This window comes from Mus caroli, unplaced genomic scaffold (assembly GCF_978045245.1).
Source record: "Mus caroli unplaced genomic scaffold, Mus_caroli_1 scaffold_1, whole genome shotgun sequence".
NCBI lineage: Eukaryota > Metazoa > Chordata > Mammalia > Rodentia > Muridae > Mus > Mus caroli.
In genome coordinates, this window is record NW_028227256.1 from 95,861,397 (window position 1) to 95,933,485 (window position 72,089).

General features: G+C 38.1%; 1 protein-coding gene across 1 annotated transcript; it reads left to right on the forward strand.

The window, feature by feature from the left end:
- Positions 1-21,498: 21,498 nt before the first annotated feature.
- On the forward strand, positions 21,499-48,928 carry LOC147006090 (uncharacterized). The gene is made up of 5 exons (XM_085844237.1): positions 21,499-21,553; positions 38,120-38,155; positions 38,803-38,839; positions 45,830-46,135; positions 48,793-48,928. Exons 1-5 carry the CDS (start codon positions 21,499-21,501, stop codon positions 48,899-48,901), a joined length of 543 nt encoding a protein of 180 aa, XP_085700363.1. The 3' UTR covers positions 48,902-48,928.
- The last annotated feature ends 23,161 nt before the right edge of the window (positions 48,929-72,089 follow it).

Consider the following 72,089-nt stretch of genomic DNA (forward strand, 5'->3'; position numbering starts at 1 on the left):
AGTAAATGGGATCCTTGGAGCATTCCAGTTCCCATGTGGTCTCTCAAACAGTTGGCAGAAGAAAACATCAGCATTTTCAGTACAGTACCTGTACTCAAAGGAATTACTGGGTATCTGTAGAAGGAGCGCAGTGAAGTCCTCTATCCAGGGAACACATTTTGACATCTTTTCTTGCACAATAGCTATCCTGATCCTAATATTACTGTGGTTTTTTTTTTGATTTTTAATATTTTTATTACATATTTTCCTCAATTACATTTCCAATGCTATCCCAAAAGTCCCCCATAGCGCCCCCCACTTCCCTACCCACCCATTCCCATTCTTTTGGCCCTGGCATTCCCCTATATTGGGGCATATAAAGTTTGCAAGTCCAATGGGCCTCTCTTTCCATTGATGGCCGACTAGGCCATCTTTCGATACATATGCAGCTAGAGACAAGAGCTCCGGGGTTCTGGTTAGTACATCATGTTGTTCCAACAATAGGGTTGCAGATCCCTTTAGCTCCTTGGGTACTTTCTCTAGCTTCTCCATTGGGAGCCCTGTGATACATCCAATAGCTGACTGTGAACATCCACTCCTGTGTTTGCTAGGCCCCGGCATCGTCTCACAAGAGACAGCTATATTTGGGTCCTTTCAGCAAAATCTTGCTAGTGTATGCAATGGTGTCAGCGTTTAGAAGCTGATTATGGGATGGATCCCTGGATACGACAGTCTCTAGATGGTCCATCCTTTCATCACCGCTACGAACTTTGTCTCTGTCACTCCTTCAATGGGTGTTTTGTTCCCAATTCTAAGAAGGGGCACAGTGTCCACACTTTGGTCTTCATTCGTCTTGAGTTTCATTCGTTTAGCAAAGTGTATCTTATATCTTGGGTATCCTAAGTTTTGGGCTAATATCCACTTATCAGTGAATACATTTGTGTGAGTTCCTTTGTGATTGTGTTACCTCACTCAAGATGATGCCCTCCAGGTCCATCCATTTGGCTAGGAATTTCATAAATTCATTCTTTTTAATAGCTGAGTAGTACTCCATTGTGTAAATGTACCATATTTTCTGTATCCATTCCTCTGTTGAGGGACATCTGGGTTCTTTCCAGCTTCTGGCTATTAAAAATAGGGCTGCTATGAACATAGTGGAGCATGTGTCCTTTTTACCGGTTGGGACATCTTCTGGATATATGCCCAGGAGAGGTATTGCTGGATCCTCCGGTAGTACTATGTCCAATTTTCTGAGGAACCGCCAGACTGATTTCCAGAGTGGTTGTACAAGCTTGCAATCCCACCAACAATGGAGGAGTGTTCCTCTTTCTCCACATCCTCGCCAGCATCTACTGTCACCTGAATTTTTGATCTTAGCCATTCTGACTGGTGTGAGGTGGAATCTCAGGGTTGTTTTGATTTGCATTTCCCTGATGCTTAAGGATGTTGAACATTTTTTCAGGTGTTTCTCTGCCATTCGGTATTCCTCAGGTGAGAATTCTTTGTTCAGTTCTGAGCCCCATTTTTTAATGGGGTTATTTGACTTTCTGGAGTCCACCTTCTTGAGTTCTTTATATATATTGGATATTAGTCCCTTATCTGATTTAGGATAGGTGAGGATCCTTTCCCAATCTGTTGGTGTTTTTTTTGTCTTATTGATGGTGTCTTTAGCCTTGCAGAAGCTTTGTAGTTTCATGAGGTCCCACTTGTCAATTCTCGATCTTACAGCACAAGCCATTACTGTTCTATTCAGGAATTTTTCCCCTGTGCCCATATCTTCAAGGCTTTTCCCCACTTTCTCCTCTATAAGTTTCAGTGTCTCTGGTTTTATGTGAAGTTCCTTGATCCACTTAGACTTAACCTTAGTACAAGGAGATAGGAATGGATCGATTCGCATTCTTCTACATGTTAACAACCAGTTGTGCCAGCACCATTTGTTGAAAATGCTGTCTTTCTTCCACTGGATGTTTTTAGCTCCCTTGTCGAAGATCAAGTGACCATAGGTGTGTGGGTTCATTTCTGGGTCTTCAATTCTATTCCATTGGTCTATTTGTCTGTCACTATACCAGTACCATGCAGTTTTTATCACAATTGCTCTGTAGTAGAGCTTTAGGTCCGGCTTGGTGATTCCACCAGAGGTTCTTTTATCCTTGAGAAGAGTTTTTGCTATCCTAGGTTTTTTGTTATTCCAGATGAATTTGCAGATTGCACTTTCTAATTCGTTGAAGAATTGAGTTGGAATTTTGATGGGGATTGCATTGAATCTGTAGATTGCTTTTGGCAAGATAGCCATTTTTACAATGTTGATCCTGCCAATCCATGAGCATGGGAGATCTTTCCATCTTCTGAGATCTTCTATAATTTCTTTCTTCAGAGACTTGAAGTTTTTATTATACAGATCTTTCACTTCCTTAGTTAGATTCACGCCAAGATATTTTATATTATTTGTGACTATTGAGAAGGGTGTTGTTTCCCTAATTTCTTTCTCAGCCTGTTTATTCTTTGTGTAGAGAAAGGCCATTGATTTGTTTGAGTTAATTTTATATCCAGCTACTTCACCGAAGCTGTTTATCAGGTTTAGGAGTTCTCTGGTGGAATTTTTAGGGTCACTTATATATACTATCATATCATCTGCAAAAAGTGATATTTTGACTTCATCTTTTCCAATTTGTATCCCTTTGATCTCCTTTTGTTGTCGAATTGCTCTGGCTAGGACTTCAAGTACAATGTTGAATAGGTATGGAGAAAGTGGACAGCCTTGTCTAGTCCCTGATTTTAGAGGGATTGCTTCAAGCTTCTCACCATTTACTTTGATGTTGGCTACTGGTTTGCTGTAGATTGCTTTTATCATGTTTAGGTATGGGCCTTGAATTCCTGATCTTTCCAAGACTTTTATCATGAATGGGTGTTGGATCTTGTCAAATGCTTTTTCCGCATCTAACGAGATGACCATGTGGTTTTTGTCTTTGAGTTTGTTTATATACTGGATTACGTTGATGGATTTCCATATATTGAACCATCCCTGCATCCCTGGGATGAAGCCTACTTGGTCAGGATGGATGATTGTTTTGATGTGTTCTTGGATTCGGTTAGCAAGAACTTTATTGAGGATTTTTGCATCAATATTCATAAGGGATATTGGTCTGAAGTTTTCTATCTTTGTTGGGTCTTTTTGTGGTTTAGGTATCAGAGTAATTGTGGCTTCATAGAATGAGTTGGGTAGAGTACCTTCTGTTTCTATTTTGTGGAATAGTTTGTGAAGAACTGGGATTAGATCTTCTTTGAAGGTCTGATAGAACTCTGCACTAAACCCATCTGGTCCTGGGCTTTTTTTAGTTGGGAGACTATTAATGACTGCTTCTATTTCTTTGGGGGATATAGGGCTGTTTAGATCATTAACCTGATCTTGATTCAACTTTGGTACCTGGTATCTGTCTAGGAACTTCTCCATTTCATCCAGGTTCTCCAGTTTTGTTGAGTATAGCCTTTGGTAGAAGGATCTGATGGTGTTTTGGATGTCTTCAGGATCTGTTGTTATGTCTCCTTTTTCATTTCTGATTTTGTTAATTAGGATGCTTTCCCTGTGCCCTCTAGTGAGTCTGGCTAAGGGTTTATCTATCTTGTTGATTTTCTCAAAGAACCAGCTCCTTGATTGGTTGATTCTTTGAATAGTTTTTCTTGTTTCCACTTGGTTGATTTCACCCCTGAGTTTGATTATTTCCTGCCGTCTACTCCTCTTGGGTGAATTTGCTTCCTTTTGTTCTAGTGCTTTTAGGTGTGTTGTCAAGCTGCTAATGTTTGCTCTCTCTAGTTTCCTTTTGGAGGCACTCAGAGCTATGAGTTTTCCTCTTAGAAATGCTTTCATTGCGTCCCATAAGTTTGGGTATGTTGTGGCTTCATTTTCATTGAACTCTAAAAAGTCCTTAATTTCTTTCTTTATTCCTTCCTTGACCAAGGTATCATTGAGAAGAGTGTTGTTCAGTTTCCACGTGAAGGTTGGCTTTCTATTATTTATTTTGTTATTGAAGATCAGCCTTAGTCCATGGTGATCTGATAGGATGCATGGGACAATTTCAATATTTTTGTATCTGTTGAGGCCTGCTTTGTGACCAATTATGTGGTCAATTTTGGAGAAGGTACCATGAGGTGCTGAGAAGAAGGTATATCCTTTTGTTTTAGGATAGAATGTTCTGTAGATATCTGCCAGATCCATTTGATTCATAATTTCTCTTAGTTTCACTGTGTCCCTGTTTAGTTTCTGTTTCCATGATCTGTCCATTGGTGAAAGTGGTGTGTTGAAGTCTCCCACTATTATTGTATGAGGTGCAATGTGTGCTTTGAGATTTACTAAAGTTTCTTTAATGAATGTGGCTGCCTTTGTATTTGGAGCATAGATATTCAGGATTGATAGTTCCTCTTGGAGGATTTTACCTTTGATGAGTATGAAGTGTCCCTCCCTGTCTTTTTTAATGACTTTGGGTTGGAAGTCAATCTTATCAGATATTAGAATGGCTACTCCAGCTTGTTTCTTCATGCCATTTGCTTGGAAAATTGTTTTCCAGCCTTTCATTCTGAGGTAGTGTCTATCTTTTTCTCTGAGATGAGTTTCCTGTAAGCAGCAAAATGTTGGGTCTTTCTTGTGTAGCCAGTTTGTTAGTCTATGTCTTTTTATTGGGGAGTTGAGTCCATTGATATTAAGAGATATTAAGGAAAAGTAATTGTTGTTTCCTGTTATTATTGTTGTTAAAGTTGGCATTTTGTTCTTGTGGCTGTCTTCTTTTAGGTTTGTTGAGGGATTACCTTCTTGTTGTTTCTAGGGTGTGGTTCCTGTCCTTGTATTGGTTTTTTTCTGTTATTATCCTTTGAAGGGCTGGATTCGTGGAGAGATAATGTGTGAATTTGGTTTTGTCGTGGAATACTTTGGTTTCTCCATCTATGTTAATTGAGAGTTTGGCTGGGTATAGTAGCCAGGGCTGGAATTTGTGTTCTTTTAGTGTCTGTATAACATCCGTCCAGGATCTTCTGGCTTTCATAGTCTCTGGTGAAAAATCTGGTGTAATTCTGATAGGCTTGCCTTTATATGTTACTTGGCCTTTTTCTCTTACTGCTTTTAGTATTCTATCTTTATTTAGAGCATTTGTTGTTCTGATTATTATGTGTCGGGAGGTATTTCTTTTCTGGTCCAGTCTATTTGGAGTTCTGTAGGCTTCTTGTATGTTCATGGGCATCTCTTTCTTTAGATTTGGGAAGTTTTCTTCTATAATTTGGTTGAAGATGTTTGCTGGTCCTTTGAGTTGAAAATCTTCATTCTCATCCACTCCTATTATCCGTAGGTTTGGTCTTCTCATTGTGTCCTGTATTTCTTGGATGTTTTGAGTTAGGATCTTTTTGCATTTTACATTTTCCTTGATTGTTGTGCCGATGTTCTCTATGGAATCTTCTGCACCTGAGATTCTCTCTTCCATCTCTTGTATTCTGTTGCTGATGCTCGTATCTATGGTTCCAGATTTCTTTCCTAGGGTTTCTATCTCCAGTGTTGCCTCATTTTGGGTTTTCTTTATTGTGTCTACTTCCCTTTTTAGGTCTAGTATGGTTTTGTTCATTTCCATCATCTGTTTGGATGTGTTTTCCTGTTTTTCTGTAAGGACTTCTACCTGTTTGATTATGTTATCCTGTTTTTCTTTAAGGATTTGTAACTCTTTAGCAGTGTTCTCCTGCAATTCTTTAAGTGATTTTTGTGCTTCCTCTTTATTGTCTTCTGCCTGTTTATCAGTGTTCTCCTGCATTTCTTTAAGTGTGTTATTAAAGTCTTTCTTGAAGTCCTCTATCATCATCAGGAGATATGCTTTTAAATCCGTGTCTAGCTTTTCCGGTGTGTTGGGGTGCCCTGGACTGGGCGAAGTGGGGGTGCTGGGTTCTGATGATGGTGAGTGGTCTTGGTTTCTGTTAGTAAGATTATTACGTTTACCTTTCGCCATCTGGTAATCTCTGGGGTTAGTTGTTATCGTTGTCACTGTTTAAAGATTGGAGCAGAAGCTGTGTTCCACTCACCAGCAGTCCCAAAATCCTGCGGCGGGGGTCGTGGGTAGCTGGCGGGTGTCAGGCAACCCTGCGCTCCTGCTACCCGGGCGCTGATCCGGCCGGATGAGGCCTGTGGCCCTACTCAGGCCGGTTTCTGCTTCCCTAACTAATGCAGTCTCAGGTCCTGCGCAATTGGATTGGAGCAGAAGCTGTGCTCCACTCACCAGAAGTCTTAAGATCCTGTGGTGGGTGTTGTGGGTAGCTGGCGAGTGTCAGTCGACCCTGTGCCCCAGCTGCCCCGGTGCTTTTCTGACCGGAAGAGGGTTGTGGCCCTATGTAGGCCGGATTTCTCTCTCCCCAACCAGAGCAGTCTCAGGTCCCGCGTGATTGGACTGGAGCAGAAGCTGTGTTCCACTCACCAGCAGTCTCAAAATCCTGTGGAGGGGGTCGTGGGTAGCTGGCGGGTGTCAGGCAACCCTGCTCTCCCGCTACCCTGGCGCTGATCCGGCTGGATGAGGCCTGTGGCCCTACTCAGGCCGGTTTCTGCTTCCCTAACTAATGCAGTCTCAGGTCCCGCGCAATTGGATTGGAGCAGAAGCTGTGCTCCACTCACCAGAAGTCTTAAGATCCTGTGGTGGGTGTTGTGGGTAGTTGGCGAGTGTCAGCTGACCCTGCGCCCCAGCTGCCCCGGTTCTTTTCTGACCGGAAGAGGGTTGTGGCCCTATGTAGGCCGGATTTCTCTCTCCCCAATCAGAGCAGTCTCAGGTCCCGCGTGATTGGACTGGAGCAGAAGCTGTGTTCCACTCACCAGCAGTCCCAAAATCCTGTGGCGGGGGTCGTGGGTAGCTGGCGGGTGTCAGGCAACCCTGCTCTCCCGCTACCCTGGCGCTGATCCGGCCGGATGAGGCCTGTGGCCCTACTCAGGCCGGTTTCTGCTTCCCTAACTAATGCAGTCTCAGGTCCCGCGCAATTGGATTGGAGCAGAAGCTGTGCTCCACTCACCAGAAGTCTTAAGATCCTGTGGCGGGTGTTGTGGGTAGCTGGCGAGTGTCAGTCGACCCTGTGCCCCAGCTGCCCCGGTGCTTTTCTGACCGGAAGAGGGTTGTGGCCCTATGTAGGCCGGATTTCTCTCTCCCCAACCAGAGCAGTCTCAGGTCCCGCGTGATTGGACTGGAGCAGAAGCTGTGTTCCACTCACCAGCAGTCCCAAAATCCTGCAGAGGGGGTCGTGGGTAGCTGGCGGGTGTCAGGCAACCCTGCTCTCCAGCTACCTCGGTGCTGATCCGGCCGGATGAGGCCTGTGGCCCTACTCAGGCCGGTTTCTGCTTCCCTGACTAATGCCGTAGCCTTCCTTCTTTAATGGTTATTCTTAGGCCCTTTCTTTTAGTTATTCGTTTGAAAAAATAGGAATGAGTCATTTGACAGGAAAAATGGATTTTTGAAGCAATTAACAAAAATTATTCACAAAACCATTTTCTCTTCAGTGGTGCTTGAAGACTTTCCTTTTCTAGCTGGCTGATTCATGTCAGATTTTGTCATGAACGTGGTTTTACTTTCCAAACACTTGTACCACTCACCTTCTGTTCATATTTCTAGTATAGTATTACCAGTTTTATTAGTGACCAATATACATAAAATTAAAGAAAATGTCTATTGATAATACATTTGATTCCCATAAGAATTGTAATTGCTACATATATTATTAATTATGCTGTAACAGTGTTTATAAGGTAATAAGTCTCTCAGTTTCTCCCTCTCTGTCTGTCTCTGTCTCTGTCTCTGTCTCTCTCTCTCTCTCTCTCTCTCTCTCTGTGTGTATGTGTGTGTGTGTGTGTGTGTGTGTGTGTGTGTATGAGGGGGTAAGGTATGTACAAGTGTGTGCACATACATATGCAGGTACTTGTGATTGTGGAGGTCAGGGATCAATACTGGTTACATTTGCCATTATTTTGCCTTACTTTTCAGACAAGATCTTTCACTGAATGGAGAGCTCAGCAGTCTGTATAAATGACTACACAGTAGACTCCAGAGACTACCCTTTCTCCCTTACCAGACCCCAACACTGGAATTACAGACATGTAATAAGGTGGAATGTTACATATGCTTTGACGTACTGAACTTAACTCTTCATGCTTGTGTAGCAAGTACTTTACTGACTAAATCATCTCCCCAGCCAGAAACAAGTTATGTTCTAGATACCACGTGTAGTGTTAGTTTACATTAACAATAATAGCTTGGGGTGCAAAGTGAGCCATGTGATAGGGGCTGTGGGCCTGGAGGGAGAATGATGTCAAGATGTATCTAAACCTACCTGCATATCATGGTGCACATCTACTTGTGACCCCCAACTCTGTCCCCCTTGGTATAGTCACATAGTCTGATGGCCAAATTACAGGATTTAACTTCATCACTTCCTTGAAAGAACATGTCAAGCAACTACCTGGAATTTTTCTTCATGAAAAGTATGCATTCTCACCAACTCAGCCCTAGCCAATAATGTGAGTATGAATAAATGTCTAGGAGTCATGGACCAAAAGGAATTCTAATCTTTCCAGCAGTGTGAAGACCAATGGGTTCACTGCTTTGATGAATACTAATGACTAGCAGCTTAGATATGCCAAATAGTAGTAACTAAATTATAGAAAAAATATGAACATAGTATTTAGGTAGGAGGTAATATCTTCCTGAAGGAAAACACCTAAGAGAAGGCAGTTTTGTGTTTGGTCATGGTCTATTGAAACCAGGCCATGGGAGTGAGAGTTGGGTTTTTGAGGTACTGCGTTCAGAAGATTAATTCAGGTAACATAATATTTCTTATCAGTTCAGGATATAGAATCACCAGAAACAATCCTCTAGTGATGTCTATGACAGATACGTACATTGAGTTATTTGCTATGAGAAAACCTGTGGTGAATATGTGTGGCAATATTACTGTAGCTCAGGAACTGGACTGAAAACAAATGAGGAAGTTGAGTAAGTACCAGATTCCTCTTTCTCTGCTTCTAGACTATAGACTTCTAGACCATCTTACTCTCACAGCTGCCACACTAATTTTCAGTGATGGACTGTACACTCAAACTGTGAGCCAAAGTAAATCCTTTCTTCTGTAAATTACTTCTGTCAAATAATTTGTCATAGCAACAGGAAATTAGCTAATGTGACATAAATTGAAAACTCAGGAAATGAAAAGTCCTGACCCATTAACATTGTACTGATTCTGATGTAGAGTGTCACAAATGACAGAGAACAAATCACTAAGACATATTGGGAACTTTCAAATTATAGAGCAAAGGATGGTAGTATGTGTCTCTAGTCAAGCCATGCAAGCTTAGTGGTTTCCATATATTGTATAGATAATATATACAGGAAAAGCCATTTATTTTTTAAGACAAGATAAATCTTTGATAATTTCAGGAATATAATCTCTAATAACAAAAGTGGCACAGTTATTATTGAGAAATGTAAGGAAAAAACAAATTATAGTTTAGTGTAAGAAAATGTCAAGAGATTTGTATTTTAGAATATCTAATAGACAGATGAGGAGTACATAAACTAGATTGCATATTAAGACATAGTGGTGATAAGATTTACTTATTTTGATTTAACTATTGGTATTTTGTATACATATAGAATTGTCTTCTTCCTCTACAAAATGAGAGATATAAAAGAGGGGACAGAATGACTGTAGGAACCAGAGGTAGTGGTTATCACCAGAGAAACATTGCTGGAAATGACACTGAACTCAGAGAAGCTGGGCTGCATACACAGCATCATTCACCCAAGCTAAGGCTTGCTTATTAGAATTTGAGAAGTACTTGGAGTTGTACGGAGTGACAGAACACCCAAGAGAATATAGCATCCATCTTACCCATCAGTTAATGTTCTTGACTCCTGAGAAGGTAATTTTGAAGAACTTTATTCTACAATATAGTAAGGACTACTAATAAATCATGGTTGTTTTTATGTCTTCTCATTAAAGGTAAATAAGCAACAAGACTGGGTGTGTAGCCCAGTGGAAGAACATTTGCCTAGCATATTGCTAGAAGGGCATTTGATCCCCAGGGAGCAAAAGAGAAGAGCAGGAAAATAAGCATCAATCAAGATGAACAGAGTAAAACAAAGACAAGTGGCAGGAAGGCTGATAATGCCTCCCTTTCCAAGGCTGCCTCTTACACAAGCAAAAAATGTTCATAACATTCCAGTGAGCAACAAAGTCACATTAGAAAGGCAGGCAGATTTGTGAGTTCAAGGTCAGCCTGGTACAGAGCTACTTTAGGCCTCAGCATGGCCTAAGTGGTGATCTCAAAGTTGTATCACATGCAGCTAGCTCATTGTCTGTCCTTACAAAGGCAGAAAGATCTAAATTCATTAGGCAAGTTTTAAAAAAAAAAAGTGTACTTGCTGTGTTTTTCTAAAAATCAAAGGACTAAGGTGACAAAATAGTAATCCATGGGGTACTCAAAAGTAAACCTGGAGAAAATGACTGAATTGATATGTAGATAAAAGACTAGGCTTTGTTCTGTAAAACAGAGCTATGAAGAGAGAGCTGCTTGGAGAGTGAACACAGAACTTTTTTTTATTTTTTCAAGAAAATCTATGAATTTTTTTATAGCAGATTTTCCGACTTTGTGTGGAAAACTCATGAGTGATTAAGAGATCTTTTAGATTTTCTTCAAGAAGAGAGCTGTCTTGAGAAGAGAGATGTCTCAAGCAGAGAGCTCTCTTGAGCAGAAAGCTATCTCAAGCAGACTGTAGCACCAACAGCTATCTACAGAGAGCCATCTTGAGTCAACTACAAGGCTGTAAGCTTGTACATCATTTGACTTTAAGACGTTTCTTTTATTGTTCCCAAACATCTCTTCCTCAGGACTACAGACCAAGCCAAGGCAGGTATTTGGCACTAGGTTATGCTTCTCATTTTTCAAAATGTTATTTTATTTACAGAGTTGAAATTAAAACTCTTAAAAATTTTCTGCTCTGATCCATTTCTTGGTACTTTTTTTTTTTCTTTTTCATTTTTATTGATTGATTGGTAGAGACAATACTTCTTATCATCAGTCTGTCTACTACTTACAATGTAGCCAAGGATGACTGAATTTCTAATTCTCCAGTTCAACTTCCTGAACTGGAATTACAAGTAAGTTCCTGCACATGTTCCATGCACCCAGTTTTTATAGTTCTTGGAAGTAAAGCCAGGGCTTTGTACATGCTGAGCAAGCACTCAAACAACCAGGCTGCATTACCTATCCCGTTTCTAGTCTTTATACAGGTCCACTTTGTTCCTAAGACAACTAGTTTTGTATATGAACTCCATGTAGATTCTGGCTCTTTAAAAATAATGAAGAAACATAATCAAATGAGCTAAAGCAACATTAATAAAGAGTTGCAGAACTACAGAAGTGATTAAGAAAACAAAATAGTTGCCTAAGAAGGAACCAGTGAGGGATGAGAGGCTGTGTAAATGGCATCTTAGGAAAAGGTTTGTGTGACAATGCAGGTACTTGAATATAGGCCTTATCTACATAACATCTAGATATGATTAAAAAAAACCAAAAACAGATGACTTTCTTCCGCCACATTTCCAAACACTAAGCTAATTATCTGACTAAATAGATGGTAGGCCTGGGCCATTTAGGTCATTTTGGCCTAATATAGACAGAATATCTAGAGGCAAGTCACACTTGGAGTTGAATAGATTCGGTTTTAGAAATGCAATGAACCAAAGGCCTTTGCACCTTTCAGTTTTATCACTCTTAGATGGCTTATTCTTCAGAATTCCAGAGTAGTATATGGACACAGGAGAGACACAATAAAGGATAAAGCTGTGCTTTGCATGCTTCATTGGCAAGGAGAGACAGCTATCCATATCCAACAACCATGAGTATATGGGCAATGCAAGTTAGACTTGGTTATTAGAAATATAAAAGAGGACACAAAAAGGAGAGGTTGGAGTGAACTTAGAAAGCCTCACATTGAACAAGCCAAGGTGAATACAATTAAACACATTTATGAAATACTCAAAAGATTAATACTGTTTCTTAAAAGTCTTTGGACATACAGACATGTGTCATTTTATAACATCCAAATTTTATTTATGAGTGTCAGTTTAAAATTTTATAGAATGTGCAGCTGTGAGGTATGCTTCTATATATATGTCCATTTGAATATACATAGGTGTGCTTGATGGGTGGGGCTATACTCTCTTTAGAGATATGCTTTGTCATTGGCCTAGAATTAAACAATTAGGCTAGATTTTCTAGATGTGGAAGTGCAGCTATTCACTTGTCTTCACTTTCTTAGCAGCAAGATGAGTATACACCATCATTCTTGTGCCCTGAACTTTTCATTAGTATTGAGTACATAAGATAATGTTTGCAAAGTAAGCATTTCTATAATGAGCTGTTTTCCTTCCTCAACTTTTCCATTCATAGCACCATCTTTTTCTATCCTCTCTTCTCATTTATTCAGATACATATTATTTATTCTCCATCTCCATAAATGTTCTTTTTTATTTTCTAACATTCTATAATACTTCAAATTAAATACACAAATCTAAAGGTCCAACACTAAGATCCATATTTATTTACTTTTTTGTGTCTTGGATTCCTCATTCATTATCAAATACTCCATCTCTAGCCATTTATTTGCAAATTCTATATATTTTTTTCTTCACAGTTGAAAAAAATCTATAGTTACCACATTTTTATTTTTACTTTTTACATCTAGGCTGTTTCCCTATCTTAATTTTTGTGCATTTGGATGAGGATATTTCTCTGTAGAGGGAAATAGAATCCTTTAGGTCTATGTCCTGGAGTGATATAGCTATTTCATAAATGTGTAAGGAACCAACACATAGTATGTACAGTGGCTGCATAAGTTTGCACTTCCACCTACACTGCATTTGGTTTCTCCATTGCCCCCATTCTCGTAAGCATTTGTTGTTTGCTATATTGTTATCTTAACTACTGACTAAGTTAACATAAATATCTCAAAAAGAAAACCTCAAAGTAGTTTTAATTTATACCTACCTAGTAGTTAGTAATAGTGAGTAGCTTCTTTTTCTTTCTTTCTTTTTTTTTTTTTTTTGAATAATGGTAAACCATGTATATATTTCCTCTTGAGAATTGCCCATTCAATTTTGTAATCTCTCTTTTACAATTGAATGCTTGTTTTCTTGATTAGATTTTAATGTACTTGCTATAATATTTGTCTTTTTTCTTTCACTTTTGAGATTATAATAATATATTATTTCTCCCTTCCCTTTATACCCCCAAAGAATCTTTCCTTGCTCTCTTTCAAATTTATGATGACTTTTTTTCATTAACTGTTGTCACATGAATATATATATATGTGTGTATATATATATTCTTAGGAATAAATATATATTTATATATAACCATTTTTATGATCTTCTATGAGGAAAACAATTTCTCTCATTATGAACTTTTCTCAGTTGTCTATAGTAATTTGTGTAGAGCTAGGGCTCATTGACTTATCTGCCACAAACTTTGACATGCTATTGTTGTTTTTCTTGTTTAGTTCAAGTTTAGGCAATTGCACTGCTGAGAATTTATGAGGAAAGTTTCTGACATTACTAGGAGACAACTACAAAGAAAAGCCCCTAAACCTCTGACACTTACTATTGCGATGTTGTTCTTAGTGTCTACATATGGGAATTGTTTTATGTAAACATTCATTAGAATATGTCCCAAGTAAACCTACATTTTGAATTCTTTTGGTTTTCTGTATTGATTTCCAATTGTTACACAAAGTTTTCTTGGTGAGGCCAAAGGACTACATTTATATCCAAATACTTAGAGCTAGAAGTCCCTGATGAGTGAAAAACATATGGTGCTTGTCTATCTGGGTATGGGTTACCTCATTCAACATGATCATAACTCTCTAGTTATGGAATAGAGCATGTTGAAAGGTGTTGGAGGTCTGCTTGGGTAGAGAGGTTAGATGTAGCATGAAATAGGCTGCATATTTTTAAAACAAAAAAATTAGAAAAACACTTTTTAAGTATTTATTAGAAGAACATCTTGTAGAGGCTCAGAGTAGACTTAAGAATTTCAGAATCAAGTAGTCATGCAACACATTCACATACCAATGACAAAGATCATTTACTGATAAAAATCTATGTATTTAGACCCATGATTATGTTGCAAACACTGGGAAATGTGGAGCTTATAGATCAAGCATCAATAAAATGATAAAAACATAAACGAAAAGTTTATAACCAAGGAACTATTTATCAATCATTTTATCACAGTTAAATGGTATTTTAATATTTTTGGCAGGAACATCTGGAAATTCAGGATTTGCACAGACTCTCCTTCATGGTAGAATATTTCTATCATTAGAAAGAATATATTAGTTTCTGATAATCAGATATAAGTAGTAAGCTCTTTATGAATAATATTTACATATAGAGTGGAGATAAATTCTAAATAACTCACAATAGAATTTTAGGAAAATGCTTAGTATATTTTAAAGTGAATCACACATGTAAGCATTGTTGACCTTTTGAGTATTTATGCACCCATCAAAGCACTCTTTTTCTTATAATTATTTTCAAGTAAGCCTAAAGAATAAAAGTGTCTTAGACTAATCTTGTTTAGATTCTTGAGTTTATTGCACAGGCAGAAAAGAAGTAAAAGTATCCTCACTACTTCATTTCAGCATATTATTTATAAATTCTTTTGTGGTCCCCATTCATGCAAATACAGTAGGATATTTTCTATTAGATATAGAGATAAAAAGGGACAAAATCAAACAAAATATCAGCCATATCTTGAAATATGGCATCTCACACCATTAGATCTTTATGCTTCAATGTGTGTGTAGAACAGAGATAATTTGGCATTCTGTAACATGGAAATAAATGGGAAAGCTATTGATCTTAGAGCATGTGCCATTGGAGTTCTGTTTAGAAAATTTCCACCTGTGACAATGAGTTCAAGGTTCTTTCCCACTTTCTCATCTACAAAGCTGAGGTCTCAGTGGATCAAGAACCTTAACATAAAACCAGATATGCTCCCCACTTCTAAGTAGGACTGTAGCATCCACATTTTGGTGTGGTCTTCTTTCTTCTTGGGTTTCTTGTTTTCTGTGAGTTGTATCATGGATATTCCCAGCTTGTTTTTGGTTAATATCTACTTATCAGTGAATACAAACCATGTATGTTCTTTTGTGACTGGGTTACCACACTCAGAATGATATTTTCTAGTTTCGTCCATTTGCCTGCAAATGTCTTGGAGTCATTGTTTGTAATAGTTGATTCTCCATTGTGTAAATGTATCACACTTTCTGTACTCATTCATCTTTTGAGGGACATCTGGGTTGTTTCCAGCTTTTGGATATTATAAATAAGGCTGCTATGAACATAGTGGCGCATATGTCCTTGTTATATGTTAGAGCATCTTCTGGGTATATGCCCAGGAGTGGTAGAGCTGGGTCCTCAGCTAGAACTATTTCCAATTTTCTGAGGAAACACAAGACTGATTTCAAGAGTGTACCAACTTGCAATCCCACCAGCTATGGAATAGTGTTTCTCTTTCTCCACATTCTTACCAGCAGCTGCTGTCACTTAAGTTTTTGATCTTAGCCATTTTGTCTGGTGTAAGGTAGAATCCCAGGGTCACTCTGATTTGCATTTCCCTGATGACTAAAGCTGTTGAACATTTCTTTAAGTGCTTCTCAGCCATTTGAGATTCCTCAGTTGAGAATTTTCTATTTCGCTCTGTACCTCATTTTTTATAGCATTATTGGGTTCTCTGGAGTCTAACTTCTTTAGTTCTTTGTATGTTTTGGAAATTAGCCTTATGTTGGATGTAGAGTTGGTAAAGATTAGCTGAAATATCCAACAAAGGGGAGATAGGACCTGTAGAGACCATTTCTAGTGGATAGGAACAGTCCCTGGCTAGGTGATGGGGCTACGCACCCACCTCAAAAATATTAATCCAAAATTCCTGCTGTCAAAAGTAAATGCAGGGACGAATAGTGGAGAAGAGATGGAAGGAAAGAGCTTCCAAAGGTTGTTCCAACTAAGAATCCATCCCATCTGCAGATGCCAAACCCAGACAGTATTGCTAATGCCAAGAAGCACTTGTTGACAGGAGCCTGGTATCACTATCCTCTGAGAGGCTCTGTCAGAACCTGAAAAATACAGATGCAGATGTACACAGCCAAACATCAGACTGAGATCAAGGACTCCAATGGAGAAGTTAGGGCATGGACTGAAAGAGATGAAGGGGTTTGCAACCCCATAGGAAAAACAACAATATCAACCAAGCAGACTACCTAAAGCTCCCAGGGACTAATCTGCAAATGAAAGAGTACCTTAAGGTGGAGGAACCCATAACTTCAGCTGGATATGTATCAGAGCATTGACATATTTGGCATCTGTGGGAGGAGAGCCCCTTAGGACTGTGGAGGCTTGATAACCAATAACCCAGGGTACAAGAATGCTAGTTTGCTGAGGCAGGTAGGGGGTGAGTGGGCAAGCACTCTCACAGAGACAGGGGGATGGGGGGTCATGGAGGCGAAGCTGGGAAGGAGGCTAACATTTAAATTTTAAATAAATAAAATAACCAATAAATATATTTCCTAGTGTAGCTGACTCCTGTGGAGGCCAGGAGCCATGAGATAATATCTGTCTCACAGGCAGGAATACTCTCTGAGAATCTGCAGAAAAGAAGACAGTAGCTGCTTCTGGATGGGATTTCTTTAGTGCAGGTGTAGAGTACCACGAGACCACTACATTGTTGAATATTTCTTCTGGGAAGAGTGTCACATGGGTTTTTTTTTTTTTTTTTTTTGAGCTTGTGCTATCAAAGTACCACAGTCCAAGTGAGTTGACTCCTACATGTACCATTTCTTGAGAGATGCATTGCAAGTTGTTCTCGACTCTGGATTATGGGTCCTCTTATATAAACCAAGAACTTTGTTATTGAAGAAGTCTAGGTTTGGGGGTGTCCTGACCTTGGCTGGTTATACAAAAGTGGTGTTCCAGTTAGCTGATTTAAAAACAAAACAAAAACAGTATCATGTAAGATAGGGTGGTTGGACTCCAAGCTGGTTAACAGGACACTTGGCTAAGTAAGTCTCTTATAAATGTTGTTATTGTCACTTATTCATTTATTTCACAAGTATAGTTTTATAATAAATATATGAGTTCCTTAAATTGAAAGCACTCTATACCTGGAAGAAAGTATGTGACAGAACTCTGGAATCATGGCAAAATCTTTTAAGTTGTATGTTTCAATTTGGCACGACATCATTATCATTTATTAATAAAAATAAAATTAGAATTATGCATCAAAATATGTTTAGTAATTTTAAAATTATAATTAAAAACACTTGGAGAGAAACCAGGGATAATTTCTAATTTGATAAATAAATTCTTAATGATTATGTGTCCCTTTATAATACTTTATAGATAAAAATAATCACAAAGAGTAATAAAACAGATTTCCATAAAGATGATCATGTATTCTATGTGAATGCTACCAAGGATGGGAAGATTTGTATCTTAATATGCAGAATATATGTTTTACTGTAGTTTCAACCACACTGCAGCAAATTTTAAAAATGTACGTATATGAAAGGTATAAAATAATGGCTAATATATATATATATATATATATATATATATATATATATACACACAGTGTACTCACTACCACATCACATCAATCAACACTAACACATATGACTATCACAGATTGTCACTGTTTTGAGGGAGTGAGTGGTAGTTTTTTTAGGAAGATATGTATGATGTATTCTTTTAGAAAGTGTAAAGAAAATAGCACTTGTTGAGCCTTCTAAATCTGAATGTCTTACATCTAAGATTCCAGCAGGTACAGGTGTAAAGTTTTTGAAAAGAATACCTACAGTTTTTCTATGATAAATACATAGTCTGACTTTGATGTTTGTTGTTCGCATACTTATATAGGTATATCATAAACTAAACAGTATTATCTAACAAGTCTGTACACAGCACTTTTAGTATATACAGTATTGTCAGTAGTCTACAGATTATTTTATGTATAGCATATGTGTGAATTCAAAATGGTTGTAAACAAATATTATGAATATTATATTTCCTTAGGGAATGTGATTGCTGCAGATTATGGCATCTGTAGAGTTGTGGAATCCTGAGTTTGGAATACTTAAGTACAGCTGTTGAACTTCTGTCTTCAATGACCAGGCTTAGCATTTATTATCTTATTATCTTGTAAATGAAAGCTTTGTCTTTAACTAGCATCCTATTTCCCACATAATCCAGCAGCTGGCAATTTCCATCCTATTTATAAATTATACAGTGAATCTTTATATTGAGCTAAGATTCTAACTTGCTTCAAACCACTGCATACATATTGAACACCAATTGTTCAACTTTGATTTCTGTTGCTGTGATAAAACAGCCTGACCACAAAGTGACTTCACCAGGAAAGAAATTAGAATTCTGGTTTACAGTGAATCCTTGATCTTCTGGTTTGCTTCAGCTCAGCTAGACTTCTTTACGTTGACAATATGTCCAGGCTCTGAAATGTTGCTGTTCACATTGAGGGTAGGTCTTTCTGTACTAATTACTAATCAAATAAATTCCCTACAGACATGTTTGCAAGCCAACTTAACCATTCCTCAGTGAGACTCACCTCCTAGGTAATTGTAAGTTATGAGAAGTAGACAGGTAAAACTACCCAGCATACCATGCAGCTATTCTCATTTCACTCACCATCCAAACAAACTATGATGCTGCACATTGTGATCAGTATCTACAGTTCTCACAATTCTTAGGATCAAGAATTGGTTCTGAGACTTCTCAGAATCCTATCATCATGAATACAGCAAGGAGGAATTAACATTTCTCTGAAGTAACAGGGTGTACTTTACAGAGTGAATGGTGCTATCTGGGAAACTAAACTCCATGATTACCAAAAACTTTTAAAACTAATTATCAATATAGAAAAAGCTCATACTCCTGGAAGGTAACACTTCTATTTGCATTTCTGTTGCTATAATAAAATGGTCTGAACAAAGTACTTTAGTGGGAAAATCTTTTATTTTACCTCACAATTCCAGCTTATACTCCACCATGGCAGAGAAACCAGACTAGCAGAAGCTTCAACTATGTAATTACATCATACACACAGACAGGAGGAGAAGAAAATGGAAGTGTGCATGTTCACTGCTTAGTGCTCCATTTCTTCCATGGTTAACAAGTCTATGTCCTAAACTCAGGAATAGTGGTGCCATCAGTATCAGGGTCTTCCTACATATGTTAATATTTTTAAGATAATCCTTCACAGATGTGTCCACAGGCCTACCTGATCTAGAAAATCACTCATTAAGACTCTCTTCCAAAGTGATTCAGTCTTTATTGTGCAAAGTTGACAATTAAAACTGACCATCAAAGCAACCATGAATACAGATAACTGTACAGACATCAGATAATTTTCTTTGGCATGTGTGTATTTACTTTTATTTTGTACAATTGAATTATAATTATCATATGTATGCATATATATAATAATTTATTATAAGAATCATTTTAATATGTAGGAACTGCAATACAACAAGAATGGTATAAGAATATATGGCAATTGAGCTTTTCTTTCTTTATTTGTTATGAAACTCCTAATTCCTTAAGTTACATCATCAATGTCTATTGGGTAATATTTCTTTTTCAACATCAGTTTTTGTTAGACCCTATGATGTCTAATGGGTGAATACTTTCATTTCATCAGTTCAGCAGGCAGTACACTATGGAAGCTAATGGGACAATAAAAATAAGTGGAAAAGGGATATGAATCAAACCAGAAGTTATCACAGTACACAAGAAAGAATAGCCACCACCAAGAAGACTGCAGAGACAAAACTATGACAAGCGTATGAGGGCCCTTCCATACTAAAGATAAGTTAGCACAAAAATGATGGAAAATGGTATGTAGATTGAAAAACAGTATTATCATGAGGCAGCATCAACCATTTTGAAGTGTTAATTAGCATGTTGAATGGACATCTATACTTCCAGAATGCCTTATATAACACTGACAATAGTCAAAAAACAAAAACAACAAAAAAAAAAAAAACAGCCTGAGAATTACATGAAGTTTTTTTTTTTTTTTTTTTTTTTTTTTAAATAGCTGGGTAGTATTCCATTGTGTAAATGTACCACAGTTTCTGTAGCCATTCTTTCTTGAGGGGCATCTGGGTTCTTTCCAGCTTCTAGCTACTATAAACAAGGCTGCTATGAACTTAGCATGTGTCCATGAGTTATGGTGGGGAATCTTTTTGTTTTATGCCAAGTAGTGGTATAGCTGGGTGGACAGGTTGAAATATTCCAATATTCTGAAGAACTGTCAGATTGATTTCCAAAGTGGTTTTACTGGTCTCAATCCTACCAGCAATGGAGGAGTGTTCCACTTTCTCCAAATTTTCACCAGTATCACTCTCTCCTGAGTTTTTGATCTTAGCCTTCTGATTGGTGTGAGGTGGAATCTCAGGGTCATTTTAGTTTGCATTTCCCTGATGACTAAGCATGTTGAACACTTCTTTAAGTGCTTCCAAGCAATTCTACATTAGTCAGTTGAGAATTCATTATTTAGCACTGTACCCCAGCTTTAATATGGTTATTTGTTCTTTGGTATCTAATTCCTTGAGTTCTTTGTATATTTTGGATATTAGCACTGTATTGTATGTAGGGTTGGTCAAGATCTATTCCCAATCTGTGGGTTGCTGTTTTGTCCTAATGACAGCGTCCTTTGAATTTCAGAAGATTTTAAATTTTGTGAGGTCCCATTTGTAGATTGTTGATCTTAGAATTTGAGCCATTGGTGTTTTGTTCAGGAAATTTTCCCCTGCACCAATGTGTTTGAAGCACTTCCGTATTTTCTCTTCTATTAGAGTACTTGTATCTGGCTCTATGTGTAGGTCTTTGATATAGTTGGACTTGAGCTTTGTACAAGGAGATAAAAATGGATCAGTTTGCATTATTTTATGTGTTGACAAATGGATGGAACTAGAAAATACTGTCCTGAGAGAGGCAACCCAGACACAAAAGAACATACATTGTACTCAATGATAAATTGATATTAGCCCAAAAGGTCAAAATACCCATGATACAACCCACAAACCTTATGAAGCTTAAAAAGATGGAATACAAAAGTGTTGATGCTTCAATCCAACATAAAATAGGGAACAAAATAATCACAGGAAATAGAGGGTTGTAGGGACCTGCAAGGGAGAGAGGAGGGGAGGGGAAAGGAAAAAGTGTTGGAAGTGACAGGAGAGAAGTACAGAGGGTCAGAAAATCGAATAGAAACATGTAGCAATGGGGGATGGAGGCCTGGGATAGCCACTAGAAAGTCTAAGACTCCAAGGAAGTCAAAGACTCCTAGGACTCAATGGCAATGACTTTAGCTGGAATACCCAGCAGAGGGGAGATAGAACCTGTAGAGACCACTAGATATGCACAGCTCCCATTTGAGGGATGGGGCCACCCATGCAGCTCAAAAATTTTAACGCAGAAATGTTTGTGTCCAAAGGTAAGTCAGACAAAAAATGGATCAGAGACTGAAGGAAAGGCCATATAGAGATCATACCACTTACGGATCCATCCCATTGGAAGACACCAAATCCCCACACTATTGTTGATACCAAGAAACATTTTCTGACAGACTAATATGGCTGTTCTCTGTTCCGGTTCTACCAGCATCTGACCAATACAGATGCAGCCACTTACAGCCAACCATTGGAATGAGCCAGGGGGCCCATTGGAAAAGCTAGGAAGAAGAAAAAAACTAGCACTGAAGAAACTGAAAGAGATTGCATTCACACAGGAAGATCAATATCAATTAACTGGACCACCTAGAGCTGTCATGGCCTAAGCCATAAGCCAAAGAGTATATATGGTGGGATCCATGACTCCAGCTATATATGAAGCAGAGGATGGCCTTATCTGGCATCAATGACATGGAGGGAGGGGAGGCTTGGTCCTGTGGACGCTTGATGCCCCTAGGTAGAGGGATGCTGAGGACTGATGCAGGAGTGGGTGAGTAGGTAAAGGAGCACTCTCATAGAGGCAAAGGGGAATGGGTAGAGGAGGGATGGGATGAGGGTTTTGTGGAGGGGTAATCAGGAATGGGGATATCATTTGAAATGTAAATGAATAAAATAATTAATTTAAAAGAAAGAAGAAAAGAAAAAAGAAAAATAGCTAAAGTATAAGTGTCAGTTCACTGACTGATGGACAGAGAAAATGTGCTATCTAGACAAAATAAGATATTATCCAGCTACAATGAAATAATACCTTATTGTAAATTACTACAGCACAGATACAATTGGAGATGATTACATTAGTGGAAGAAAGCAGTTTTTTTTTTCTTTCTCTGCCTTCCCTAGTGTCTTAAAGATCACAAGTATTACAGATGTGTAATACCATGTTCAAATTTCTAGGTTCTGGGGACTCAAACTCAGGTCCTCTCTGCACACCAAGTAATCACTTTATTTATCTACTAAGCTATCTTTAAGATCCAAGCCTTCTAATTTTGAATCATTGTTCCCTCACCAACCTTCAGAGTCAGAAGACAAAAATAAAGTTTTTCCCACATAAATTATAAGATTTGTGTAGGGGTGAGTGGTGTAGGTTTGTTGAGTATTTCAAGATACAGGTTAAGTAGATATTTACATTTTGATTTTTCTTTTTTCATATTCCTCCTCCTTCTCCTCCTCCTCCTCCTTCTCTACCTCTTCCTCCTCCTATTATAAAGCACAAAATGTCCCTACAGGTCTTAGGAGTTAGAACATTTGAACCCCCTCAAGGAAGTACTGTCTGTAGAGGTTGTGGACACTTTAGATCTTCTAACATTTAGAACGTGGAGACTTGCTGGAGGAAATGGGATACAAGGAACAAATTTGGAGGATCCATTTTTGAGCCATTCTTGATGTTCATGCTGTCTATATCCTGATGACAGATGCAATGTGATTAGCAAGGATCCTGTTCCTGCCATTATGCATTTCCTTCCTCTTGCTGCATATTCTGTGCTCAATGGTATCTATAACTGTGGTGATATAGATAGATAGATAGATAGATAGATAGATAGATAGATAGATAGATAGATAGAGATAGATAGATAGATAGATAGATGATAGATAGATAGATATAGATATAGATATATGAAGTTAAAACAAAAATTGTGGGAATATATGTGTGTGTGTGTGTATTTGTGTGTGTGTGTGTGTGATTTAATGTACACATATATAAAAGCCCATATATGACTACACAATATACATATATACAAACACACTCATTGTAACTGAGAGAAAATATACAAAATCTGTCTTTGTTATGCTGGCTTAATTCACTTAATAGGATTATCAACAGTTCTTTCCAGTTTATAGTGAACATGTAACTACATTCTTCTTTCTGGTTTAACAAAAGTTCCTCTGTATATATAAACCATATATTCTTTATTTAGATTGATAGATTTAGATTGGTCCCATAATTGAGCTACTATGACTACTGCTTTAATAAACACTAACATAAAAACATCTCTATCAGGTTTACTTGGAGTCCATTGGATAAATACCTAGGAGTGATATATCTGGATCATAATTCTTACAGTTATTTGAACACTGTATTAACCTGATTTAGCACTGCATTGACTTGGTCTTTGCATCTCCAGCATTAGTAATGCAGCATGCTAACACCTGGCCTCCTAATGGTGTTTGCTTTTCTCCATAGTGTCCTATGCTAACAAATCTTGTATATGCGCTTGTATCTTTAAACTCCATGAAGGAAATTATTTGAGTACTGGCATACCAGGGTTAAAAACCAAACCAAAGAATGATATCTCCTTACCACATACCCACATGCTAAGTTTGAAAGCAAAATAACATCAAAATTGTACATTTTCATATGATTTGTTCCTTTGTTTCCGTTGGGTCTTATTTTGTTTCTGAATTTTTTCTATAAAAATTCAACAAAGACATTATTTATTGAATCTACTCAAGAGGCTGGAAGATAGCTAATTAAGGATGCTTGTCATGCAAACAAAAGGATCTATATTCATATCCTAGCATCTACAAAAACAGCATGTGTTTTTAGGGAAGTGAAGACAAGAGGACTCCTGTGTCTTCTTGGCTAATCTCTCTATTCTTAGCAATAAACTAGGTTCATTGAGATATTCTGCCTCAAAAAAAAAAAAAAAAAAAGATGGAATAGGACTGAAAAATAAAATAAATGCTTTTGTCTTGTAAACCCACAAGGCCAAACACATAAGTGCATGTAGACACACACACACACACACACACACACACACTTTTATACCAACACACACAAGTCAAATGTTTGAAAATCCAAAAGAAAAAATTCTTCATAATTCAAACTGTGATTAAATTAATATTATAATTTATAAAGAGAAATATTAACCATTTATATCCTTGGTTTTTGTTTTAAAAATATTCTTAATTTACATGATTGTATATGTATCTAATTTGTTTCTTTATCAGAAAGATAGCTCTTGTATAAATAACAGAAACCACAAATCAAAATTTATTTAACCCTAAATATTTAAAATTATACTTTTTTCATTTTTAAAGTATATTAATTCTATAGTATGCCAAATAAACTATTAAAAGCTGCATCCCAATTTACTATTTCTGCATAAAGGTTGAAGTCAGTAAATGAAATAAATTTCTTCCTCTCTAAATAGCAAATGAGGCAATTAAATAAGGTCAACAAGAAATCATGTAAATTATAAAATTGAATATGTATCTTGATAAGATTTATATAATCCTTAGCATAATTTAGTCAATCTGTAATGTATTTATGTTATTGCTTTCTATTTCTTATATTTCATCACTATTTTCCTTAATTGCTTCATGATTTTTAAAGGTAAAAATTGATTCTATGTTAGGAAAAACATTATTTCTATTAAAATTGCTGAGGCATTCTCTACCTTATGGCAGTGGCTAGACAAGATGAAAAAAATCTATCTGAAAAAAAAGAGTTTATTCTATATTTACTATTCACAGTGTGACCATGTTTTAGAGCAACAAATCTTTATTATTAAAAAGATAATAGATACACAGATGCTAGATAGATTATGAATAAATATTGGTGAGGCTTTATGGATAACCTCACTGTTAGACAACAGATAGATTGTAGACCAAGGGAAGTGGCATGTTCATAAGTCATAAGCATGTAACACACACAATTATATATATATGTATATGTATGTGTATATATATATATAATTAGTATATACTGTACAGGTAGTATGGTTAGTATTTACAGACATTTTCATATATATTGTTTATACCTTTTAAATCTAACTACTTTTGACAATAAAGAAAAATGGCAGCACAAATAAAAATCTTTGAGACGGGATTTTCAACTTACAATCCACCCTATACAGCCATTAACTAGACTACAAAAGATGGATTTATATTTGTAAGAGTATCAAAGCCATATGTAAAATAATTTTCTTACAGCTGACAAAGTGTCTATATATATATGATTTTGACATGAGTACATTTTGAGGATCTGAGATGTAATGTGAGGGAGGTGTAGAAATAGGGCTATTGCAATGTGATAATCAGTGTCCAGATTTACACTACTGATCTGTCCTATGGGGCAAGGACATAGTCCGTAGTTTATATCATAGAATTCCCAGGGAACTCCACAGTCAGTCCCACACACCCAGAAGAAACTCCACTTCCAGGCACTCTAACATGCCAAGGACCATAGGATCACAGGATCACAGGAACCTGGGAGCTTGGTCATACCAGTATCTTAGGGTCCCAAGGCAGCTTGACTCCAAAGAGCTTTGACACACCCAGTATATAAGGATTACAGAATCTCAGAACCACGAGATCACAGAGAAAGCTGAACTCTGAGGATTTCTGACACAATCAGTATCACAGGAAGAATAAGCTCCAGTCAGATAGAGAGATAGAAGGTAACACTAGAGATAATCAGATGGCAAGATGCAAGCATAAGTACATAAGCAACAGAAATACAAGGTTACTTGGCATCATCAGAAACCAATTCCCCCACCATAACAAGTCCTGGATATACCATCACACTGGAAAAGCAAGATTCGGATCTAAAATCACTTCTCAAAATATTGATAGAGGACGTAATATTTCACTGAAACAAATAGAAGAGAACACAGGTATATATGCAGAAGCCCTTAAAAAGGAAACGCAAAAATCCCTTAAAGAATTACAGGAAAACACAATCAAACAGGTGAAGGAAATGAACAATACCATCCAGGATCTAAAAATGGAAGTAGAAACAATAAAGAAATCACAAAGAGTGACAAGCCTCGAGTTAGAAAACCTAGGAAAGAGATGAGAAGTCATAGATGCAAGTATCAACAACAGAATACAAGAATTGAAGAGAATCTTAGGTGTAGAAAATGCCATAGAAAACATTGACACAAAAGTCAAAGAAAATGCAACAATCAAAAAGCACCTAACCCAAAACATCCAGGAAATCCAGGACACAATGAGGAGACAAAACCTAAGAATAATAGGTATATGAGAGCAAAGATTCCCAACTTAAAGGGCCAGTAAATATCTTCAACAAAATTATAGAAGAAAACTTACTTAACCTAAAGAAAGAGATGCCCATGAACATAAAAGAAGCCTACAGAACTCCAAAAAGACAGGACCAGAAAAGAAATTCCTCCAGTCACATAATAATCAAAATACCAAATGCACTAAACACAGAATATTAAAAGAAGTAAGGCAAAAGGTCAACTAACATATAAAGGCAGACATACCAGAGTTACACAAGACTTCTAACCAGAGACTGTGAAAGCTAGAGGATCCTGGGCAGATGTTATACAGACCCTAAGTGAACACAAATGCCAACCCAAGCTACTATATTCAGCAAAACTCTCAATTAACATAGATGGAGAAACCAAGATATTGCATGTCAAAACCAAATTTATACAATATCTTTCCTTAAATCCAATCATACAAAGGATAATAGATGGAAAACACCAACACAAGGAGGGAAAGTACACCCTCAAAAAAGCAAGAAAGTAATCTGTCAACAAACCCAAAGGAAGATAGCCACACGAACATAATCCCATCCCTAACAACCAAAATTACAGGAAGTAACAATCACTTTTCCTTAATATCTCTTAACAGCAATGGATTCAATTCCCCCAAAACAGTTACAGACTAACAGACTCGGTATGTAAACAGGTCCCAGCATTTTGCTGCATATAGGAAACACATCTCAGTGACAAAGACAGACACTACCTCGGAGTAAAAGGCTGGAAACCAATTTTCCAATCAAATGGTCCCAAGAAAGAAGTTGGAGTACTCACTCTAATATAGAATAAAATCAACTTTTAGCCAAGATTTATCAAAATAGGTAAGGAAGGACACTTCATACTGGTCAAAGGAAAAATTTACCAAGATGAACTCTCTATTCTGAACATCTTTGTTCCAAATGCAAGGACATCCACACTCATAAAAGAGACTTTACTAAAGCTCAAAGCACACATCACACCCCACACAATAATAGTGGGAGACTTCTAAGTGCCTCCAAAGAAACTAAAGAGAGAACCTCCCTCCATATAAGACAGTGCTTTTTAGTGATGTCACAATAATTACTTGATTATAATCATGCATTTATTCTGTGTTTGCGCTTTCAGTACTATTTGTGATATTCATATAATTATTTTATTAAAAATAAATGCTTGTTTTGATGGAAAAAAAGAATGTGCACATGCTGAAGAGTGAGCTAAGTCAGTATGAAGAAAAGATGTGCATATGCCTCTAACTCCAGCTCTCGAGAAAGAAGGAAAGACAATCCTATTCCTGAAGCTTGTTGGCCAGTTTCAGGCTCAACAAGTCCCAAAAATATAATTTTTTTCTTTTAATGTGTTAAAAAATAAAGGTGGAGAGTGATCAAAAAAAGAATCCCGAAAACACAGCCATCTAACAAATACTTACATAATACACACACACACACACACACACACACACACACACACACGAAAGATTCCAAGCCATATTTATTTTTTAATTGTTTTATTTATTTGCATTTCAAATGTCATTCTTCCAGTTCCCCCCTTCAAGAGTTCGTTACCCAATTCTCCCTAACCTTTGGCTCTGAAAGAGTACCTCCACTTCACCCTCACACTCTCCACAACCTCACTCTGCTTATCCTCTTATCCCCCTCCTCTGGGGCATCAAGTCAGTACAGGATTAAGTGCGTCCTCTGCTACTGAGGCCAGACAAGGCAGTCGTCTGTACATATGTCTCTGGAGCCATGGACCAGCCCATGTATGCTCGTTGGTTAGTGGCTTATTCTCTGGGAACTACTAGGGTTAGTTGAATCTCTTGTTCTCCTTATAAAATTGCCATCTTCTTAAGCTCCTTAGATCCTTCCCCTATCTCTTCCATATTGTTCCCCAACCTCAGTCCAATGATTGGCTGTAAGCCTCTGCATCTGTCTCACTTAGCTACTGGTAAAGCTTCTTGGAGAACAGCCATGCTAGGCATCTGTCTGCAAGCATGGCATGGTATCAGTAATACTGTCAGGGTTTGGTGCTTGGCCAAGTGGTGGATCCCCAGTTAGGCCGGTCATTGGATAACCTTTCCTTTAATCTCTGCTCCATTTTTGTCCTTGTATTTCTCTTAAACAGGAATAATTATGGATCAAAAATTTAGAAGGTAGTTTGCTGAACTCATCCTGCCACTTGAGGTCCTGTCTATCTTGTAGATGTCTATCTTCAGGATCCATCTCTCCACTGTTGGGCCTTTTGGCTAATGTCATCCCCATTGAGTCCTGGAGCCTCTCACACCCCAGGTTTCTGAAACTTAAAGAGTTTCCCCCACTCCCTACTCTCCCCTGCTGCATGTTTCTATTCATTCTCCTCACACTCTGAACATCTCTCCTGTCTCCACCCCCCACCCCATACCTTATTCTGCCCCTATTTTCCCTCCAGTACCCTTCTCTCACCCTGATCCCTTCCTCTCTTTGCCTCTCAGGATTTATTTGTTTTACCTGTATTTGGCTATTTCATGCCTTCTACTCTATAAACATTTACAGCCCTATTTTTTTTTTTTAATTTTAAAGCTTTAATTAAATAAAATGTGTGTGCGCACATAAACACATGGGCACACATGCTCATGTGTGCTGGAGTGGAGTGATATCTCAGTTATTAAGAGCATCCACGGGAGGGGAGGCCCTTGGTCCTCTGAAGGCTCAATACCCCATTGTAGTAGAATGCTAGGGCATTGAGGTGGGAGTGGGTTGGAGGGAGCACCCTCATAGAAGCAGGGGGAGGGAGAATGGGATAGGGTCATTTAAAAAATAAAGAATACCTTCTGGTCTTAATTTCAGAGGACCTGGGTTTGATACCCCAATACACACAGTGGTTCATAATAAGATATATTTACATTCCCAGGTATTGTGATGCCTTCTTTTGAGTCAGGTGGGCATTGAACATGCATGCTGTGAACTGATATGTACAGGTAAAACATCTATCTATTTTAAAAATTACATATTTTAAAAATGTATATTTTTGAAGGTCCACATATACCACAGAGGTCAGATAACAAATCTGAAAGTATCATTTTTTTTCATTCATTAATGGAAGTAGAAATTAGTAATGTAGCTCAGATTCACAGTTTCTAGCACAGTTTCTAGCATGAACCTCTACCCACTATGCCATCTGTCATGACCTTGAACATATTTTCATAATGTCCTATCATTCTGAATATATTTTACATTAAAACAAAATAAAACTGCTAAACATATGTAAGTTAAATACTTTAGTTCAAATAATTCATAAATCAAGAGAAGCATAAAATAATAGTTGGACAAATACATCTAACTAAATGAGAACAGAAATACACTATATTGGTTATGTTATGAATATGAATGAATGCTGGGAAGAAAGTTTGCAGTGAAAAATGCTTGTCCTTAGAAGTTAATAGTTACTAATGTGGGGAATAATTTAAAATCATTAATCAAATATTCTACAACTGGAAGCTAGAGTAAAAACATGAACACAGTGTCATAAAAATGAAGGAGATAATACAAATAAACTTATAAAATAATAAAATTTAACTCTTGGGAAAAAAGTGCAAGTCAATAAAATACTAAATGCTAGCTTTGCCAAAGATCAATAAAATTGATAAAGCTCTAGCTAGATTGGAAATAAATAATACCAAAACAAAAGGGGATATAAATCATTAGGTTCAAAATTCAACAACAGAAAGTACTAGAGTTTCAGCATATTTGAAAGGAGAAATGTGCATTGTGTATTTATGGATGTTCATAAATCTGGTACTTTAAAATATATACCAGTTGACATAAAAGGATAAAATAAGCTCAAATATGATTAGACAATTAGAATTATTTTTTGACAATTTCAGAACTGAATTCAGATTTGGGTGCTGAACCATAATTGGGTCTCATAATTAGTAACACAGAGAACTCTATTAAGAGAAAAAATGTATTTTCTAATGATTTTTATTAAGAAAAAATAAAATGACTGTAAAAAGAGATGATTGGGCTTTTAACTGGGAATATAGGAGGAGAGAGAGGGTAATATGATGCGGTCTGAGAGAAATCCCTCTGTTCCCCAAAGGAGCTTCATTATCAGAGAAAGTTAGGCTGAACAATATAATGTGGGTCAGGAAAATAAAGAGCATTCAATTCCAAAAGAAATTGGGAGAGTATAATTCTTAAAAGTCTTTTGAGTGAATGAACAAGTTTTTTTTTGCTTGATGTAGCCATCTTTTCAGAAGTCAAATTAAGACTAAAGTTGTAATACAAGGCCATCTTGAGTTTACATTAGGGTACCCATACCTAACATTAAAACAAGAGCCTGTACTTAGAAGTTAATAATAACTTTATACACAATAGTGAATATTTTAAAAAATCTAGATATCCTTCAGGGTATCAATAAATTATACAACTACACAATGTGATATTAATTCTTAATAACGATTAATGAAATATTGAGACACACATTGTCAATGTAGTTGAATCTCTGGATAATGTGCTGAATTTTTTAAATTTCTGCCTAAAGTCAAATTTTATAGAAGGGATAATAATTGTGTTCAAATTTAAAACCAATATCTCCTTCTTACAGTGTAAAAGTTATGCTAAGAAATGAAGAGTAAATATTGGGGTAGAAGAGTGTGTCCATTATTGAAAATGAGATAAAAACCCCACTACCATATTGCCTCACTGAATAATTATAACAAATATTTAACTATGATAGACATTATCTTTTAAGCAATAGATTAAACACTAATATCACTTTCATTTTATGAGTAAGAATAAAATAGTAGAAGATTCAATCTGCAATTTAAATTGTTTAAATATTTAAATTATTGGTCAAAAGAGATATGGCCTTGTTTAGGCAGGTGTGTCTGTGTTGGAAGAAGTGCATCACTAGCAGTTGGTCCTTGAGGTCTCTAAAGTTCAAGCTCATATTCAGTGGCTTTCTGTCTCATGCCTGTGGAACCAGTCATAGAACTCTCAGTTCTTTCTCCAGCACTGTGTAGGCTTACATGCCACCATGTTTCCTGCTGTGATGTTAATTAACTACTAAACCTATGAACTTTCATTAAATTTCACTTAAATTTTCTTCGTTATAAGAGTGGCTATAGTCATAAGGAACTAACACAGTCTGATTCGAAATGTCACTTTTATGAAGTAGGAAAGACTCAAATGTTCATGTGATGAAATAGCTCATATCTCAAGGTATAGCTTGACTCAACTATATATGTCATAATCAAATGATGATGCACTTTGGTGTTAATGTTTCTCACCCTTTTGACAAATTTTATTGTATCATCTTTATTTAAAAAGTTGCAGACCTTAAAAATCATAATCATAAGCTCTATCTTTCTCTGAACTATCCGGGTGCAACCTCTCCTGATGTAATATGAACCTAATTGGGTCACAATGACTTGAATACCTATACTTTATTTTCAGTTTCTTCAATGTTTTTACCCACTGTCTTGAATTCTCTGCCATTAAAATTCTATCCAGGGAGAAGACAGAAAGTAAGACATTGGGTAGCAGATGGTGCACAGAAAGACCTAGTGACAATTGGGAAGCCCAAACATGAGAAGGCAGAAGTGGGCACTTGTTTCTCTGACCCCAGAGAAGACCTTGTGTCCTTTCAGGGTCCAAAAACATTAAAGGGGTGGCAACTATGATTGCTTATTGTATATTGTAGACCATTTGCTTCTTAAATCTTGGTTGTGTAGAGGCTATACTAGCTACTACATTAAACAAAAGCTTACAAAAATCAATATGTAGTAGAGAAAGTGCTGGAATGAATGGTTAGAGCAGTAGCATTATCACAGCTTTTATAACTCAATAAAGGCTTATAATTTATAGTATGTGAATTGTCTATAAGAAATAGTGAGAAGTTTTAAAAATAGATAGCAATACTACATGTTGATTTACATGGTAATTATTTTACCAAACCAATTGTTTAATGTTATGTCACCACTGAGTTTTCTTGGGTGTTAATCATTAGTACAATTGCTCAGATTGGAATGTTGAGCTAAAGAAATAATTGCTTCTCACCATCAATCATTATCACATAAGAATGAGCAACACTCAGAATTTTCCATGTATTGAACTAAGGCCAGAGAGAATCATGCTAAGCATACAAAAGCTTTGAGTATGGTAGAGAGAGGAGGAACATGCTGGCAAGAAAGACAATCCTGGGCTCATGGACCCTTGAGCTCATGTAGGAAGCTGTGACTGAAGCCTGGATGTCCTGCCATATCCCACCTAGAGACAAGATTGGTGGAGGACATAGTTCTAGTTAATGAAGAACTTTAGATCTGAGATTTAAGAAGAACATTGAGGAGAGTTTATTTTTAAATAGAAACATTATCAAATAATTTTGTAACCACACAGGTAGATAATCAGACTAGTAGCATGACCAGGTCTTTGAGGAAAATCCCAACACAGAAAGTTGAGAAGGACAATTTTTGTTATAGGCCTCAGAGCTAGAGGATAAAATACAATCATATTATATTTTATAATCATACTACACACACACACACACACACACACACACACACACACACACACACACACACACACATATATATCATTATTGGACTGACAGTGATTCCCTAGCAGAATGCAGGAAAGGCAGGGTCAATATATAGTCAGTCACCAGTAGCTCTCAATGGCAACCTTATTTGAAAAAGTTGAGAAATCCTGCTATATAGGGAATCGGTTAGGAAGTTGCAAAGTCACTAACAAGCTCTAAATAGGGGCCAACTCAAATGCTATGGAGAGATGGAGAACTGTTGTGGTATCACATTCTGAACAACAGTACAGTCTGGATTCTTAAATTATGTTCCAACTTTGGAAAATGGTGTAGAGACTTAGAGAAAATAATTCCTAACTTTTAAAAGATGACATTATGTCTGGGGAATTCTGTGGAGTGATAGTTGAAAGATTCCAAAGTTTGGAAATGTTGATTTCTGTGCTTGGAGAAGATTCTCTCTCTCTCTCTCTCTCTCTCTCTCTCTCTCTCTCTCTCTCTCTCTCTCTCTCTCTCTCTCTCTCTCTCTCTCACACACACACACATTCTCTGAAGGCTTTCCAACCATTCAGAATGGAAACTACAATCCAAGGTGGATGACCACACCCATGAAAATCGAGGAAATAAAAATAAATTACTTCATCCCGGCAAAATCAAAAGAATCTTTCTCTCTCTCTCTCTCTCTCTCTCTCTCTCTCTCTCTCTCTCTCTCTCTCTCTCTCTCTCTCTCTCTCTCTCTCTCTCTCTCTCTCTCTTTCTCTCTCTCCATCACCCATGAAAAACAGTGATTAACAATCATTGCTCATTGATATCTTTTAGTATGAATGGACTCAATTCCCAAATAAAAAGAAGCAGGCTTAGAAAATGGATGTGAAAACATGTCCATACTTCTGCTGCATAGAAGAAACACAACTTCTCCATCAAACATAGATATTACTTAAGAGCTAATGTCTGCAAACCGATTTTCCCAGTAAATGGGCATAAGTAAGAGATAAGCTGGAGTAGCCATTGTAGTGTCTAAAATATACTTCAAACCAATATAAATTAAAAGAGACCAGGAATGATAGTTCATTTAATCCACTTTTATATGGATATTATTTAGTTTTCTAGAGATTAAAAGTAGTGGTGATTTTTGCTATTTTTGTTTTTTAATTTGGATTACAATTACTGATTGTCTTATGGTCTAATGGCTATTTTTACTACTTTACACTTAATGATCAATGAGTATCATATATTTTTCCATCTTCTGGTGTTTTCTTCAATTTTTCTTCTCTGTCTTGAAGTTTTTTTTTTTCCTTTTGTTTGTTTGGTTTTTTTTTTTTTTTTGTCTTTTTATCATACAAGTCTTATATTTCTTAGTTAAAGGAACCCAATAATATTTTACATTATCTGTGGCCATTTGGAAGGGTGTGTTTCCATGTTTTCCTTCACAGATCAATTGTCATTTGTATATAGAAGGGCTATTGTTTTTTCTCTTTCGTTTCAATATTGACTCAATACAGTAATTAAGGTACTAGATGAAACAAGAAAATGACTAAAGATCAAAGGGATACACACTGGGAAGAAAAAAGAAGTCAAAGTATCATTATTTAGAGCTGTTATAATGGTATACATGAATGACACCAAAAATCCCTTCAGTAAATTTTCACAGCAGATAGACACCTTTAGGGAAGTGTTGGATAAAAGATTAACTATGCAGAAGGAGGAGGAGGAGGAGAAGGAGGAGGAGGAGGAGGAGGAGGAGGAGGAGGAGGAGGAGGAGGAGGAGAAGGAGAAGGAGAAGGAGAAGGAGAAGGAGAAGGAGAAGGAGAAGGAGAAGGAGAAGGAGAAGAAGAAGAAGAAGAAGAAGAAGAAGAAGAAGAAGAAGAAGAAGAAGAAGAAGAAGAAGAAGAAGAAGAAGAAGAAGAAGAAGAAGAAGAAGAAAGAAGAAGAAGAAAACAGTACAACTTCTACTTTGTTTGTAAAAACAAAGCAAAACCAAAAAACAAACAGAAAGAAAAGAACCCTCAAGACCTGAAGAATGAAATTGAAGAAGATATCAGAAGATAGAAAAAGCTATGATACTCATGGATCAGTAGGATTAACATAGTAAAAATAGTCCTTCTACCAAAAGACAATCAGTGGATTCAATATAATTGAAATTAAAAAAAAAAAAAAAACCACCATTACTTACAACTCTCTTGAAAACTAAATAATATCTATATAATGGTGGACTAAAATGATGAGAGTTTGACTAACAAATGACAGATTGCTCTATATTCTGTATTTTTAATTTAAAAAATCTAGGCTTCAAAGAATGTTCTATCAGGAACAATGGATGAGAAAAACTAAATGTGCAATCCTAAACAATCAAATTGGATGGATGCTACATATCTACTAAGCTCATCAGTGAATTTTACTTCAAAATAGGGCATATCCAGAGTCTTTTGTTATTACTATAATATGCCTTCACTCCTTGGCTGCCTTTTAATCAAAGGAAAGACACATAAGACTAACCCACCTTTTACACTGAGGTTTGAATAAATGGGTTTTTACTTATTATTATGTCAGTTGTGACAGGGATACAGGCAAAGCTTCTGTCCATGTTCTGCCATGTAGGTGAGCTACAAGAATAGGATATTGTATTAGCCATTAAGACATCTATCTAGCATCCCATTTTGTATAGTTTTCGTTTCCATAGAACGCTACTTCTATGCTAACTAAACACACTGACCAGAATAAGTTTGTAAACTATTCACGATACTGACATAACTTATTGTATCATATGATGTCTATGAAACAAATTATATGATTTGTCCTCTGTTTAAGAACTATGAGCCAATAAGAAAGTCTGGTTTTTGTGGCAGTGACTATGTCATTAAGTAAGATATCATTAAGTCTTTATTTCAAACATGTAGCTGGCATTAGATAATTTTGGTTATGTATGGATATCTTATGCTTACCAATTTCCGTAATCATCATGGTGCTCAGCTTTTTTTGTGGTTATTGTTATTTGTATGTTTTATTTTGTGTTTTTTGTTTGTTGTGTTTGTAAAAATGTTTCTTTATTCATATGTCAAAGTATTACTTACCTTGTTTTCCTTAGATGGGATAAGGTTCTGCCAGCAGGTAACTGAGGGGGATTATGGAGGAAAAGTTCAACTACTCAGATAGACAACTCCCATTTCTTGAGGGAGGAATATTCCCAAATTTAGAATGAATAGAAAATATTATCAATTCTGCTATTAATAGGTCTTTGAACTTAAATTTACTTTCTGCTGTTTTTTGTTTGCTTGTTTGCTTTGTTTGTTTTTGATTTCTGGTATTCAAATCAGCATAAATCAATTATAAGACTTGGAAAGTAATAGGTACACATTTAGCTACCTTCCCCAAATCAACTTTAATACAGAGGTCAAAAAAATCTCAAAACATGTTTCTTTGGCTCAGGTCATAACTTCAAAAAAGATGTGAGATCAGAAATTATAGGTGACTTTTGAAGTCTGAAGTAGATGGCAGCTCTTGCACTAGCTCAATATGAGAGGATAAGGTTGCATGTAAATAACTTAGGTGATCCAGATAAATGTTTTCTGGGTAATAGGAGCCCTTCAAAACTAAAAGGATGCAGGGTTTTGATAGAAACCATACAATCATCTCCACAATAAAGGATATTTACCAGAATGGATACCATTTCCTCAAACAGTGAGTCCAAATAACCTTTCTTTTGTTAAGTTGCTTGTTTTTAGGCATTTTGTCATGGTATCAAATGAGATAGCTAATAAAGCATGGTCAAAACAAGTAAAAGATTTGAGCATCTATACTATTTCATTGATTTTCTGTATGTGATTATTATTATTATTGACTTATGTCAGGGAACTCTGTTTTAGCATCTGCTCTTAACTGTTACCTCTTTTTATATTTACTGAGTGATAGTATGATGGTATGATAGCAATTACTTTATGATAATGACTCAATAAAAGTTCGGTCATCTTCTTTTTACATGCAAATTGCTTTGAATTCACTCACATATGATATTGTGAAGTGTGGATTGCAGCATTTTTGAGATGTCCCTCAAAAGAAGAATGGATACAGAAAATGTGGTACATTTACACAATGGAGTATTAATCAGCTATTAAAAACAATGAATTTAGGAAATTCTTAGGCAAATGGATGGACCTGGAGGGCATCATTCTGAGTGAGGTAACCCAATCACAAAAGAACTCACATGATATGTACTCACTGATAAGTGGATATTAGCCCAGAAACTTAGAATACCCAAGATACAAGATACAATTTGCAAAACACATGAAACTCAAGAAGAACGACGATGAAAGTGTGGGCACTTTGCTCCTTCTTAGAATTGGGAACAAAACACCCATGGAAGGAGTTACAGAGACAAAGATTGGAGCTGAGACAAAAGGATGGACCATCTAGAGACTGCCATACCCGGGGATCCATCCCATAATCAGCCCCCTAACGGATAATTTTTAAAAATCCAGTAAGCAGGGCTATATGTGTCATCACAGGACTTAAAGGTGTGAGGAAGGAAGATGTGTCATCATGCATTTAAAGCCATGCTTAGCTATATTGAGATTGAGGTGATCCTAGGTTATGTAGTGAGTTTGACATAAGCTGACAACTCTAAAAGAAGATACAAGAAAGGGAAGGGAAGGGTAGAAAAAGGAAGTGGAGGGAAGAAAAGGAAAGAAACCTTCACTCTAGCCTCTAGTGATTCAGAATAAACCAAGGGTATCTTAGAGATGTGGTTATTTTTAAGTCTATTTTTCTTCATTCCATTACTTAGACAAAACTATTTTCAAATGGAATGAAAGATTTAAAAATCAGTTTTGAAATATGTATTCCATTTTGACTCAAATACAACTCATGAGGTAAGAGCATTAAAACTGAGCCTGTTGTATCACTTGTACAATGTGAAATAAAGTGTGTTGCAGGAGGAGTTTCTATAAAGATATGAGGTTATGAATATAGAGGGTTTGCTGTAGAAATTAGGAAAAAGTGAAATGAAAAGTAAAAAGTAAAATTCATTGTTTTAGTTGTTCTCTTTCTTTTTAGGTTTTCAGCATAATTCATCAGCAGACAAGAGTGTGGGTAAAATATTGGCTTCAATGAGAAACAGATGGAGACTTTTGAGTCTGTTATTATTGGAGACACAATAATAAAGCGTTAAAATTTAAAAGTAAAGGATGTGGAGCTTGTATCTTTTCTTTTGCTGTTCTAAAACTTGCAAAAATTACAAAGGGTGAATGATTTTCGCATTGTGATTAAAATCAGTTCTTTTGTTCTAGGCAGATACTGGCTTGGCTCAAGTCATCTATCTACTTCTGTTCAATATATATTTGCTAAGAATCTGACGATTACATAAAGGAACTGGAGAACTCTGAACACACAAGTGTGAGACACTGAGGTCAGTGCCTTAAGGTTAAAATAGAACTATTTAGTGGATGCTGCAATGAAAGGAGCTGGGGTAAGAATATGTGACTGTTCTGTGACAGTTCTTATCCTTGCATGAGAATTCATGCCTATTTAATAAAAATACAAGGGGAACATCTAAAACACTAATTATGGCTGTGTCAATTCTTCCAGAAATATTTCATTTTTTGCTAAGAAGAAACTAATTTTTTCTCCCATGTACTCAGTTCAAAGCTTGGCATTTGGGACTTGAATAAAGTCTGTTTGCATATATCATAGTAAAGACAAAATGTTAAACCAGGATCTGTTATGAATGTTTTCTACAGGTGTTGGCATGTTTATTATTCAAAACAATGCTGTAAAGTAAGTCGTTGTGTTATATCCACAATAATTTAGGTAGCTAAGGTAGAAAAATGTTTATATTTTGTCCAAATACTCTTTGTAAGTAGTGGTCAGAACTCTCAATTAGCATAGATAGAAAAAACATATTTCAAGAAAAATCCAAATTTAAACATCTATCCACAAGTCCTTCAGTACAGAAAATACTAAAAGGAAAACTCCAACCCTAGGAGGATAACTATATCCAAAAGAGCATATGAAATAAGTAATTCCATCACATCAAAAACAAGTGAAGTACACACACACACACACACATATATATATATATATATATATATATATATATATATATATATATATATATATATCACCCTTAGCATCAAAACAGGAGGAACTAACCATTACTATTCATTAATATCTCTCAATTTCAATGGACTCAATTGCCCAATAAAAGATATAGGCTGGGGCTGGTGAGATGGCTCAGTAGGTAAGAGCACCCGACTGCTCTTCCAAAGGTCCGAAGTTCAGATCCCAGCAACCACATGGTGGCTCACAACCACCCGTAATGAGATCTGATGCCCTCTTCTGGTGCATCTGAAGATAGCTACAGTGTACTTACATATAATAAATAAATAAATAAATCTTAAAAAAAAAAAAAAAAAAGATATAGGCTAAGAAAATAGATGCCCAAGCAGGATTCATCATTCTGCTGCATATATGAAACCTATCTCAATAATAAAGATAAATAGATATTACTCTTTGTAAAGCTACAAAAAATGTTTTCTGAGTCAGGCATGGTAGCACACACCTTTAATCGCAGCACTCAGGAGGCAGAGGTAGGCAGATTTCTGAGTTTGAGGCCATCCTGGCCTACAAAGTGAGTTCCAGGGCAGCCAGGGCTTTACACAGAAACCCTGTCTCAAAAAACAAAACAAACAAACAAATGAAAAACAAACAAAAAAAAGAAGAAAGAAAGAAAGAAAGAAAGAAAGAAAGAAAGAAAGAAAGAAAGAGAGAGAAAGAAAGAAAGAAAAAAGAAAAGTAAAGTAAAAAGAAAAAAAGTAAATGATTCAAATACACAAAGTGGACTAGCCATTCTAATATCCAAGAAAATATACTTTCAACAAAATTTAATCAACAAAGTTAGGAAAGGACACTTGATACTCAACAAAGAAGAAAAAAAAAACTCCCTATATTTTTTATAGCTCAATTCTGAACATCTATGCCACAATTGCACCCACATTTGAAAAGAAATAATGATAATGTTAAAGCTTAGATCACATATAGAACCCCATACATTTATAGTGCAACACTTCAACTCTCACCAATTGACAGGTTATTAATGAAAAACTAAACATAGAAATAATGAAACTAACAGACATCTATAGAAGAACTAAAGAAAGAAATTAAAGCCTTTCTTGAATTCAATGAAAATTAAATCACAACATACCCAAATTTATGGGACAGAATGAAAGTAATGATAAGATCAAGATTCAAAGTAGAAAGTACATCCATAAAGAAATTAGAAAGTTTCCATACCAGCAATTAAAATGATTCAAAAGTACACATGAATCAGGGCTGACACCCATCAGTTATGAAGACAATGGTGCAAAGAAACAATGAAAACAAGAGCTGGTTATTTGAGAAAATAAGCAAGATAAACAAATGTAAATCTATATGGAGAGAAACATAAAGCACTTCCACCAAAATTAGGGGCAAGACAAGGCTGCTAATTCTCTCCCTGTCTATGAAATATAGTACCTGAGGTTCTAGCCAGAGCAATTAGACAACTGATGGAGAGCAAATGGATGCAAATTAGAAAGGAAGAAAGCAATGTATGACTCTTCAGATGATGTGATAGTATACAGATTATTATGAGAACTGAATGGAAATCTGCAAATGATTGGTGTGGGGAGGGATGGGATGTCAGGGACTTTCCAGAGCCCCTTTTTAGGGGAGGTGCACAGTTATCAATGGGGGTGACATTCACTGTGACTTACAGCATTGTGGGCATGGAACCTAAAGAGTCCACCTCCTGTAGCTAAGCAGGAACCACACAGTTGATAGATAGTGACACCCATCCACTACAAATATTCTACCTAAAATATATCCTGTCTACCAGAAATTCAGAAACAGGGGATGGAGCACAGACTGTGGGAATAGCCAAATGAAAAGTAGCCCCAACTAGAGAACTATCATGTGGGCAAGCACCAATCTCTGCAGCTGTTAGTGTGATATATGTTCTTCGAGTTGGGTAGTCTTATTTGCCTGGTCTCAGTGGAAGAGGATACATCTAGCCATTCAGAGACTTGATGTTCCAGGTTCATGAGGATACACCACCGAGGTCAGGGGGTGGGGGGGAATCTACCATCTCAGAATATAAGATCTAAGAGGAGGATTGTAGAATATGTTACTGGAAATGGGCAGCAGTCATGGGGATGCAAAGAAAATTTAAAAAAAAAAAGAAAGAAAGAAAAGAGAAGAGAAGAGAAGAGAAGAGAAGAGAAGAGAAGAGAAGAGAAGAAAATGTAACAGTTTGTGAACATTCAAATGGAATTTGCACACCTTAATTTGCATTTTTTAATATATACATTGTCTCTTGCCTTAATTAATTATTGTATTTAACTCTCATGATCAATGTCAGACACTTCAATTTCTGTCATCTTTCAAGTTCCATATTTAAATATTTGTAGATAATTTAGTCTCCAAATATTATTTTCAATATCATGTGATGCCAGACTGATTGAAAACACAAGCTTTGACTTTTTAACTACAAAATTTATTGATTCATGGGTTTCTCCTCACCACTATTTTTTTTTCATTTTCTTCTGTGCAAAATCCAGTCACATAGTCAGAAACAGATGCAAAAGATTGCCTTCTTGGGAACACTGTTCCTTATTCCTGTCATAATTTCAAGTTTCACTATCATAATTTTCCAGTCCTCTGTCTTTATATCTCTCTCAGGACATATAGACAATTCACTTCAACTTATCTTTTATAAACTTAAGAAATGCTCTTGCTGAACATTCTAATGTGCTTCACAACAGATCTTCTTGAGTCTAGATCCTGTTGTTCTTTTTAAGACTACTCCAAATCTCAGCAACTGGTTCTGGTTATAGCCTAAAAATACCAAGAACTCATGTAGAATAGTCTCATGCATGTGTAGAACAAGTACAGGTTAACAAAATCTAATCAAGAGTTATCTTAAATGTGCTTTGAAAAAAATGAAAATTCAGTTCTTTCACATAGCATTTGAAGTATCAAAAATGTTATTGGCTTAGTGTGTGTAGGCATAAGCATGAAGAAATTGAGTTTGGTTTCCCAGAATACATGTGAAACATATCTACACAAAAGTGCACCCATCTTCATTTCCAGAGCTTCTATGGCAGGATGTTACAAAATTGAAGGAGATATTAAAATATATCGCATACTATATCAATGGACTCAATTCCCCAGTAAAAAGACATAGACTTACAGACTGGCTAAACAAACAGGACCCAACATTTTGCTGCTTACAGGAAACCCATCTCAGGGAAAAAGACAGACACTACCTCAGAGTAAAAGGCTGGAAAACAATTTTCCAAGCAAATGGTCTGAAGAAACAAGCTGGAGTAGCCATTCTAATATCGAATAAAATCAACTTCCAACCCAAGGTTATCAAAAAAGACAAGGAGGGACACTTCATACTCATCAAAGGTAAAATCCTCCAAGAGGAACTCTCAATTCTGAATATCTATGCTCCAAATGCAAGGGCAGCTACATTCATTAAAGACACTTTAGTAAATCTCAAAGCACACATTGCAGCTCACACAATAATAGTGGGAGACTTCAACACACCACTTTCATCAATGGACAGATTGTGGAAACAGAAACTAAACAGAGACACAGTGAAACTAACAGAAGTTATGAAACAAATGGATTTAACAGATATGTACAGAACATTTTATCCTAAAACAAAAGGGTATACCTTCTTCTCAGCACCTCATGGTACCTTCTCCAAAACTGACCGTATAATTGTTCAAAAAACAGGCCTCAACAGATACAAACATATTGAAATTGTCCCATGCATTCTATCAGATCACCATGGACTAAGGCTGATCTTCAATAACAACATAAATAATAGACAACATTCATGTGGAAACTGAACAACACTTTTCTCAATGGTACCTTGGTCAAGAAAGGAATAAAGAGAGAAATGAAAGACTTTTTAGAGCTTAATCAAAATGAAGCCACAACATACCCAAACTTATGGGACACAATGAAAGCATTTCTAAGAGGAAAACTCATAGCTCTGAGTGCCTCCAAAAAGAAACTAGAGAGAACACACACTAGCAGCTTGACAACACACCTAAAAGCTCTAGAACAAAAGGAAGCAAATTCACCCAAGAGGAGTAGACTCCAGGAAGTAATCAAACTGAGGGGTGAAATCAACCAAGTGGAAACAAGAACTATTCAAAGAATCAACCAAAGGAGGAGCTGGTTCTTTGAGAAAATCAACAAGATAGATAAACCCTTAACCAGACTCACTAGATGGCACAGGGATAGCATCCTAATTAACAAAATCAGAAATGAAAAGGGAAACATAACAACAGATCTTGAAGAAATACAAAACACCATCAGATCCTTCTACAAAAGGCTATACTCAACAAAACTGAAAAACCAAAAATGGACAAGTTTCTAGACAGATACCAGGTACCAAAGTTGAATCAAGATCAGGTTAATGATCTAAACAGTCCTATATCTCATGGCTTTTTAGAATTAACAATTAAACAACAAGAAGAAGAACAATAAAAATAATTTTGTGTTAAATTATGTTCGGGTCATCACAGGTATATATAGCTTAATGAACAGATGGCAGAAGTGAACTTGGTGTAATGAAAGAGTTAATTACTGGACACCTGAACTCTCCATGAACTCTTCAGCTCAGAGTTCTCTTACCCCTCCCATCCAGAGATAGTTCCCGGAGCACTCCTGAACTTTTTACCCCAAGGTACCCCCTCCCAATTGGAAACTGCTCCAAGAACATTTTTTAGATAAAGGGGTCTCCTGGAAAAAACCTAGTCCTACCCCTCCCAACTGAAGACTATGCCAAGAACATTTTTGAGATAGGGGCCTCCTGGTACTATCCCAGAATGTTCCAATAGATCGAGTACATTGCCAAAATATAGGACACGACCCCTTGGTTATGTAAAGCCCCTTGGCAGAACACCTTGGTGACGTAAAACTTGTACTTTTTACCTGGCTATTTCCTATAAAAGCTTGTGAAAAGTTTGGGCTAATTGCCGAATCTCCTCTGCGAGTTTCGACCCCAGATATCTGGTATATGTGCTTGCTGTCTGCTTTCTTGTCATTGCTATATTAAATCTTATTAAATCTTACTCTCTATACATCTTAAGTTCGGTCTCAGTGTCTTCTTGGGTGCGCGGCTGACCCGAGGCTTGAGTAAGTGCCTCCCTTTGGGAGTTTTTGAGTCTTTCATTTGGTGCATTGGCCGGGAATCAGCGCGTCCACCCAGAAGTCCTGGACCCACTCAGAAGTAAGATTTACTGTTCTGCTTTGGTCTAGTGTCTGTGTTCTGTTTACTGTGGGCCTGGGAGAGGCCATCTGAATCTGTATCTGGTGCGATCGCTGTTTTGGGTTTGCGTGACGCTCTGTGCTCAGTACGAGCACCAGAGACCGTGCTCCGGGACTGTGGGCCTGGGAGAGGCCATCTGACTGGAGACCAAGCATGTCTCAATAGAGAGCACGGGGTGAGTAGAGACAGACGTGTCTGGTGCTCACCGTCCGATCGCCCTGGGGGACGCCCCAGGAAGACAAGGGGAGGGTCAAGGACGCTTGGCGGACCCCTCTGAAGGCCGAGAGACCATCACTTAGGTGGAAGGTCTAAGCTGGCCGGCCTTGGAAAGGCCATCTGAATCTGTGAGTTGCCTGTGGGCGACGGGAAGTCGCCGCTGTTTTTGGTTTCTTTTGTCTAAGTCTTGTGTCTGCTTTTGTCGTGTCTGCTATTATTCTAGAAATGGGACAATCTGCTGGGTGTGTAGGTGTGGAACTGCTGCATTTGTGTATTCTGAGATTGTGGGTTTATTCTGACAGTGGCTGTGAGAGGACGACTGTCTATGGCCTCACGGTCCGCACCCCAAAAGAGATGTTCCAAGAGAGACCCTGGAAGGAGTGCCCAGGGTACAGAACAGTCAAAAAGACCTGGCTGTTGCCTGGCAGAGTGAAGGAGAGAGAGAGTGTTCCCTCTGCCAGAGCAGGAGTCAATGTAGAATCCGACCCCGTCAGAAAAAAAGTGTTTGGCTGGTTGTGTAAGTCCAGGCGTGGACGAGTGTGCTTGTTTGTGGCCACATGAAAGACTGTGTGTGTGTGTGTTAACCCTTTGTTGACTGTAGACTTGGACTGACGTCAGGACAGAATTTGTCAGCAAAGGTTTTAAAAAAGGAAAAAAAGAGAAAAAAGAACCATCAGGCCGGTCTTGCCCACCGCGCTCTCGGCGAGGCAGTGCCAGCGGCTCGCAGCGAGCAGGCTGCGCCGGCCAGCCTGGCTGCGGGGCCATCGTGGGGCGAGATCGGCTGCCACCGGCCGACAGGGGCAGCGCACGGTCCGCACTCGGCTGGGGAGCCCCAGGCTGTTCAAAAGAGAACCTAGATGCAGAGCCGGCTTTGGCGGCGCAGTTATGCTGGTAGTGAGTGCAGCGGCCTGCCGGCCCCCGCCTGCCAGCCCCGGAATAGCCGTGAAGCCTGCCACAGCTGGGGAGGGGCCAACTGTGGCCGCCGTCCCTCCTTTGGCTTCCCCCTGGAGTCTGCCCGCACTCCCTTGTGTCTGCGCGCCCGCCGCGGGGCGCACAGAGAAGTTCCCCCGCCCTGCTGCGCGGGTGCCTTGCGTTTCCAAAGCTCGGGAGGCCGCCGTTGCCTCCGGCCAAGAGAGCTCCGTGGATGCCTGGGGCTCAAGCCATGCCGGAAAACAAGTAGTTAAATTGATCCTCATTTGGCTCCTCCCGGGGTCTGCGCACAGGTGCCCGCCCACACTCCCTCCCTTGTGTCCGACGCCCACGCCGCCGCCGCTGCTGCCCCCACCGCAGCCGCTGCCGCCCCGACCGGCGGCGGGGCCGTTTCGCAGGAGGAGGCTGCTGTCTGCGCTCCGCCAGGCCCGCCGCCGCCTCCGGGCCATGCGGGAGGACAGTACAGAGAGTAACAAGTGGTTAAGTTCCCCCTGCCTGCCAGTGTTTGATTGCCACTCCCACATTTCCGCCGAGGCGCGGCGGAGACGACTCGGCGCTTGGCTCTTCCCTGTCCATTCGCCGTTACTGAGAAAATCCTGGTTAGTTTCTTTCCCTCCGCTGACTAGTATGCTCGAGTTCAGCGGGTTGCTGCGTCTGACCTGAGGACGCCACAAGGTTCCCTGGTTGCTTCTCATTTCCCTGTCCCCTGTATCCTGTCTCTTGTTAACTGTTAACAGAAAAAATTGTGTTCATTTTGAAATATCAGTGGTCTGATGTGAAAACTGCACTCCCTTCTCTGCCCCATGTGTTTTCTCTTCTCAGGCACTGCCCTGAGCTGTGTGAGTTTGTTCTAAGCTCCGGTGAGGGAGACATACAAGGTAAGGAGCACCTGACTGCCAGGCTCTGTTGAGGGTCTCATGTCTGTGGGACTAGCAAATGTCCCATTAATCTGACCTAGGTTATGAAAGGTTACAAAAGTTAAGAGAAAGATAGAGGTCTGCAAAGAAGAATTGAGAGCAAAGCTTCAGCAGACTCAAAAGAAATAGGTTAACAGTAAAAAGAGGTAAACTATGAAAAAAGTTAAGTGACAGAATATAGATGTAATAATTAGATCCATTGCAGTTAAGAAACAGGAGCAAAGAGAGATAAATGACAAAGACTAGAACCTAGCAAAGTGACACTTGCTAATAATACTAGCACTTAGAGATGATCTGTAAGAAATAGGGAGCCAGAAAATTTTCAAAAAAGATAAGAGAAATGAAATGCTGGTCACAAGAGTCAGGAAGACTAGAAAACTTAGTACCTGGCAACAAAAGCAAGCCTTTGGCTAAAGATCAAAGTGTTTACTGTCCTAACAAAAAGAAGAGGAGCCCCCCCCCCCTCCTCAAGACAAAACCCTTCACCTGTTCGTGGCTAAAAATAAAGAAATAACAGAAGGGGTGCTAACACAGAAGCTGAGTCCTTAAAAGAGACCGGTGGTCTACCTGTTAAAAGCAGCTAAAAGGAGACTGTGTTTTCATATTCCTCCACTAACCAATGCAAAGCAAGCTTAAAAGGTTTCTGGACACTACAGGTCCTTGCAAACTGTGGATCCCAGGTTCTGCTGCATTAAAAAGATAAACAGCCCCTCGTATAAGAAATAAAGAACAACCTTGGATGGCCTTAGATGCTATTGAGACTGCCCTAATGTTGTCCCCAACTTTGGGACTCCTAAATGTGACTGAGAACAAAGGTATTGCCAAAGAGGTTCTTACTCAGAAATTGGGACCCTAAAAGACCAGTGGCACTTGAAAAATTAGACCTGGTGACTGAGGGATGGCCTGCTTGTCTGCATATAGTGGCTTCTGGTCAGAGACACATGATTCAATTGTTTCCCTGGCTGATGGACACATTATTAGAGCTTTTTTGACAGAACAAGTGACTTTTGCTTCCCCTGCTAACCTGCTGAGTCTTCACCTACTCATCGAAGGAACTTTGGTTCAGAAGGCTGAACTCCTGGCGCTAACCCAAGCCCTGCGGTTGGCTGAAGGCAGAGACATCACAGACAAAGAAAAAATTCTGGCCCTCCTAGAAGCTCCTGAATGAACTGGGTGAGTTGGGATATCGGGTATCGGCTAAGAAAGCTCAGCTATGTCGTACCGAGGTGCCGACGACGGAAAGCGGTGGCTCACCGAAGCCAAGGAAAAGGCTGTGATGCTGATCCCAACCCCCACCACCCCGCGCCACGTGAGTTTCTGGGAACGGTGGGCTTTTGCAGATTCTGGACTAAAGAAAAAGTCCCATTCACCTGGACTGAGGAACACCAAAAAGCCTTTGACAGCATAAAGGCAGCCTTGCTTGCAGCCCCCGCTCTGGCTTTGCCAGATCTGACTAAGCCTTTTACCCTACACGGATGGCAGTAGCCTCATGGTTAAAGGTAAGCGGAAGGCGGGGACAGCAGTGCAGCAGTGGACAAAAAGCAGGTGATACAAGCTTTATAAATGACACTGACAGCGGGTATGCTTTTGCCACTGTATGGAACAATATGCAGACAAAGAAAGCTGTTGACATCTGCAGAAAAAGACGCTCTCAATATGGATAAATGATACTGCTCACATAGTCATCAAGAAGACTATTAAAGAAAATTTTTTTCCAAGGTTCAGAGTGCCAAAAGCAATGGTTGCCCAGGTAAGTCAGGGTGTGGCCAAGCATTTAGAGGTCAAATAAAAATTACATTGTGTGTATAGACCTCAGAGCTCAGGATAGATAAAAATTAGTTTAAAACTCTAAGACAGACCTTGACAAAATTAATCGTGGAGACTGGCATGGACTTGGTGTTCCTTCCCTATGTCCTATCTCTTGATTCAGTTTTACTCTGTTTAAGATCCTTTATGAAACTCCTATGCCCATCATAGTCTCAAATGATGTGTTTAAACCTATGTTGTTAATAATGCTCTGTATGCTAAGTTAAAAGGGCTTGCAGGTGGTACAGAAAAAAAGTCTGGTCACAACTGGTTACAGTGAACGAGCTGGATACCCCAAGGACATCTCACCAGTTCCAGCCAGAGATCTGATCTACATGCACCTGCGTCATGCCCAGACCCTAACTAAATTAGTTATTGAGACTGGCGGTAAAGACTGGGTGACCCTCCTTCCCTTTGTGCTTCTCAGAGTCCGAAACACACCTGGACGTTTTACTTCTTTGACTGAGTCTAGCAGGATATTGGATCCCTGTGTTGACTCTTTCTCACCCTCTGCTCTGTTTACCCATTTAAAGGCCTTGGAGGTTGTCAGAACACAGATCTGGGACCAGATCAAAGAAGCTCATGCACCTGGGACTACAGCAGTTCGGTCCTTGTCAGATGACATCGCACCGGCACTCTTGAGCCTCGGTGGAAAGGACCATATCTGATACTGTTAACAACTCCACGCCTCCCACGTCAAGAAGGCTCCTAGCCAGGGTAGAGGCAACCATGAAGACAACTGGACGGTGGCAACTACTGACAATCCTCTTAAACTTCGTTTGTGTCGTGGGGGCCACCCTAAGCCTAGGAAACGACAACCCTCTTGCCCCGATTCAACAGTCATGGGAAGTGCTTAATGGGGAGGGAAACATTGTATGGGCAATCACTGCAGCACATCCCCCTTGGACTTGGTGGCCTGATCTCACACCTGACATTTGTAAGTTAGTAGCAGGATCTCCCAATTGGGACCTCCCTGACCATACTGATCTTAGTAACCCACCCCCTGAACAGCGGTGTGTTTCAGGTGGAATAGGGAACATGTATGGGTGTTCAGGGCAGTTCTACCGAGCTAATCTTAGAGCTGCACAGTTTTATGTTTGCCCTGGTCAGGGTCAAAACAAAGAGCTTCAACAAAAATGTGGGGGGGCATCAGATTACTTCTGTGGCAAATGGACATGTGAAACGACAGGGGATGCCTACTGGAAGCCTTCCTCTGACTGGGATCTAATCACGGTAAAACGAGGTAGTGGTTATGATAAGCCATATCAAGGAGAAAGAGATCCCCATAAATATCCAAACTATGGCGACCTCCATCCAGATGAGGCCGCCATAGGAGCTTATGGGTGTGCTACTGAAAACAGCCCCCCAGGACCATGCAAAGGTAAATACTGCAACCCCCTACTTATAAAATTCACTGAAAAAGGAAAACAAAATCGTTTAAGTTGGCTAAAAGGAAATAAGTGGGGTTGGCGTGTATCCAGTCCACCGAGAGACCCTGGGTTCATTTTTACAATCAGGCTGACTGTGACAGAACAGGGTCCCCCAATAGTACCAGCTCCCCCACAAGTCCCGGCTGTACCAGCTCCACCAACTCCACAGCCCAGAACAGTGAGACCTTCCCTATCGACCTTAGTTTCCCCACCGCCCCTAGATACAAAAAGCCGTCTGGTCAGTCTAGTTCAAGGAGCTTTTTTGGCGTTGAATAGGACTAATCCTAATATGACTCAATCATGTTGGTTATGCTATGACTCTAGGCCCCCTTATTATGAAGGAATTGCTCAGATCAGGACTTATAATACTACTTCAGATCATTCTCAATGCCTTTGGGGAGAAAACAGAAAGCTGACTCTGGAAGCAGTTTCAGGAAGTGGACTCTGTTTAGGCCAGGCACCTCAGGATAAACGGCACCTTTGTAATCAGACCCAGAACATCCAGCCTAGCAAAAGTGGTCAGTACCTGGTGCCTCCCATAGACACAGTATGGGCTTGCAATACCGGTCTCACTCCTTGTGTATCTCTATCTGTTTTTAATAGTTCCAAAGACTTCTGCATTTTAGTTCAGCTTATTCCTAGACTCCTGTATCATGATGATAGCTCCTTTTTAGATAAATTTAATCATCGGGTCCGTTGGAGAAGAGAGCCCATTACCTTAACCCTGGCAGTACTTTTGGGATTGGGAGTAGCAGCGGGAGTAGGTACAGGGACTGCTGCCTTAATTCAGACCCCCCAATACTATGAAGAATTACGTACAGCTATGGACATTGATATTAGAACTATAGAACAGTCTATAACTAAATTAGAAGAATCTTTAACTTCCCTGTCTGAAGTAGTGCTGCAAAATAGGAGGGGATTAGACTTATTGTTCCTTAAAGAAGGAGGACTTTGTGCTGCCCTAAAAGAAGAATGTTGTTTTTATGTTGATCATTCAGGAGTAATCAAAGACTCTATGGCCAGACTTAGAGAACGCCTAGATATGCGTAAAAGAGAGAGAGAAAGCCAACAAGGATGGTTCGAAAGCTGGTTTAATAAGTCCCCTTGGCTTACCACTCTCCTCTCCTCCATAGCAGGACCCTTAATTATACTTATGCTTTTGCTCACTCTCGGCCCCTGCATTCTTAATAAGTTAGTGGCTTTTGTCAGAGAAAGAATAAATGCAGTGCAGGTTATGATATTAAGGCAACAATATCGGGTCTTTCAGGAAGCCGGTACCCAGCTCTAAGATTAGAGCTTGTCCCTAAAAGAAGGGGGGAATGAAAGAGTTAATTACTGGACACCTGAACTCTCCATGAACTCTTCAGCTCAGAGTTCTCTTACCCCTCCCATCCAGAGATAGTTCCCGGAGCACTCCTGAACTTTTTACCCCAAGGTACCCCCTCCCAATTGGAAACTGCTCCAAGAACATTTTTTAGATAAAGGGGTCTCCTGGAAAAAACCTAGTCCTACCCCTCCCAACTGAAGACTATGCCAAGAACATTTTTGAGATAGGGGCCTCCTGGTACTATCCCAGAATGTTCCAATAGATCGAGTACATTGCCAAAATATAGGACACGACCCCTTGGTTATGTAAAGCCCCTTGGCAGAACACCTTGGTGACGTAAAACTTGTACTTTTTACCTGGCTATTTCCTATAAAAGCTTGTGAAAAGTTTGGGCTAATTGCCGAATCTCCTCTGCGAGTTTCGACCCCAGATATCTGGTATATGTGCTTGCTGTCTGCTTTCTTGTCATTGCTATATTAAATCTTATTAAATCTTACTCTCTATACATCTTAAGTTCGGTCTCAGTGTCTTCTTGGGTGCGCGGCTGACCCGAGGCTTGAGTAAGTGCCTCCCTTTGGGAGTTTTTGAGTCTTTCAGTAAGGAAGTAACTGAGCCATTCACTCATGTTCTCAGAGAGCACTCAGTTCTACAGAGAGAACTGCACTTTGGGTATGGAAACTTGAATCTTTGGATCAGATATATATTTACTGTCTGGAAACATCTATCAACATTTATCTGTCTGCCTATCTATCTATCTACCTATCTATCTGTATTAGTCAGGATTCTCTAGAGTCACAGAATTTATGGATAGTCTCTATATAGTAAAGGAATTGATTGATGACTTACAGTCTGCAGTCCAATTCCCAACAATGGTTCAGTAGTAGCTGTGAATGAAGTCCAAGGATCTAGCAGTTACTCAGTCCCACAGGGCAAGCAGGTGAAGGAGTGGGAGTGAGACTCCCTTCTTCCAATGTCCTTATATGGTCTCCAGCAGAAGGTGTGGCCCAGATTAAAGGTGTGATCCACCACACCTTTAATCCCAGATGACCTTGAACTCAGAGATCTCCCTGTCTTCATCTTCTGGAATCCATAGCCACTATTCCTCAAGATCTCCATACCAAGATTCAGATCAGAAACTTCTATCTCTCAGCCTCCAGATAAGGATCACTGGTGAGCTTTCCAATTCTGGATGGTGGTTCATTCCAAATATAGTCAAGTTGACAACCAAGAATAGCCACTACACTCTCTAATAGCCTCTCACAGCAGACTGTACTGCATACATGGCCATTCTGTTTTATCCCATTGGGGCTATGTTAAAATCCTGTTAATGCAGTTTCATTCGTAGTGTATGGTTGATGGAAGTCTAAATTCTTGGAGGCATTACATTCTTTCATGCAAAACAGTGACACTACACTTACCAGTTTGAGGTAATAAATAGGTGAAGAGTATCATGTAACTTGGATTTCTATTTACTATATGTATTTCTTGTGGTCTATGTGAGTTGTAAATACTCCTTATACATGTTAATTTTATTTTTTAAATTTAATTTAATGGTTTCTTAGACAAATCCATGTACCACATGATGTATACCAATCACCATGTTTATCATGTACCTGCCTAATTTACCAGGTTCCTCTCCCCTTTATGTTTTCTTTGGTTTTGTTTTTGTTTTTTCATTTTATTTTCACTTATATATTTTACATTCCACTCACTACCCCTCCTCTGCCCTCCAATAAGCCCCACCCCCTTTCCTCTCCTGGGTATTATCCCATGCCTGCATATCAAGTCTCTAGGATAGGAACATCCTTTCCAACTGAGGCCAGACAAGGAAGCTGACCTTGAAGAACATATCCTATAGGCAGGCCATAGTTTTGGAACAGCCATTGCTCAGGTTGTTGGGAGCCCTCCTGAAAATCAAACTACATGTCTGCTACATCGGGGGTAGGGGGCATCTAGCAAGTATATGAGCTTTGGATGTTGGTTCTGTCTCTAAGACCTCTACAGGTCCAAGTTACTTGACTCTATTGGTCCATCAGTGGAGTTTTTATCTCCTTTGGGCCTGAAATCCTTTGCCCAACTCTTCCATAAGAATCCCCAAGCTCCATCCACAGTTTGGCTGTTAGTTTTTACACTCTGAGTCAACATTTCAGTTTATTTTCTCAGAGAAAAATCACTGCAAGGACTGCAAGCATAAGAGAGTAAAATGAATAGTTTCAGGATTGGTGCTTGCCAAGGCAGTGGGTATCAATGTAGACCGGTTATTGATCAACCATCCTTTAGTCTTTGCTCCCTCCCCAAACCCTGCATTTCTTTTAGACAAGATAAATTTAGGGTTGAAGGTTTTGTTGGTGGGTTGGTATATCTATTGCTTTACTGAAGTTCCTGAATGGCTACAGTAGGAGGCCTCTTTAGTTTCCATATCCCCACTGCTACAAATTTTAGATAATGTCACTCCCATTGGTTTTTTGGGTGCCTTCCCTATCCCAGGTCTCTGTCTCATTCCCTAGATGTCCCCTATGTTCCCACCACCATCAGTTGCAAATTTTCTTTCATTCTAACAGTCATGTTGCCATCTCTCCTGTCCCTCTGTACAGCATATTCTGAATCCTCCCATTCCCCTCCACATTCCCTCTTCTCCATGCTCCTATTCTCCATCTGCATCCTTTGGGTCTGTGGAGTTTAATTTGAGTATCTTGCATATTGTGGTTAATATACATCTATAAGTGAGTACATACCATACATGTCCTTTTGAGTCTGGGTTACCTTACTCTTTATAATAATCCGAAGTTGCATCCATTTGGCTGCAAAGTCCATGATGTCTTGATTTGTAATAGTTGAATAGCACTCCATTTTTGTAGATATACCATATTTTCTGAATCCATTCTTTAGTTGATACCGAGTAACCTTGTGGTATAGTAGAGCATCCTTGGGGTATATGACCAGGAGTGGTAAAGCTAGGTTTTAGAGTAGAAATATTCCCAGTGTTCTAAGGAACTTCAAAAATGATTTTCAAAGTGGTTAAACAAGTTTGCAAAGTCACCAGCAATTGAAAGTTTTCCTCTTGCTGTATATCCAAACCAGCATATGCTATTACTTGAATTTTTGACCTTAACAATTCTGGCCAGTGTAAGATGGACTCTCAGAGATGTTTTGATTAGCATTTTATGACTACAGACTTCTCAGCCATTCAAGATCATTTTGTTGAAGACTCTGTTTAGCTCTGTACCCCATTTTTAATTGGGTTATTTCGGTTGCTGGTATCAAACTTTTGAGTTCTTTATAAATTTAGGATATTATCTTTCTGTCACATACAGGGTTGGGGAACATCCTTTTCTAATTTTTAGTCTGTTGATCTGTCCTATTGACAGTGTCCTTTTCTTTACAGATCCTTTTAAGTTTCATGAGGTCACATTCATTAATTGTTGATCTTAGAGCCTGACTCATTGGTTTTCTGTTCAGGAAATTGTTCCGTGTATCAAGAAATTCAAGGTTCTTTTCCACTTTCTGTTCTATTCAATTTAGTGTATCTAGTTTTATGTTGAGGTTTTTGACCCATTAGAACTTGCATTTTGTGCAGGGTGGTAGGTATGTATCTACTTGCATTCTTCTACATGCAGATATCCAGTTAGCATAATATACTACAGAGGATATGTTCAGAGCCAGAAACCTACCTATGTCTCAATGTCATAAAAGATGATACAAGATAGCTGACTACAAACTAATTTTACCAGTGGAAATGGGTCTACACATAATAAAAAATATCTATCATTTTACATACAAGGGTGTCCAAAAAAAAAAAAAAAAAACAAAACAAAACAGTATGTAGCCTACTAGCCTCACATCAGAATTAGGGATTCCAACTTGAAGACACATAAAATTATTCTGAACCATATGACCTGTCAATTGACAAATATGGTTGCCAGCAAAAAGTACCTTGTCACTCAATACTGGGCACCAAACCAGGAGTCTACTGAGAAACAGACTTCTGTTCTGAATTGTCCTGGTGCTATTTTTATTTCGATGCTAATCCTGCTTTCCCATGAGAGGCTACCTAGGATGAAGATGAATCACAGTGCTCAGGCAATATCTTATGGAGTTTCTCCCCATTTTACCTTGTAAAATAAAGGCTAAAGCCTGTGATTGGCAGTGGAAGGGAAGGTGGAGATTAAAAGGTTTAGGGAGAAGAAGAAGAGAGGATGACAGAAGAGGAAGAGGTGGAAGGAAAATATAGCAGAAGCACGTGGCCTGGAGAAACCGCAAGTTATAAGGAATCTCAGAGGTGGGTGAATAGAGTAGTGAAATGGTAGATCTGCCCAATCTAGGTGTGCAGCTTGTATTCATATTTATTTAGTTGTGTTTTCTTTGCATGCGCTTATTTTGGTTGGAGAATTACCACAAAAGACTTCAGAGAGGTAATGCCAAAAGTAAATTAGATATAATATAGATACTTTTTCAGGTTAGACTGAGGCATGCCCCACCACACATCAGATTACATCCAAGGTGACAACGAAGCTCTGAGAAGACATACTGCCAAGGTATAGAATCCTCAGATGATAAAATCAAACAATGGACCAGTTTTTGTGTCCCCAGAAAGTCAGAGACTAACTCATATTGAAAACTTTATTGTGCATATATACACCAGAGTTCTGGACAGATAGAGAAAATAAACAAAACATTAAAAGAGACCTTAAGTAAATTGTCCTAGGACACTGACAATGACTGAATAACTCTCTGGCCCTTTACTCTTTACCACATATAAAGCTTCTTGTACCAGATAGAACTCACCCCTTTTAAAAATCATGTTTGAGATACCAGCCCCATTGTTCTTAACATACAGGCAGAGGTCATTGCTCAGTTTGAGGATTGCCAATTACTAGATGATCTCAAATGTGTATGAAAGGCTTATAAAAATGTCTGGCCTAAACTTTGTGTTCTCTCTGAAACAGGACACCCTCCAACCGTGGTCCATTAGAAAATTGTTAAAATGTTATCATCTTTAATACCTGAGCAGAACCTAAAAAATGTTCAACATCCTTAGTTATCAGGGAAATGAAAATCAAAACAACACTGAGATTCTACCTCACACCAGTCAGAATAGCTAAGGTCAAAAACTCAGGTGACAGCAGATGCTGACAAGGATACAAAGAGAAACACTTCTCCATTGCTGGTGGGATTGCAAGCTGATACAATCACTCAAGAAATCAGTTTGGTAGTTCCTCGGAAATTTGGACATATTGTTGTCTGAGGACCCAGCAATACCACTCCTAGACATATACCCAGAAGATGTTCCAATATGTAATAAGGACACATGCTCCACTATGTTCATCACAGCCTTATTTATAATAGCCAGAAGCTGGAAACAACACAGATGTCCCTCAACAGAGAAATGGATACAGAAAATGTGGTACATTTACACAATGGAGTACACACTCAGCTATTAAGAACAATGAATTTATGAAATTCTTAGACAAATGGATGGATCTGGAGGATATCATCCTGAGTGACGTAACCCAATCATAAAAGAACATAAATGATATGCAATCACTGATAAGTGGATATTAGTCCAAAAGCTCAGAATACCCAAGATACAATTCACAAAACACATTAAACTCAAGACAAAGGAAGACCAAAGTGTGGAAACTTCGATCATTCTTAGAAAGGGGATCAATATACCCGTGGAAGGAGTTTCAAAGACAAAGTGTGGGGCAGAGACTAAAGGAATGACCATCTAGAGACTGTCCTACCTGGGGATCCATCCCATATACAGTCATCAAACCCAGACACTACTGTGGAAGCCAATAAGTGCTTGCTGACAGGAGCCTGATATAACTGTCTCCTGAGAGGCTCTGCCAGTGCCTGACAAATACAGAAGTGGGTGCTCATAGCCATCCATTGGAATGAACTCAGGGTTCCCAAGGAAGGAGCTAGAGAAAGTACAGAATGAGTTGAAGGGTTTTGAAGCCCCATCGAAGGAACAACAATATGAACTAACCAGTACCTCCAGAGCTCCCAGGAACTAAACCACCAACCAAAGAATACACATGGCATGACTCAGGGCCCCAACTGCATATGTAGCAGAGGATGGCCTAGCTGGTCATCAATGGGAGGAGAGGCCCTTGGTCCTGTGAAGGCTCCATGCCCCAGTGTAGGGGAATGCCTGGGCCAGGAAGCAGGAGTGGGTGGGTTGGTGAGCAGGGGAGGGGAGAGGATAGGGGATTTTGGAGAGGAAACCAGGAAAGGGAATAACATTTGAAATGTAAATAAAGAAAATATCTAATAAAAAAAATAGGTTATCATCTTGATCACACCCATCACCCTGAAGTTAGACAGGATTACAGCAAGCCTCACCACACACACACATTTGTATGTAAAGACTACCCCCACTGGCAGAAGAAAACAGCCTCAGGACCCTTTCCTGTCTCCCACTGTTAGGGCCTGTACTTAAGCCCCTGAACACCACAAGGACTGTATAATCACTATTCTGACCCTCTCTAAAAAATAGTAACTGTAGGAAGTTCCATGATTTCCTAAAAGGGGGAATGAGAGACTAAACCCACTCCATCTTGGGACAAGCCTCCGTCTTTAAAAAAGAAAAGACAAAAGGCCTAAGGACAGACATAGCTGAACCCAAGCTACACCCAAGTACCACTAAGGAGCCCCCAGCTTGTCCTTGGTTAGAGATACTCCCTCCCTACTTCCTAGCAACAGTTAATCAAAAATTAGTTTGATTGTTTTAGATGAACTTTCCGACCCTTTTAGATTGTATACAGTATTGTTTCAGAACACCCTCCTCTTGGCTTAAAAGTTATCCTATTATATACTTGTGAGGCTAGACACCCCTGAATTATTCCTGTTCTCTATAACACTTTGTCCTGCTGGGGATCTGAAGCTGCTCCACCTTCCCTTCCTTTTGTGTCAGGATTGGGTTGGGGGAAAGCCCAATCTGAGCTTGTAATAAAGAAAACCTAATTTGATTACATCAGAAACAACTCCTTGATGGTCTTTTGGGATTCAAGAACATATCCTGGCACAATATCATCCATGAACAGTAATACTTTGACTTATTCCTTTCCAATTTTTATCCCCTTGATCTCCTATAGTTGTCTTATTGCTCTGTCTACACTTACAGTACTATAATAATTAGATAGAGAGAGAGTTGGCAGCCTTGCCTTGTCCCTGATTTTCATAGAACTGCTTTATCTTAGTTTGATGATGAATATTCGCTTGCTATATATTGCTGTGATCATGTTTTTGTATGTGTCTTGTATCCCTGATCTCTCTAATACTTTTAACATTACAGACATTGGATTTTGTCAAATGTTTTTTCAGCATCTAAAGAGATGATCATTTGATCGTTCTATTTCAATTTGTTTATAATTTGGATTATGTTGATGAAAATTTGTATATTGAATCATACCTTCATCCATGGGATTAAGCCTACTTGATGATGGTGAATGATGTTTTAGATGTGCTCCTGGATTTGGTTTGTGAGAACTTTATTGATTATTTACATTAATGTTCATGAGAGAAATAAGTCTGAGATTTTCTGTCTTTGTTGAGTTTTTGTGTAGTTTAAGTATTAGGGTGACTATGACTTCATAGAATCGGTATGGCAGTGTTCATTCTGTTTCTATATTGTGAAATAGTTTAAAGAGTATTGGTCTTAGCGCTTCTTTGAACATATGGTAGAATTCCACAATAGAACTATTTGGACCTAGGCTCTTTTGGTTGGGATACTAATCATGACTGCCTCTATTTCTTTAGATGTTAATAGGGCTGTTTTAATAATTTACCTGATCTTATTTGGTAGGTGGTATCTGTCTAGAAAAACCATTTATTTATTAATTTATTAATTTATTAATTTATTTAGATTTATAGGCATTTCTTTCTTTAGGTTGTGACTGTTTCCTTCTACTATTTTGTTGAAAATATTTTCCAGGTCTTGGAGCTGGGATGCTTGAACTATTTTGTATCCTTCTTCTTATGTCTTTTCATGGTATTTCAGACTTTCTGGGTGTTTTGTGGCAGGAAATTTTAGATTTACCTTTACATTGACTCATGTATCAATTTGTTCTATTGCACCTTCTATGCCTGAGATTCTTCTAAACCTTGTATTCTCTTGGTGATTCTTTCATCTGTTTTCTTATTTTCTTTCCTAGATTTTCCATCTCCAGTATTCCTTTAGTTTGTGATTCCTTTATTGTACCTACTTCCATTTTCATGATATGAATAGTTTTAATTATTTTCTTCACGTCTTTAAATCTATTTTTCTCTACACCTTTAAGGGACTTATTTGTTTGTTTTCTAAAAATATCTACCTGTTTAATTTTATTTTCCGGTATTTCTTTAAGGGATTTATTCATTTCCTCTATAAAGTCCCAAATCATCTTTCTAAGATTAGATTTATGGTAATTTTCCTGTGATTTGATTTTGGTATGATATGCAGGGCTTGCTGCAGTCAGATTTCTAGGCTCTATGATTATATTACCCTGGCTTTTGTTGATTATGTTCTTTTGAGAGCCTTTAGTGTTCTGGATGGCTTTGGACCCTGTATCTTCCTGTTGTAATAAGTATTAGGATGGGGGTGAACCTCTATGGTCTTGATGTGGCAGGTTTTTGATGAGTGTCCTTGGACTGTATCATCCAGTCTGTATAGACCAGGATCCACAGGTCTGTATGGTTTAAGGTTCATAGCCTTTATGAAAGTGAACAAGAACTTTTGTGAGAATGGGGGGCTCAGAGGACAGCAAATAGCAGACCAGCTGTGCTTGCCACAAAGACCTCAACAAGTATGGAAAGTGGGTAGGTGTATATAAGATAACATGTATAGTTCAGGATACATAGGTCTGATGAAGGTAGGTAGAGAGTGAGCAGGGGAATAGAGGTTATCTTAAGTTAGCAGACTGCTCAAGACCCTGTCTATCTTTTTAGTTTATTACTTGCTGAGTTTTACAGGACTACCTGTGCTTACAGTACCTACTAAATAGGGCTGAAAATACTCAATAGAGAAAACACAATTTGCACCAAATATGCCCCATTTCTAAGAATCTACAAAGAGCCAACAGTTTTGAAGGAAAGGGTGCTGCACCTCAGCACTGGCTCTGTCCATGACCAACTGTAGCTAGTGACAGTCTTGAGTAGGCTCAGTACCAGTGACCAAAGTTGTTCTGATTTCAGGATTTTAACAGTTATATGAGTATAGATAATGGAATTTTATAGCACTTCATCTTATCTTTCTATTCATATGTGTTCTTCATTCTTTGCAGCATTTTTAGTTTTTACTTAGTTACCCACAGTTCTTAGCTAACTTGTATGAATATATTATACTCATCACACATATGAGGTGATGAAAAAATGATGGATGAATAAAAAAGCCATGTTACTCCCTTGTTAAAAACATGATCATAAGAATACTGCTAATTAATCAGAAATGGACATTTTTAAGTTTATCACAGGTAAGAGAATTAAGAATCTCCTGGAGTTACATAAATGATAGACTGTTTATTGTTAAGAAAAATAGAATGTAACCTTTGCCTTATTTTGATAAAACAGCTTTTTTCTAATTCTTTGTTTTTATGTTATAAACAAATGTTAAGTGCAAGGAATATAGTACAAACTAGGAAAATGAGCCCAGCAGTAATTTAATCAAGTGTGAAAAGTATTGTTTGTTCATTGTCCATTCAAGAAATGAAGAGTTCAAAAGTCTGTAATGTTTTCTTAAAAGGAATAATAATATTGTAGGCATTGATGTCCATATGATATCTCTGAAGTGCTCACCTCTCCAGATGTCTTATGAAGACAGGAATTATGTAAACGAGTACTATCATGTTCCAGTAAAACCTTCCTCACAAAATTATTTCATGTATCACCACTTGTTTGCCTTATAATTAGTTTAATTGATATGAAATACATCTATGTTGTACTTAACACAAGATTAACATATTATCTAAAAAATGGAAATGTGTACATTTTAGACCTCAAAGCAGACTGAAAAAATTTTATCTACATCAGATGAAATTTCAGCTCAAGAGACTCCTTGCTATAATTTAGACCCTGTAGTAATAATACTGAATTGTCTTACCTAAAGAAGAACTGAGCTTCAGAAGTACAAAGGTTTAAATATGCACTGCATAACTTAAGAAGACTATCTTTAAAATAACAAATTCACAGTTGGAGATATGGCCTTTTGATTAAAAGTACTTAATTTCTTTTGGAGACCTAAGTTCAGTTCACAGAACACCTGTCAGGCATTCCACACCTGTCTGTTGCTCCAGCTTTAGGCAGATCCAATGTCTTTGATTTCTTGAGGCACCTTCACTAATCCAAAACTGAAGACACACACAACACACCCACCCACCCACCCCCCCACACACACACACAGTGAGAGAGAGAGAGAGAGAGAGATATGTCAGGCCTAGTTTGCCGCTGACTATCTTGTTACTGGAGTCATTGTCCTCTATTTCCTGAAGGTACCAAAATGTCCGTTCCAGACACTATTTCTGCTGATGGGGAACAGTTCATCTTTGATGATAGCTGGTAAAACATGGTACTTTTCTACAGTTGGATCTAGAAAATCACTCTTAACACTGTAGCTCTGAACTAACCTTCTTACCCTCAAAGGAACAGTCATTGTGGCTTCTCATGATCTGTAAGAGGAAGGACTCAAAATATGCCTTGATTTTCAGGTTTACATGGTGTTTGCTTTCTTTCATTTTTGAGAACTAGGCTCTATTTTCAAATTTTAGTTAACTATGTTTTCCAAACAATTACTTTTATAATTAATATTTTAATGTCAAAACAAATGTTTTTCTTTTGGTCAACAATTTATACCTTTTACATCACTGGAGGGTAGGATTTAATTATTGGATATATAAAAGGATTGTAAGAGGTAATGAATGGATAGATGTGTTTTAAAGTCTGTAGTTGGATAGCACATTGCTATTGTCATTGTGAATTCACAACAACTTTGGAACAACAACCAACCAGTCAATCAATCAACAAATTAACAAGTAAACAAACAAAACAATACAAAAGAACACAAGAGTTAAGAGGTGATAAGAAGGAAGAGGAGAATAAAGGAGACTTACAAGAGGGAGAAGGAAGATGAGATGGAGGAAAATGCCAAAGGTAGAGGAGGGGCAAGGAGGAGAGAGAGGGAATATAGGAGGGAGTAGAGAAGAGTGAAAAGAGAAATGAGAGAGAGGACACATGGAAGGCCAGGAAAAAACAGAAAAACAATGACAAGGATAAGAATGCTGGAGTCATGACTGAAAAAGAGATAAAAAGTGGTGAATATGATCTCAGTACAGTTTTTTTAATGAATGTGTTAAAAATTAAAAAAAAAGAATTTTAAGGAAAAAATTGGCTATTGTTTGGGAAATTTATTGTTAACAAAGTCTATTGCTTTCTACTATAAATTTAATCTCCTGATTAGCTCAATATCATAAGGAAGAAGGTTTTCTTTTTTTTTTTTTGATTTTTAATATTTTTATTACATATTTTCCTCAATTACATTTCCAATGCTATCCCAAAAGTCCCCCATAGCGCCCCCCACTTCCCTACCCACCCATTCCCATTCTTTTGGCCCTGGCATTCCCCTATATTGGGGCATATAAAGTTTGCAAGTCCAATGGGCCTTTTCTTCTCTAGCAAACAATTGCTTGCCTGTTTCTTGTTAAATTGTCACACTTTTGAGAGTTATAGTTTATCGCTCTGAAACACCCTTAAGACAGTTGTCTCCAACATGAACTCAGTAATGTTTTTCTCACTGTCAAAATAAACACATCTCTGTGCTGTCGACAATTGAAGGAAAAAGGAAGACATTTATTTTACTGGGTATTGATTCCAGTATTGGCTACCTGATATTCCCAGGGTGTCTCACAATAGGAGCAACAGTGGTAGGTTTGTGTCTTTAAATATATATCATTGTGGCTGCCAAGTTACAAAGATAAAGTTTTCTTAAGAATAACAGGAGAGTTTTTGCTCTGGAAATGAATGGGGTCTCTTGGGTTATTTCCCAGGCTCCAGTGACAAAGGCAGCTTTTATTCCAAGTTCCTTCCCTGCCAATACCAACTTGTCCAGCCCTGGGCAGTAGTGTTATTCATCTGTCTCTTTTTAAGCTGTGCCCTTTGACCTCCATGGCTCAGGCATTCATTGTTACATTTAATAATTATACCCCAAGAGCCAATATTTGGTCTCTTTTTCATAATATGTCCCAAAGCAAAAGACTTTTGCTTGTGTCCTAAAATCTATCCTTTCAAAAGTTTGGCCCTGTGGTTATATCATGCACCTGTGTGCATGTGTTTACAGAATAAGAAGTAGATATAGAATATCTTCCTGAATTGTTCTCCATCTTATTTTTTTGTGACATTGTTTCTCCCTAGTCCTGGTCTTGCCATTTCAGCTAGGCTAGATGGCCAGTAACTTCAGAGACACTCCTGTCTCCATCCCTATACCTCAGTTTTCATACATGTAAGGCCATACCTGCTTTAAAGTTGTTGATATGGATCTGAATTCAGGTAATTATTGTTGTGTGATTAGCACTTTACAGAATAAGCCATCTATTAATAATACAATACTCGTTCACACATTTTATAGCCAAATTCCAGTACTATATAACTCATCAATAATTAATTAAGGACAATAAATTTTCTTGAATGTAAAAAAAAAATTAAACCTTTTAACTAAAAAATTCTTAATAAATAAATTTTGTTGCTTTATATATAATTTCTGAGCAAATTTGTAAGTTAAATAAACTTTCAAGTATTTAAAAATTTTTAAATCTTAGACTATCCTTTTTCTGGGTTTAGAGAACTAGAGATGTACCCTATCATAGATTCAACCTTAACTTTTACATATTAGGGATCGAACATAAATTCTTTGAACATAGTTTTTTCCGCTATTTTTTTTTGAACACTGAACCAAAAGAATAGCAAACTAAATAGAATTCCAGAAAACTGGAAAACTTCCATGATAGCAATGAAAGCAAGCAACACAATGAAAATCAAACTTCAAGATGGGGAGAAGTGCTTGCAAAACAAATATCTGATAAGAAGACTTGAACAAACGAGAACAGAAAGCAAACAAAGCATAAAAAACAGAAAAGTTATTTCTTTAACATACAAGTTGCCAGAAGTATGTGAAAGGGTATATCAACCTTGTTGATTATCAAGAATATAAGGGTTGACACCAGTGGTGCCTGCATTAAAGATGGGTAGATAAGTAAATTGAATTGAACTAAGAATCCACATATGGAAAGATTTTTGTAGACTCTTCAGTAAAAAGGCTTGAAAAGTCAAAACCTCCATCACAACCTCACTCAAGAGGAAGATGGTGGTTAAACAGGCATCGTTCTGTGTCTGTATGTGTGTGTCAGATGTTGTGTGTATGGGTGTGGGTACGTGTGCACACGTGTGCACACACATTCATGTATATGGAGACAGGTAGTCACAGAGAACTGTGGTAGTTTGAATACCTTGACCCAGGGAGATGTGGCTTAGTTTGAGGAAGTGTGACTGTATTTCAGAAATGTGGGGTGGGATTTGAGACGCTCCTCCTATCTTCCAGGGGGGTGGGGTAGTCTTTCTACTGGTGACCTTCAAACCAAGATATAGTACACTCGGCTCTTCCTGTGTCAAGTTTTTCTGGATGCTGCCATGCTCCCACATTGATGATAATAGACTGAACTATTGAGGTTTTGTCATTTACTGTCTATTATAATGCTACTTGTAGGCCCCCAAGACCTGGAGTCTACAAGTCGCCTCTGGGACCCTGAGCCCAATTTAATTCTGATTGGTGAATAAAGGTTTCAGCAGACAATAGCTGGGCAGAAGAGAGATAGAGTTGAATTTTGCAGGCTTGGCTCAGATGAGAGGATAGAAAGGGGAAAGAGGAAGCTGTCATGGAAAAAGATGAATGTGCAAGAAGGGGAGAGGAAGCCAGCATGCAGGGTTAGGAATAAAGAAACTATGGCCATGTGGGTGGGCAAATTAGCACTAAGAGCAGCACAGATAATACATAGTATATAATTTGGTGTTATCGATAGGAAAACATGCAGGGTAGCCAGTTGCCCAGCTATTATACTGCCTAAAGGATGTTTAAAATATAAAGTCAGTGTGTGTTTCTTTCATTGGAGAATATAAATGATTGAATAGAGGTAGAATCCCCATGCCAGATTTTTACTACGTATGCTATCCAATATGAGGCAACAACTCAGTTTAAAAAAATTAATTTGGGGCTGGTGAGATGGCTCAGTGGGTAAGAGCACCCGACTGCTCTTCCAAAGGTCCAGAGTTCAAATCCCAGCAACCACATGGTGGCTAACAACCATCCGTAACGAGATCTGGCGCCCTCTTCTGGAGTGTCTGAAGACAGCTACAGTGTACTTACATATAATAAATAAATCTTTAAAAAAAAAAATTAATTTGAGATTTCCAAATTGTCCACTAGACCTTCAAGATTAGGAGTCAGGGAGAATAGGTTTCTTAAAGCAGCTGAGTGGTTTGTTTCCCAAGTGGAGTGGTTTCAGGATTAGGTCAAAGTATGTACTAAGGAGAACTGGTCTCATAACTGTTTTTTCCTTGAGCCAGGCAGGTAAAGAACTAGGACAAAGCTTGTACTAAATTAGTGTGTTTAATTCTGGGGTTCGTTGCTTAAGCTAGGACACAGTTGCACCTCAGTGCTGACCCAGGAACCCAGGACAGCAGGCTGGGGATACAAAAGAAGTCTTTTTAAATGCTTCTCTATGCTACCATATTAAGCCTCAAATGTTGGGCACCCCTGGTGGGAAATGATGGCAGGCTACTCAGAGAACAGACAGCAGGCCTAATCAAAATAACAATAAAAAATTAATGGAAATTTAAACAGTCAATACTATCAGAAGTAACTGGGTTCTTTCAGTGTGGGCTCAGCAGAAATTCTGGAATTGCTTAGCTGACATTTGACACATTGAAGGCCTAAGAGTAGGCTTACACAGTAAATAGGAGGCAATTTAATTGAAGTTAAGTACATAGGAAAAATATTAATTCAATTTATGTTAAGGAAAAGGGCATATAGTTATATTCCACAGAGAAAATAATCTCCATAGAAGGGAAGAATAAATTAAAATAGCTTCAATTGTTTTTAGAATATAAGGGAGAAAATAAGTTTAATTGCTTTAAGTGTTTTCATATATACTTGGATGAATAAGTAAATCCAGTTCTTTGATTTCAATATGTAGGGGGAACAAAAGGCATGGGTAGATATATCTTGTGAATTTAAAGCCAACCTAACCTATAAACAAATCCTGGTCAGCTCAGGCTACAGAGAAAAACACTATCTCAATAAATAATACTAATTATTTTTAATTGTTTTAGTTGTTTTTTAATTGTTTTAATTTTCAAGACAAAGGTGGTTATAAGTTTGGCAGTATTAATGGTTTAAAAATTCTCTGTGGGTGAGATCAAACCAGAGAAGGCCTAAAATTAAAAGAAGCTTCTGAATTTAATCAGTCGATTTCGGGTTGCTGGACTAAATAAAGGCTTGTTACTTTGGGTGAGAGGCTCTGAGTTTGTGTTAACAGCAAAGGAGAAAAGGTTTTTGACCACTTCTAAAGTAATATGGATCAGATATGATAGAGGAAGACTCTCTAAAGTTCTTGGCTACAGACAGGAGAAAATTTCAAGAAGATAAAACAAGACATGTAACATGATTTTCTAATCCCTCTACATAGGAACAGCCTTAAAATTGGCTGAGGCATAGAAATGTCTCCAGTCAAAACTTCAGGTATACATAGCCAATATATCTTGTTGGTTGCAGAATCTTCAAAATTTATCATGATATTTCATATGGTATAAATAAACATTTATTACAATTTGATTATTGATCAAACCTACTCAGAAAAAAGGCAGTTGTCTTTCACCTGCTCAAACAAGGACCACAATATATCATTACCTGGTCTTTACACCTTAGAATTCATAGTGTAGGACCCCAAATCTAAGGACCCCCACTCTAGTCCAGGGACAGGGAGCACCCACGAACACAAGAATCCTCTCTTGTTGCAAGATGCACGAGACTTTATTGGCAGAGCTCTGGGTCAACACGTACCTCACACAGGAGGCAGGGGAATCGACCACAAGGCTCAGGAGTTAGGGGTTTTTAAAGAAGCAAAGGGTTAGGAATACAAAGAATTTTGACAAAGGCATGGGATTGATTCATTAACAGAAAGATTACATGTCAGCAAAAGGGGCATCAGAGCTTTGTTCTGGTGGGCTTGGGGCTTATCTTTGTACCCGGCACCAAGGGGTAATAGACAGAAGGGAGGTTCCGGCCAGATGGTGTGGACTAGATAAGATGACCCTGCCTGTCTTCGGATTGAGGGGAGATTCCGGCCAGATGATGTTAGCTTAGATAATGTAGCCCCATTTGTCCTTGAATACCTTTTCATCTTTATGGCCAAGATGTTCTTAGGAATGCCTTAACAACAGCCCTGCCCTGGCATGCCTGGGGGCTGTTCTGCTTTGTTCTCAGTCCCAGATCAGGGCCGTGGGCTCCTAAACAAGTTACAATATTCCATCTTCCTTCAATAGGAATATATTTATATAACTAAATATTAGTTATAAGATTCATATATTACAGAAAAAAACACCAAGAATGCACCTCTGACAAGATTAACCCTCAAGAATGCTAAAATGACTTACTGTTCCAGATCCCAGATTGATCTTATCTCACTTGATGCTCTGCTTCCAAAAAACTTCCAGAAGAGTTGCTTATCAGAGATGACCTCAATTCATCCATCCTTTCATACTGTTCCAGTCAGGACTTCAATTAAGCCCTGATTTTTTTCTCATTATACACAGACTGGACAACAAATGCTACAACTAGATTTTAAGACTATTGTATTTAATTGTCTTGCTCCACCCAACAAAAGGAGAATTGTTCCCTCCAAGTCAACAGAAAATAGTGATAGAGAGTTGTTGTCCTGATCCCTTGGGTTTGGTTATCTGCTTTTGGATAATTTGTAAATTATAGATAGGTTGTCATTTTAAGAGGAAATTTAAAAATGGTTATAATTTTAAACAGGGAGAAAATTAAATCTAGAATTTAGACTCAGATATTTCTATCTTTCCTTTCCTCCTTTCTATGTTTCTTTCTTAGATAAAAGGAAAGGGAATAAACAAAAAAGGGGGCATATTTTATTATAATAAGAAATTAGAAAATTAGGAAAGTGTTATTAAATTTATTCTTAAAGCATTGTATGGACATAATATTACATTGGTTATATATATATTAATATTATATTGCATATATATATGCAATATATATATGCAATATATATATGCAATATATATATGCAATATATATATATATATATATATATATATATATAGTATGAGAATTGAAATTATATTTTGTAGCCATCCAGCAGCCATGGATGAAGTGGGTTACGTGAAAGGGAGATTGGAAACAAACAAACAAACAAACAAACAAACCACTGGGTTCAAGAGAAGGATGAAGCCAAGACAAAAGTCTTAGATCAAGACACAAAGTTTATTTGTCAGCACTGCATTTATATAGGGAGAACCCACAAACCCATCCTTTGTTTCAGCTGAATTGAGTTGCAAAGCAAGCTCAGCAGGCAGTCTAATCCTGTAGGAAATTGATTCCACCTGGGTCTTTAAAGTCCAACTGTGGCAAACACTTAAGTTCTATTTAGCCTGCTCAAGGCTGGAGGAAGGGCACAATATTGTCTTACTTAGGTGCAGAATTTTGGATATTGATACATGTTACGGTAAATCTCCAACCCAAATATGCCCCAGCAATGAAAACATAACTCAATTAATAATAATACATGCTGAATCTAGATTGGGCAGATCTACCACTAAACTACCATCATCTCCATCTATGAGATCTCTTAGAACTTGCAGTTTCTCCAGGCCATGTGCTTTTGCTCTGCTTTCTTCTTCCCACTCTGGGTCTTCTACCTCTTCCATTTTCTCCTTCTCTCTCCCTACCTTCCACTCTACCTTCCCTTTTATCTGTCCAATCATCAGCTCTCCTTTGTTTTACAAATCAAGGTGGGAAGCAGGTTTACAGGAAATCAGCTGACTCATTCCTTTTTCACAACCCCTCATAAGAGAATTGAATTAACATCAAATATATTTAGCTCCAGGGCTATCTGGAACAGATACACATTTAAGGTTTTTATTGGTATAAATCTTTGTATGTTGATACAAAATTTAAAATTAACTTTGTACTATTAGATAGGCAACATATTTAAGAATGCAGTGCTTAGACACAGAATTTTTAGTAGCTGCTATTGTGGACTATTTAGATGATTAAGCAATACAAGTTAATAGTCAGATAGTAAACTCATACTCATATTTGATTCTAAGTTATTTAATTAAAATATAGTGTTTTCAAGGTTATGCATATAGTAAAAATCTCAAAACATTTATATTTAACAATTCAGTTATGCTAAACTTAGATAGGCGGTCTTCAAAATAGTCCTAGATCCACAGATTATGGTATTTAATAGTATTTTATTATTTAAAGATCTATTGATTACAAGTGAGATCTACCCTTGAGAGGACCCCAATCCACTTCAAAGAAGATATTGAGCATCAATTCCTCCAGGTAGAGTTACTTCAATTGTGACAAGCTAGCCACTAATCAAGAAATGCTGTAATTTTGTCTGCAAACACAGTGGTGTCGGGGGGGTGGGGGTGGCGGGGATCAGAGGACAACAAGATAGTCTACTGCTAACCTCTGCCAAGGCAAGGCAAGATAACCCTTCATAATTCCTATCTCAGTTAAGGTCTATCAGATTTTCTGGGCCAGAATGCTATGACTCATGCTCCAACATTATAAAAATTATTTGGGATTATCCAGGCATTCAACTTTCTCTGCTAATTATGTAAATTTTGTGCTCCAAACAAATTTAGGTAATATTTAATACCTCCTCACAATAAAACTTAAGTTGCTTAACATTAAAAAAGATATTCTAGATTTTAATTGGTGGTTTTCAGACAGTAATGCAAGTTGAAATCAAACATGATTGAGGTACAAAATTGTAAACTCATCAAGTTAGGAGAAATGATAGAATACTTTTCCTAAACTGCCAACTATGAGGGACTGGATATTATATGTCATACCTTATAATTCAAATAATTGTTATAATTATGTTCAATTTATATCTGAGAGAAAAGAATCTTTTTAGGACTAAAAGGGAGACTTGTTGAGGTTTCTGTCTTCCACTGTCTGTTTTAATGCTAAGTGTGTGCTTCTAAGATGTGGAGTCTACAGCAGATGCTGAGACACTTCACCCAAGTTCATTCTGAGAGGTGAAGAAAGATGCTGGCAGTTAATATCTGGGCAGAAGGGAGATAGGTAAGGTTGAGTTCTCATGGGCTTAGGTCAGAGGAGAAATGAAAAAAGGCAAGAGAGGAAGCCACCATGAAAAAAAAATGTGTAGGAGGGAGTGAGAGAGCCACCATTGTGTAGGAGTAGGAGTAAAGAAAATTTGGCAATGTGGGCTGGCCAATTAGAGCTAAGAGCAGTCCAGCTATAACATAGTAAGTACTAATTAGGTGTTCTTGATAGGGACATAGATTCTAAGAACATGGAGGATAGACAGTTGCCAGATTATTGGGCTGCCTAAGACATATTTAAAATATAAAGATTGTATGTGTGGCTTTAATCTGAGAACAAAAATGGTCAAAGGTGGATATAAAGCCCTTGTCAGGTTTTATAATGTTTATTTTATTACACTGAACATTTGAACCTGTAAACTCACTGTAATTAAAAGTTGCCTTTTATAAAAGTTGCCTTGCTTATGGTGTTTTTTCATAGAAACAGAAACCCTAATGGTATAGATGTTGAACCATAAATGGAAGTATTGCTGTGATAGGTCTGAACATGTTTCAGTTTAGAAGAATGTGGATTTGTGGACTTCAAATTTGGGAAGTACTGTGTGCTTTAAGTGGAGCTTAATGGGCCACACTAGTAGAAATATGGAAGGCATTGGTCCTGAGAGTGTTTTGAACTGTGAGGGTCTGGCTCAGGTGGTTTCAGGTGAAAAAGTTAGTATGTGGCCTAGAGACTGTTTTTATGGTGTTTTGGTAAAGAATGTGACTGCTTTTTCCCATATCTGAAGAGTCTGCTTGAGGCTAAGTATAAGGTGAAGAGAATCAGATTAATTGCACTGACACATGAAGTTTCAGAAATGCCCCAAATAGACTTTGTTTTCTTGTTTACTTTCAGTAAGAGTGTTTTAAACAAGCATAGCAAGCTTAAAAAGAAAAAAGAAAAACTACAAAATGTGTTGTACAAGTAAAAAACTGGCACCAGGAAATTAAATGGAGCTGAATCCTGTGTTCAATGCTTATTGTTTAGTTGGATATTGTTTTCATCGGGACTTTAATCTGAATTGCACTACATTCTAGAAATGGAAGACACAGTATTTTGATCTGGATCTTGAGAAATTGTAGCCATGAAAAGCTTAGGCCCAGGCGTGATGGTTACTCACCTTTAATCCCAGGAGGCAGAGGCAATCAGATCTCTAAATTCAAGGCCAGCCGGGTACATAACAATTTCCAAATGGAAAAAGCTTAGGTCCAGGTATGGTAGTACACATTTTTTGCTTTAGAACTCAGGAGGCAGAGACATGATGATGTCAGTTCAAGGTCAATTAACAGAGGAACTTCTAGGATATTCAAGATTAGGCAATGGAGGTTGTGATAGAACAAGAAAGGTGTGTTCCTGCTTCAGCAAGCAGCAGAACTCAGCAGCTTTTGCCAAGTAGTCCTGGCTTCAGAGTCAAGAAGAGAAAGAACTGCTGGGACAACAAATGCTGGTTATCTCATGCTAAGAAATTAAGAAGAGACCAGCAACACTGAAGAAAAATCTTCTAGAAGTGTTTTGTGAGAGCTTCCAGAGATAGCCATGCTTGAATCTTGAACTGCAGCTGGACTTAGTCAAGTGTAAAAGTCACCTATATGGTAGTGGTTTTGAAGGTATGAAGAGGTCATGGAGAGCAGGTGAGAGGCTTTGTTCTGTGAGTGACCAGAAAAGGCCATTTGGGAAGAACTGAAGAGG

Coding starts and splice junctions, on each gene's coding strand:
- LOC147006090 (XM_085844237.1), top strand. CDS start 21,499: ATGGGGCCACCCATGCAGCTCAAAAATTTTAACGCAGAAATGTTTGTG. Junction 21,554..38,119: donor AGAAATGTTTGTGTCCAAAG/GTAAGTCAGACA, acceptor CTTTCTTTTTAG/GTTTTCAGCATAATTCATCA. Junction 38,840..45,829: donor ATTCAAAACAATGCTGTAAA/GTAAGTCGTTGT, acceptor GTCTGCGCACAG/GTGCCCGCCCACACTCCCTC.